The 57356-nt window shown below is 24.5% G+C and overlaps 4 protein-coding genes across 4 annotated transcripts in view; 3 read left to right on the top strand and 1 right to left on the bottom strand.

Moving 5' to 3' along the window:
- LOC145844258 (uncharacterized) overlaps positions 1 to 9418 on the top strand; it is a 10744-nt gene extending 1326 nt beyond the window's left edge. The window contains exons 2-4 of the mRNA XM_082951637.1: positions 2795 to 2954; positions 7494 to 7646; positions 8699 to 9418. Of these exons, the coding sequence (XP_082807763.1) occupies positions 2795 to 2954; positions 7494 to 7646; positions 8699 to 8996 (611 nt within the window). The 3' untranslated portion in view covers positions 8997 to 9418. The remainder of the gene's footprint in view (positions 1 to 2794; positions 2955 to 7493; positions 7647 to 8698) is intronic.
- Positions 9419 to 21295: 11877 nt separating this feature from the next.
- On the bottom strand, positions 21296 to 32883 carry LOC145843929 (uncharacterized). The gene is made up of 11 exons (XM_082951207.1): positions 32320 to 32883; positions 31891 to 32038; positions 31527 to 31785; positions 30674 to 30737; positions 26540 to 26662; positions 25192 to 25281; positions 24462 to 24580; positions 23382 to 23505; positions 23127 to 23308; positions 22420 to 22530; positions 21296 to 21948 (listed from the first exon to the last, which is right to left on the bottom strand). Exons 1-11 carry the CDS (start codon positions 32864 to 32866, stop codon positions 21838 to 21840), a joined length of 1878 nt encoding a protein of 625 aa, XP_082807333.1. The 5' UTR covers positions 32867 to 32883; the 3' UTR covers positions 21296 to 21837.
- A 9888-nt stretch (positions 32884 to 42771) lies between these two features.
- Positions 42772 to 44192, top strand: LOC145844855 (beta-alanine-activating enzyme-like). The gene is made up of 2 exons (XM_082952276.1): positions 42772 to 43746; positions 44187 to 44192. The coding sequence occupies exons 1-2, from the start codon at positions 42907 to 42909 to the stop codon at positions 44190 to 44192; spliced, it is 846 nt and encodes a 281-aa protein (XP_082808402.1). The 5' UTR covers positions 42772 to 42906.
- A 269-nt stretch (positions 44193 to 44461) lies between these two features.
- Positions 44462 to 57066, top strand: LOC145843840 (beta-alanine-activating enzyme-like). Its single transcript, XM_082951080.1, has 8 exons — positions 44462 to 44548; positions 48164 to 48333; positions 50208 to 50324; positions 50556 to 50633; positions 54163 to 54236; positions 54796 to 54913; positions 56253 to 56447; positions 56684 to 57066. The coding sequence occupies exons 2-8, from the start codon at positions 48199 to 48201 to the stop codon at positions 56903 to 56905; spliced, it is 939 nt and encodes a 312-aa protein (XP_082807206.1). The 5' UTR covers positions 44462 to 44548; positions 48164 to 48198; the 3' UTR covers positions 56906 to 57066.
- The last annotated feature ends 290 nt before the right edge of the window (positions 57067 to 57356 follow it).

Genomic DNA, 57356 nt, shown 5'->3' with positions numbered 1-57356 from the left:
CACTGACAAATGTTTCTGTATGTTAAACAAGTCAACACACTTCAACTGAGTTCTATAAAAGATAAAACACACACAGAAATATATGCCAGTGTAATGAAAGAAGGGTACTGTATAGTTTGTTATTATTATATATTCCAGTGAACTTGTTTTGCTAGGATATTTTATTAACAAACGCTTAAATTTATATTTTGAATAGTTACAATTAGTAGCAATAATTTTATAAAGTAAACAAAATTAAAGTTAAAAAATAAACTTTTTGGGCTTTATAAATTTTACAAACAATTGTTCCATAATAAATTAAAAATTACATAAATAAAAATAAATTTCAAAATCTAATACTCGAAATTGCATACAAGTAAACAAGCTAAAACATCATAAACAAAAATGCCCTTTTCATAATAATCGTAAAATACCAAGCTCTAAAATATTAAATCTTTATAAGTTGTTTTATTTAAATTAATTTTTGCATTTAATCTTTTTATCCATACACTTTCTTTGTAGTCTAAACTTTAAGGGAATAGGGGGGTGGATGGCTTAATCACTTTTTTCACAATTTGATCTTATTTTATAGAGTTTTAACTAAGCTACAAGATGCTTTTTACAGATTTTAAAAGTTCAAAATGTTGTTTGAGATATAGCAGGTCAAAGTCAGAGGCTATAATATGTTTCATATAGAGAGCACAAACTAAAATTGAAAATAACTAGAGGTCACTAAAAATCTACCTCCTACATTTCTTGAGATAAATACCTCAAACCTTTAGGAAGTGATTCTTGCAAATTTTTGTAAATTCTGTAGAAACAAAATTTAAAAAAATTAAAAAATAAAGTTTTATAAAATAAAAAAAAAACAGTTTTTTTTAAATATTGCAAGGTCCTAATGCTATCATTCTGGTATTTAATTAAAGCTTTGATGTTAAAGCTTTAATTATTAAGCTAGTATTTTTTAATATTTCTTTTATATTAACCAACTTTTAAATTTTCTCAATAACTCATGCCAACTCAGGCTATTGTTAAGCCATTTAGTATAACTATGGGTTTTTTGAAATTCTAGATAGGCTCAGGATGACTCAGGGTAATTCAGGATAACTTAGAACAGTTTTGATTTTTTATAAAATTCTCAGGGTAATTTAAGTTAATACCCAGATTCAATATTTTGTTATTTTACATAACTAACTTCCTTCACAACATGATTTTTATTGATTCTGAAATGGTTATTTAATTTTTTTTAGCTTTGCAGCTAGTTCTTCCCTATTCTTAGGAATAACACTGTAGTTTTTGTTTTAAATCTGAAATTAATATTTATCATGATTTGAGTTATTCATGCAAGTGAGTACTTAATGTGGTAAGATTAAAGTTAGTTTAATAAAATTTCAAAAAAGTTTAAACTAAGTTCTATTATATATAAAGTTAATCAACAATGTTGCATAATTTTATACACAAATTTTGTTTTTAACCTAAATTGATTAAGGTTTTTAATGTTGAGTCTTCGAAGATAGTATTTCTCTTAAGTTTATTGAAAACCTAATAGAAAAACCTAGAAAAATAAATAAAAAGTATTTTTTAACAAAACTTTTGGCAACCCTACTTAACTTTAAAATAAAAATAAATATTTTATAAAAAATATTCTTTTATTCAAAATGCTTGTAAATTTTTGAATTAATACACTAAGTTCTATAGAAATTAAACATTAAAGCTGTTTTAACTGACAATGGATACTTTTAATTTAATTGTAGTTAGTTTATATATTTTTTATATATATCATCTAGTTAATAACCCTGATCGTGCAAGTAATTATAATTTGAAAAGATTTAAAATGCATCGTGCATTTTTGATTTATTTAAACTTCAAGCTATATGTATTTTAATAAGAAAACCTAAGCTGTGTAAACATAAAGACTTTGATTATACTGTTTCTTTTTTTTCATAAATAGTTTTATAAGTTGTTACATATGTTTTATTTATTTTTAGTTTCATTGTAATTAAAAGTACTTATGTATTGTTGATGACCATTACTTTTACATTGATTACCTTTTGGCTATATAAGCTAGGTTTGAAACTTTACTTTTGTTGCTTAGTAAACAACTGAAGAGTTAAGCACAAAATATATATTGTTATACAACTTGACCTATGTGTATTTTTTGAAATAAAATATCCAAGTTTAAAAAAATGTTTAATTTAATTATAATGAATATAACCAAAAAATCTCCAGTTTGTTATACACTGTAAGCTAAATTAGTGATAGAAATTATCATATAGTTATCTATTGTAAGATATACTTATAAAGTTTATAATTTATTATTACAATAATAACTTTTTGAATATTTTTGTTACACAATTTATTTATATTTCAAAATAAAATGGTTATTACCTAAGTTATATTTATAGCAATGCTGTTTTAAAAAGTTGTGAAAGGTGTTTAAAAATATACAAAATAATCTTTTCAAATTTTGAAATAATTTTTCTTCTTTTATTGTAATAGCTTCAAATTTTCACCAGGAAGCATAATAACAAAGAATCAAACTTTCAAAACTATCTAGTTATTTAATAACTTTATATTGATGTATATTTTTTATATATTGTAAAACTTGAAATAAATTATTTTAAGAACACAGTGTCAACTAATAACTTATTTTTATAAATTTATGTTTTGAATAAAAAAAAGTTATTCAATAATTAGATAGTTTTGAAAGTTTGATTTAAGTTAGTTGTTGGAAAACTTGGTCCTCATTTATTTATAGTTTAAGAATAGTTTATCAACTAAAAATAAGATAAATATTTGTTTTTTTTAATTAAAGATTATCAAGAAAGTCCTGGAAAAAAACCAGCAAAAATTTCAAGAACGTCAAAACCAAGGCTACAAGAAAAAGACCCTGTGGTTCTTGCAAGACGTGAAAAGCAAATTTCATATGGTAAAAATACAGTTGCCTACACCAATTACTTGGAAGCTGTTCCTAAGTAAGAATTTAATAACTTCACAATTTAAGTTTATTTATAAAAAGGTAACCAATAAAGTTTAACTGTGGATATCAATGTTAACATTTTAAACTTAAGTTTAAGCTCTTATTTATTTTGTGTACATTTATGCATTTAGTTTTAGAACTAAATTTTAAATAAAGTTTAAGATGAATTGATATGAGTGTATCATGGTTGCCATTCACTCAGGCTACTTAGGATGACTGGGCGTTGAAACTCAGGCTTATATGAATTTTTTCTACAGATTTCGATCTAATTTGAGTTTTTTTTTTAATTTCTAACTGTTTTTTTTTAACAAAAAAGTTTTTATTCTGTAAAAATTTAGTTTTTACTTGGTCCTTTATTTATTTTTTTTTTTTTAATATTTAAGCTTGATTAGTAGTTTTTTGTTTTTGGCTAGTAACAATATTTTTCCAGTTTAATCGAAAACTTAGCCCAACTCAGGATAGTTTGATGTAACTCAGGCTGGCTTTTTTTCCTCAAAGAGTGGCACATTGATATAAAAATGTTTTTTTTTGGTTTTTGATGATATATTTATGTAGTTTTGTACTTTACTTCATTTTTATTAGCAATAGAAAATCTTAAATACAAATAAGTCTACTAACTGAACAAAAATAAAAGTTTGATTATTGAAGTTTCAGTCATTTTATGCTTATTAAGTAAAAATGAATAATTATTTCTAGTATCTCTATGCATTTTTAGTAAAAATTGAATAAAATGACATTTGTGATTCAAATAGTGGTAAGTTAAGTATTAGAAAAAACAAATAAAGTAAAGATTAGAGGCGAAATGTGATAGCATCATAGGGGCCAGGATCACTTAAATTAATTCAAATGTTATTGATCTCCTGTTAAAATATGAAGTTATGTTAAAACTACAAAAAAAAAATTAATAAAATATTTATTTATATGATTTTGCTGTATAAAATTTTGTTTGTGTTGTTCTGAACTCCGTATGATGTCGTCATGCGTTTCCAATGGTAGAGATAATCTTTTATATTCTAATAAGAGTTTATGTTTACTGATTAAGTAAAACTATTTTCGATCGTATTAAAACTTTATAATTGCGACTTTTGCAATCATTCATATATTTTTTTTGTATACCAAGTTACCAAAAAAAAAACTAAAATATTCAAAAGCAGCTAGAACCAATGCAGAAAATACCAAAATAAATTAAGTATTAGGTTTTGTATTTTTTTTTGCTAAATATGAATAGTTAAATGATTTTTTTTATCACTTAATTTTATCAGTACCTTCAGATAATTATATTGCTTGAAATATACAATTTGGACAATGTATTTTTGTTTGATTTATTGGAACTTTAATGTCTATTTTTAGAATTTATTTTAAAGCTCATGTCAAAAAACTAATTAAAACTCAGAACAATGTATAGTACAACAACAATACAAAAAAAAGGCACTATTTTCCATACCAATCTGTTTTAAATTGTTTACAATTTTTTATAGAGTAATGATTAAAATGTTAGTGAAGTATATATATGAACTCACATGCCTTTTTAAACTTGATTAGTTTTCTAATTTGTTAAGTTTTGTCGTGTGTTTGTTATTTATTTATGCTAAGTTTCATATATTTACAAAAATATGGCGGTTGCTTATAGGGCAATGACCTCCATTTTTTAGAAATTTGGTGTTTAAACTACTTAAAAAAAACAAAAATTGGTAAAGTGTTCAAAGCTGAAGACTCGAAATAATATGTGATAAAATAACTTCGCTCAAAGTAGCTTTGAATAATAGCCATACCACCTGGTTCATCAGACCCATTTCATCAGCTTTTAGTAGACTTTTTCTTCAATTATGACTGAATGAGTATCAATTAGAACAAAACGTAGGTGTCAGTTTACCGAGAGCTTTTGGTCTGATGATACAGATCACAAGGTCAACTTTATGAATGTTAAATTTGGATAATTGTATCTATTTTATTTTTAAAGTGAAATAATATTTGCCTTAAGTAGCATTTTTGTTGAGAATTTAGGTTTTGAATTGACTTAGCTACAAATTATTCTATAAACTATTACTTGTAACACTAATAAGTGTATTTAACACTAATCTCCCTTTTCTTTAAATAGTGAAAAATAAGATTTTATTGATAAAGGGTATGAAATCTATAAATTTAATGATTTACAAATTTAATTATAAAACCAAACAATGTTTAACTCAATTAATAAATAAACTTAATGAGATCCTAAGTAATAATAAATATCTGTAAAAAAAACATTTATAGAGACATTAAAGCTAAGCTTAAATTTACAAACTATTTTTGAACCCATAACAAAAAAACACTATCTTTAAAGACTAAAACCTAAAAAAAACCTAAAACCTAAAACCTAAAAAAAGACTAACACCTTTAAAGACCTAAATATAGAGAGTTTTTTGTAGCGTCTTACACTATATTTATTATTTTAGCAGATATTTTTTCTTAGTCTAGTTAAGTCCTTGATCTAAAGAAGTTATGCTTCAAAAAATTATTAGTTAAAAAAATATTAATACTACTAGTTGAATCAATTTTAATCATTTGTTTATTGTTTGTTTAGTTATTTTTTTATAGAGAGTTTTTTGTAACGTCTTACACTATATTTATTATTTTAGCAGATATTTTTTCTTAGTCTAACTAAGTCCTTGATCTAAAGAAGTTATGCTTCAAAAAATTATTAGTTAAAAAAAATATTAATAGTACTAGTTGAATTAATTTTAACCATTTGTTTATTGTTTGTTTAGTTATTTTTTTTATCAGTAAAAAACTCTTTTTTTTTATTTAATAAACACTAAACTGCGCTACATAACTATCAAAAACAGACCGTATGAAATTCTGAGACCGGTTTCGTCCTTACTAGAACTTGTCAGGTAGACTAGTTCATTCACACCTAAGAGTTTCTTTAGGGCGCAGCTAAAAAGTTTTGTCTGATTGACAAAATGATTCATTGTTACTATGTTTATCTTGCGATTCCTAATAGAGACAAAACCAGGTCGCAAAATGTCACATGGACTGTTATTGATTTGGATTTTGATTATATTATCTTTGGTTTTTAACATTCACTATTTAAACTAAATTAATATTTAATTGATTAATATGATTTAACAAAAATTTTTAGATAAATATTTGTAAAATATGTTATGTGATTTGTAGTTTTTATCAAATATTTGTTATTATTAAACGTCTTAATATTTTTTTCTATCTCTATAATCATATATCAATTATATAGTATCTCTAAATTTTATTACAATCCGCTTAAAAAAAACTTTATTGTTATTTCATTTTTGAGTTAAAATTTATGACTTACTACGCTCTTGTCACTATAGTTATACTTTTTAACTTGATAAGTCATGCTCTTTTACAACATTGTACTAATTTATTCCTCTTCTTATTTAGTCTAAGCTTACATAGTATTAAAATTATAAATTTATTTGTAACTTATAAATATGCAAGAAGTTGTCTTTTCATCTAATAAATAAAAATTAAATGGTAATAAAACCTTACATAGAACATTTAAATACTAGAAAATTAAAAAAAAATATTTTGTTTAATCTTTCATGTAAACTTTAAAGAATTAATATTAGTATGAAAAAGTGGACTTAAACATTTTAAAATTAATCTTAAGAAATGAAATTTCTTTAGATTTTTTTTGTAAAATTTGAATTTAACTAATATTTTGTTTAATATTTTCTATTCAGGTTAAGAAATTGGTAAACTTTTCAATTCGAAAACATATCAAACCCTGAAAACGAAACTATAAAATAAACTTTTAAATTGGATATGAAAACATATTATTAAAAAACAAACTTTTTAAAACAGTTTAAAAATCTAGTCACATAAACAAACTTTTAGATTTTTCATAAACTAGGCTCTTAGTTTTATATATTACGCTTACAAAATGTGTAGCCGGAAATAGTTTTTAGCTTGCATAAAAATTTAAAATTCCTTATTTTTAAAGTTTAAATGTTTGTGAATTTAGTCTTTGTCAGTCACTCAAAAAAAAAATTTATTAAATTCTTTTTTAACTATTTATTTTTCTTATTCATTAAAAAAATCTTATTTAATCTTATTTTTTGTTATTTTTGGCACATGATAATCAATCTGTAAAGAGATCACATGAGTAACAATCAATTTCTACAATTATCATGTTATTTTGTAAGCTTAAATTAAAAATATTTTGGTTAAATTATATTTTATTTTTACCATTATTTCTCAATTGTTTTACTAAAGACAGTTGGCTGAAAGAGCTTTAAGATAAATTTAACAGTCATGCAATCTGTCATATTAGATATTATATCTATCTTTTAACAACAATATATGTTTTGAAATTTGTTAAATTCTCCAAAAACATCACATAATTTATATTTCAATTAATTAAAAAAAAAAAATTAAACTTAACAAGTTTAATATAAAGTACTCACGTAATTCAAGTTAAATTAACAACTACACATGAATAAAGTGAAATAGCTTTAAAGCACATATAAAAAAATCTAAGTTAAAATAGCTAATTATTTGATTACATATCTAACAGAAGTAAGAGATCAAAATTTCATCCAACGACTCCTAACAAAAATTCAAAGGCAAGCAGAAGACATTGGGATTCAAAAATAAAAACTTGGAGAAAAGCGCTCCATGACGTTGAAGGTTATAAAAAGTCCGAAGAAAATAAATTTATAGATTCAATGTTAGTTTTTTATAGATTTTGTTTTCTTTTTTATATAACCTTTTAAGATTTATATAGTATTTATTGATTTTGAATTAAGGTAATATAAGGTTTAGTAACAAACAATAAAAATACCATAGATACTTGAGGCAATGATAATAATTAAAAATATGAATAAGATAAATTTAAACTATTAGATCCTTAACTCTCTAAACTTGAGATGTTTTATAGAGTTTTGTTTAAAATTAGAATATTAATATATAATAGTAGGAAATAAGACATATACTCATAGAAATAAAAGTAATTCATACATGTAAATCGTTTCACTTACAGTTAAAGTAAAATATTTTTACTGCTTAGCATTTAAAGACTAATAATAACATATATTTTCAATTAAGTACTTTTAAAACCAATTTATTTTTTATTTTTATTTGTTATTTTAGTACACAAATTAGACTTTTTAAACTGGTGTAAGTAATTATATATAAAAATACTTAGTTACAATGTAATAAACTTCTTTTTGTTGTATTTTCAGGGTTGCCACACACTCAGGGAAACTCAGGGAATTTCGATTCTTTTTTTTTAATTCAGGGAAACTCAGGGCAGTTTTGTTTTTTTCTAGAAATTTCAGGGAAATTTTAAGATTTTTAAAAAAATCTCAGGGAATTTTTTTTCTAGATCTAGAATGAGATTTTGTTAATCCAGTTTCAATATTTTGTTTATAAAAGTTTATTTTATTCATTTTTAAGTGCTTATTTAAAAATTTTAAGCCTTGCGGCAAGTTCTTCAATATTCTTAGAATTAAAATGGTAATTTTTTAATAAATAAAAATAATTTTAAGGGTTTGAAAAAAACTCAGGGAAACTCAAGGAAGTTTAAGGTTACTCAGGGAAGTTTCTGGTCACTCAGGGAAGATTTTTTGACTCAAAGAGTGGCAACCCTGATTTTGTTTATTAAAATGCAAAGTTTGTGTATGGGTATTTGAAGTATTTAAATAATTTTTTTAATTTTGCATGATCAAAATATAAATTAATCTAAACGCTTAAGAAAAAATTAAAACTCATTTCTGATAGGGATGCGAAAAAGAAGAAAAACATACCGTTGACAGATAGTGAAAAACACACTTTGAAGGTCATCTTTGGCCTTGATTCAAAAGCCTCAGCCGCCAAAAATTTCAACGACGAGCCGGAGATAAAGCTGGAGCACGATCCAGACATTGAAATAAAAGAAGAGGATTGTCCAATCAAAGAGGAGCCGGTGGTGAATGTCGAAGTAAAGCGGGAGGACGACTTGAGGCGCCGAAGGAACTGCAACAGCGAATCGGAGTCCGACGACGACCTGATATTTCTGGACGATGACGAAGGGTTTTAGTAGCGGTGGTGTTATGTGTTCTGTTGTTTTTCCTGGATAAAAAATTTTTTAACTTCTTTTGCTAGAGATTAAAAAAAAAATTACTATTGGTAGCATCTATTGTAGTTTTTAATAATTGCAAAATGATATATAAAATGTTATTAAGAATAAAACTTTTGAAAATAAACAATATTGCTGTTTAAATTGTGGATACCTAGTATGACATTGTATAGAATAATGCATAAAGTTTCTTTCAATTACTTTTCATTCACTTATTTAATATTTCTTTCAAATTAGATTTATACATCTTTTTTATTTAGTTAACACTTGAAGTTGTTTTGAAAATAATCTATTACACATTGAAATGTTGTTGCATGAGTATTGTAACTTTTGAGTTTTATTTATAGTATACTGTTTAATATTATGTTGATTAAAATATAAAATTTCAAAGAGCTAGTTACATAATTTTATAGTATAATCATTTTGTTATTTTTATTAGATAAGAATAGCTAATTAAATTTACTGTATTAAAAAAAATTTACTACAAAAACTCTGCTAACATAACACAAAAACAATATAATTCCACCAGGTATTTGAATCTTAGGAATTTTCTAACTATACACTTGTAAACATTTTTTGATTGTAGTTGAGAATGATCTGCAGAGTTCCAATTTTCAGTGACTTTTCTTAGTACTTTTGAAAAAACACTTAATTTGTCTTGATAAAATCTTAAAAAACACTTTTATCTTGAATTTATTGTTTTTGCTAGTGTTTGACCAATTCTTTATTACGTATACAACTGTTTTTGATAAAATTCATTAATTGAAAGAAAAGTTTTCCAATTTTTTAAGTTACGCGTCTATAGTCAAACTAAGTATAGTTCTAAACTTAATTAAGTTTTGAATAGAAGTTCTAAACTTCAAGACACAGAAAAACTTTTTTTCATATCAAGTGAAATTAACAGTTGTTAATGCTTTATCACGCAGGGCTTAGAAAACTGGTTAAGTAAAAATTTGTGGTCAGCGATATACTACAAGCTAAAAATACACTATTTTCAAACAATACTTTTTTTGATCAAAACTTACAAGTAGACTTATTTAATAAATACTGATAATTGCTAATTATATAAATTTTTTATCACTTTTTTAGTTTAAGATAATATCACATGACTACGACAATTATTTTAAATAACTGTGGCCAAAGCAGTCTTTCTTCTTTAAAGTGCGGCCCTCGAGCATTTTTAAAGAAAGTTGGCTCGTGGTTTATAATAGGCTGCCCACCTCTGATTCATGAGAACGTGCAATTTAAAAAAAAACGATATTTTTATTGGTGTTAAAAAAAAATCACAGAGAAGGGTTATAATTAAATCATTTATTATTATCAACAATTTAATAAATTAATATAATACTAGGTATTATTTAGTGTTTTTTAACATTTACTCATTAGAACAACTTGAATTTGAATTTTTTATAGAAACTAAGCTGTTTTATGGCAGATGGTACTCTATTAAATTAGTGGTAGCTAAGAGAGCTTAAAATAACAGCTTAGGATTTAAGCTATCATATACAAATCAAGTACAGTTGAGTTTCTCATTATGATTTTTTAATTATTTAGAATACTAATGTTCTACGTGTCTAAATATAATTGAATGGGTGTTGTGAACAGTACTCATACTTGCGAAATTTAATAAGTACATTTAGGATTGTCTTATATTAATCATTCTTCTAATCGTTATAATTTTCCTCAATTTTCAGTATGAAATAATTAAGAGTTCGAAATATAATAAGTTTATTGACATCAATAGTTTCACTTTCTAGTTTTACCAGTTTTTATTTTAAAAAAGTTGTATTTTTTCTATTTATGTGTAGGAAATAAGTTATTTGTGAATCAAGTATATCACTTGAAAACTAAAATTGTATTGAAAATTAAGGGACACGCTCAAAATCCACCCAGTCAAAATCTAGAACCGCTTACCGATCGAGGATAAGGGCTAGGGGTGGTAGTGAAAAACAAACAGAAAATAAATTTTAAAAACGCAATTTTTTTTTAATAAATTAATAAAAAAGGAAAATGTTAAAAAAAATCGGGTGGATTTTGATAGTATACCAAAACTAGGTATATCCTTAGTAAAATGTTTCTATCTATATTGTCAAATGCTTTACTTAAATCCTAAGAGACTGCACAAACTGAATTTCTTTTATCAAAGTTGAACAGTATTTCTCAACAAATTCTGACGGTGCCAAATAGGTGGAACGACCCTCACTACAGCCGAACTGAGAATTGTTTAGGACATTGTATTTAGTAATAACTTACAGGCGATTGTAGATTACCTTTTGAACTATTTTATTTGTACTAGACAAAAGTGAGATAGGTCTTTAGTTTCCTGGTATTTAATCTAAACCTGATTTAAAAATCGGAATTAATTTTGCATAGGCTACTTGGACATACACCTTAAATGCTTTAAATTTATATTTGTTTTATATTGTTTTTATTTATATTTCAAAACAATTTAATAAGTAATAACAACTAGAGTTTCATTATTAACTATTTTAGTTTACTGTAGTAACTTTATATAACTATGATTTTTTTTTTAACAACTGCAACCCGATGAAGACTTTCCTTTATACAGTGCGGCCCTCGAGCAAAATTTACCAAGAAAATTGGCTCGTGATGTTGCCGAGCTCCTAATCTATAAAAAGAGCAGTATTCAGAAATGCACAATAGTCACCTTATCAAAAATTGACATGTCGCGACAATTTTTCACTTTGCTTGATCATTTAAACACTAGATTTTTTCAAACAAACTAAACTTTTTACTTGTTTTAAAACAATGTTTTCAAGCAAAACGTTTTGATTGTATAAGTTCTTAATTGTAAAATTTAAGGGTCATTTAAAAGCGACCGTTCATGCAAAAATGAATCTTTGTGCAAAAGTCACTTTGTAAAGTTTTGACCCGTTCCCCTTAAAAGTAATCAAAAATATAATAATATTACTTTTTACAATTGTACTTTTGACAATTAATACTTTTAACTATAAAAAATATTCTTATTAAGCGTCTAGATTTAATTTTATCAACACTCACACATGTTTATATATATATAATCAAAAAAAAATTAAACACTTTCTTTATTTGACAAAGTGGTTTAATAAAATTTACTGAATATTTTCATACTTAACAAGTATAGTCTGTGTTACCCCACTTAATAAAATCTAAGTCCACTACTTTTGTATGTATACACTTATGTGGTGTAATTATATTAAAAGTTCTATTTCATAAATAAAAGACTTGAGATGAATTAAACTAATTATTATATATTCAGACTTAACTTATTTTATTGTTATCTTCCATTTGAGTGTGTGCTTTTTAGGCTGCTGTTGAGCAGGCATTTTTGGGCTGTTTTTAAAGTGTATTTTAAAGAAGAAGGTAAATGTAATCTCATTTAAAATTAAATGTGTTGTACAAGGTTTAAAAAAATTATGTGGTATGTGAAAGTTTAGAAACAGGATTTTAGTTTTCTTTAGTTATTTTCACTAAATTAATATGGTATTTAAATTTTCTTTTTTGCTTTTTATTTTTTTGCTATATGGTAAGTAACATAGTATAAATAAACCTATTTATAATTAATAAACTAGTTCGTTGAAACTAGATTTGATTTATACGTTAATAATGGTTGGTTAGATCACAACAGCGGTTTCTCGCGACTGATCCTCCCTGATGAATCCTAATTAGGACGAAACCGGTCGTAGGATTGTCTCGGATGCTGTTGTTTTTGATCGTGCGGTGAAGTTCATTGTTTATTATTTATAAGTAGGATATAAATTGTGATTTTAAATGAAAAAAAAAATATATTCATCGGTTTTACCTACAGTTTTAAAATACACATATTTACAATAAATTGTAAAATTACACAAGCATTTTTGGCGAAACTTGTTGTAAAGTAGCAAGTAATGTTAATTAAACAAAAAGAAGCAATTTAATTGATATAAAAATTGTTACTACTTTGAATAGTGAGCAGTACAAGTCACATTCAGTTTGTGTAAAAGGAGAAGTTTACTTGTTTGTTTGGTTTAAATTTGTAATTTTTTGAATATGTCAGTTGAAAAATAATCTCCTGGCAGTAAATCCTAGACTAAAGCTGCTGATATGATTGATGGTCGTAGAGTTTATTCTGCTTGTGCATTCATGGACAATGTCTTTGTTTTTTGAGGAGTGTGAAAAGATGCTAGTGGTTTACGGACAACTCGCAGTTATTGATTAAAGTTTAATACAACAAGTAAAAAATGGAACGGAATTGCAAGAATGAGGCAAGCAAGAGAAAATTCAGCTTGCGGTGGTTTGAGGAAGGAGTTGTTGTATCAGTTGGATGTGATAGCAATGTTGAAGCTTTTAATACATAAGAACCATGTGGTTGTTGACAGGTGGTAGTCGACGCCCAAAATTGTTCGAGATGGGAAGTACCACAAAAATTTAGTTGTTCTAAGAAATAAATTTTTTGTTGTGCATGAAGGAGATTGTGAAGTATTTGACAGAACTTGTAAAGATATTGTCATTTTTAAACCAGATATTTACTATTTGTATTTCAATGAAGCCATTTCGATCGAAAATAAAGTTCTAATTTTATACAAAAATACATCTTCAAAAGTTTCTTTTGGTGTTGAAAGAAATGAGTTAGCTAAAGAACCGTTTAATGTAACACTGTTAAAGTTGATTGTACAACAAAAAAAAAGCTCAAAATATTTGGTACTATGACCTGGTGCACGAAGAACCCTTCGGTTGTCTAGTCGCACACCACTTGTATACCTTTTGATATCATGTCCGAAACAGAACAAAAGATCAATTAATAAACGATGTTTGAGGATTTTTTTTGTGTATAAGTACATTGTTATTAGAATACTTCCTAAACTTAAGTATTTATGGTTATTTTTATTTCATTTAAAAATATTGTAATGTATCAAAATATGTCATAAACTTAATTTTCTTTTTAGTTCACACAAAAATTAAACTTTTTACAAAATATAAATGTTTTTGATTTTTGTAACCATTTGAAGAACTACTATTTTTGAATTAATTTAAATAGTTTTAAACTTTAGTCTAAATAAAATGTATTGTGCTGGTTTTTATTTTTTTATTTTATATATCAATTGGCTCTTTGTTATGTACTAAACTTTAGGCTTGAAAAAATGTTAATTTTTTTGTTTAGAATTTTGTGTTTAATAATTTATAAAAAGAATAGTTTATTTAATATTATATTATATATACTATTTCTTTTATAAGCATAAAAACTAAACAAAAGTAAAATACAACTATTAGTTTTGATAAACATAATATTAAGCACTTTTTACTTTGTTTGTTTTAAGCACTATTGCATGGTGATCTAAATGTGAGAAGTTACAGCATTTAAAACTATCAGATAATAGATAAAAATATGCAACCAAGAATAAGGAAAATGTTAGTATTTTATGATTGTGTTTTTTATCTTTAAAAAATCAAATTATCTTAAATTGCCAGCCCTTACTGTAAGCAAATATTTTACCTTTTTTAAGTAAGGTCAAAAATGAATTACAAATCGACATTCTAATACAAAACAGTATAAAGCTGAATTCAAATGATAAAATCACTATTTAGCTTTTTATGAAGCTAAGACTGTTTAATTGCTTTTTTGAAAACTTACGCACAAGCTCCCATTTTCAAAACATTTAAAAGTTTGTTAACACTCTCTTTTAGCTGTTCATCAGATAAGAATTAAAAGCTAAACACAAAACTAATCCTGAAAAGCTTATTTAACATATCAAAACTACTTACGAAAAACCAAAGTATATAATATTTTCTTAAAACTATCCTAAAAAGTTTATAAAAGCTTAAAAAATATATTTTACTCAAAGTAATGTTTCTCTCTATATAAATATTTCCTAAAGTTGACGATATCGCCCATTTTTTTTATAGTTTTGACAGCTCATTGGGCATAAGTAGCTAATGAACAAATGTGGGATAAGTTTAAAGTTACCGGGAACTTATTATTTTAAACTATGTTATCAGAGTCTAGTTCGCTAAATAATTTTAAATTTATGAGGTAAAATTTAAAAAAACAGTAAATTATGTTCAAGTAAGTATTACTAAAAATTTTAAATGCAATTAAGAAATTAATTTGTGAACACTACATTTTCAAAAAGAAATATAAGCAAAATATTTATTTATAACTGAAGATAGCTGAAGATAAACCAGGTTATTTAAAGTTTGAATTCCTTATCAAAGTATTTTATTGTGTTAATCTCTTTGGCATAAATTAAATCTAAAGCTATAATGTCGTTTTAATATTAGTTGCAATAAAATTTCCATTCTTGTTCATGACTAATAATAAAAAAATATGGTCTAAAAATTTTTTTTATATGTGTATAGAAAAATTTAATGACAAAATAAAGGTAACTCATTCTATTTTTAGATATTTTAAACTTTATTTAGTTTATGCTTTTTACTAAATTTGAAAATCTGTTTAAGTACTTAAAGCGTTACATTGCCTACATAACCGATAGTTTATTTAAGTATAAAACAACAAAGCTTATAGTTTATAAAGTATATTACATGTACTTTTAAATATTACATTTAAATGTTTAGCAAAAATGCGGTCGATCTGAAAGTATTTTTTATTTTATGAACTGAAAAGTGGAAGATTTCGTTGATATTTTAAGGAAACCCTGCTCTACATGAAATAATTTTTATGTTATATAAAAAGTATAGCAATGAACTAATCAGCTAGTTTATTATTTAAATTCTTTTGTAAATTATTTTGTAGCTTTAAATTTTTAGCATGAAATAAATTTAAAGCTATGCTAAGTTTTTTAAGCCTCTGTTTTAATATAATTTGCGGTCGAAATTTCCTATTTTTGTTCATCCCTAATAATATTTGATAATTTCGTTGATAAATTTAAAAAATCCTGCTCTACATGAAAAAAACTGGCATATCATATAAAAATTATAACGATGATTTGCTTTAAAACTTTGACATAGGAACTTGTGAAAATTAACGGCTACATAACAGTATGCATCAAATAACACATATAATAAATTCTTTAAAGTAAGAATTAAAAATGCTTGTTGTAAAATTTATTATAGAAGGACAAAGGTTTTGAGATAAACTTTTGACTAAATATTAAAAACTGTAAATTATAAATGTGAAAAAAGAAGTATGAAGTATAACTGAACAGTGGGATAAAAAGGACAAGGGCTGAAAAGCACAAGCGGCCATGACTATAAAAAAACAATTTTACTGAACAGAAAATCTAACTGAGTCATAAACATAATTAGATAAAACTTGTTTTTTTATAATTCAAAATAGGTTTTGTTACTTTTCTATTTTAAGTATTTCAAAAGTTTAAATCCAACCAGATTTTAACTGTAGTAGTAGGTTAACTTTTTTTTTACTTTTTTAACTAACATTAAACAAAAGAAAGTAAAAAACTTTAAAAATGAATTTGTTTAAAAGCTTTTAAGTTATTTTTAGCAAAAGTTAGTTCTTAGTTTTGATCTAAATTGTGTCAAAAAATTTTCAAAACTATTTTTATACTTCAAAACAGCAAAAAATTGCTACCTTTAAGCTTACGTAACTTTTATTATACTTAAAAACAGAATAGAACCAAAACTAGTTTTTAAAAGAAGAAACCCAGCGCTAATCAATTAATTAAAACTCTTGTTTTAATTTTTTGTCACTAAAATGGTTAATAGCCGCTTGCCAGCCCACTGTGAACTGTTGTTGACACAATCTAAATATAGGACTTGATAAAAAATAGTTTTATTGAATTTATTTACGCGTATGAGTACGTAGGTCATATAGTTATCAAAATTTTAACATGGAGGAGTTTAGTTAATTTATTGCTCTAAAAAATATAATGTCTAAAAAGTTTTAGATAGTAAAGATTAGTTGAAGCATTATCATTTTAAAGTTCAAAACATTCCTTTGTGTAAAACAAAAAAAAAGTTCTGTTTAAGTTAAAGAAGAAAAGCAATAAATATAAGGGCTCAAAATGCTTTTGGCTTTCTACTTGCATTATTAAATAAAACGGAAAATACTGCGTAATAAACATGTAAAATAACAAAACATTTTTGTTTAACATACTTTTATAAAATCTGAGCTATTTAAAAACTACTTTTGTACGTCTATAAAGTTTGAACAGCTCTAACATTAGTAGTTTCGACTTTCTTACTAACTTTGTCTAGATTTTTAGGATTTAGCGCCATATTACATTACCACTGACAGAAATAAAACAAAACTTTAAAAACAACTGTCCTTACACTAGTCTTGGACAAGACGTTAAAATGTATGCAAGAGATGTACGACTCGATAACCGATATTTTTCGTACACCAGGTCCTGGACCAAATATTTTGGCGTTTTTTTTTTGTTCTATAAACAATACTTATAAAGCAATTACAAAGTTCATCTGGTTAAACTTTGAATTGGTTCTAAATTCAAATAAATCAAGCTTTCAGTTTAAGTTTAGGAGATTCCTTTCGTAAAAAGTTACTTAGCAGAGTAGAGAAACTCTTGTCAGATCAATTAAAAACTAAAGCTTTAGTAAATGTATATTAAATAGTCAAATTCATAAAATAAAAGCTTAAAGCGCAAATAATAAACAGCTACTTATTATTATTTATTATGTTTGGAAATCTCAAAATAAAAAGTTTACAAAATAAAAATCGTACAAGCTTAAGAGTTTACATGGTTTAAAGAGTTTTTAAAGCAAGTTTAGAAAAAACATAAACGTTTAGTATAAGTATAACACGCCTTTTTAAGTTTCTAATCATCCATGATTTCTAAATGACTAACACTAATTAGTTTTGTTTACACAAAATGGTTGTTAAATTAAGTTGAGATATTTTTGTAGTTGAGAAAACTGTACATTACCCACATAGTAGTTTAAAAAACAAATTTTAAAAACAACGATTTAGTATCGAGTTAAAAATCCGTAAAATTACTTACACTTTTACGATCGCTTAAACAAAGTAAATTAACAAAATAAGTAATGCGATAGTTGATATCAGGTAATAAAAAATATTTTTTTTAATCAAAATAAAAAGTAAACAGAATTGTGTTAGCCAATAATATTGTACAAAAACTAAATGATGAACTTAAGCGTATTTATTGTTGAAAAATAAATTTCAGAATTAGCCTTATTTGATCTATGTTTGTTTTAGATCGATTTCGTTAAATAGTAATTTCAATAAATATTATTGTTTATAACTTTTTACAAATTTTCTTTAAACTAAAAACAAGTAATAAAGTTATTTTAACTTAGAACAACTTAACAAGATTTTAAGCGAATCAAGAAAAAACCTAATTTTTAAAGGAACCCAACATTACATTATTTATTACTTCTTATCAAAAAATGTAATATACTCTTTTGTTAAAAGTCAAGTGTTAGTACTTTTCCCATGTTTCGCGTTTAGCTAATAAAACTTCGAAATTATGTCATTACCTAAGCACCTACAAGAGTTAAAAGTACTTAACAATCGCTACATATTCTAGAGCATATAATAACGACCGATAATTGTAAAAACTTCTATTAAAAAAGGATATCTTCAATATGTTAGATAATGTTAAAAAAAGAAACAACATTATTTTTACATGGCAACTAAAATTTATTTTATTTTTAAGTCATATAAAGCTAAAATGTTTCTTTGCTTTATTACAGGTTTTTCAAATCATATTTCAAGCAGTAAACTACTATTGTATAACAAATTTTCATGATATTTTTATGATAAAGTGCAATGCAATATAGAAAATATTTTCAGTTAAAATATTTAGATATGCTCTATGTTAAACTTATGCCGTTTTAAAACTAATATTTTTAAAAAATCAAAAAAAAAAAACTTATAAACTTATATTTTGCTGCTTTTGATTCAAGCATAAAAATGCATTTTATAAAATTTAAATAAAAACTATAAGTTCCGAAATTGAGGTACGTACATTTTTTAGTTTATTTATGAATATAAAAGTATGTACTGAATCGTGTATTACAACATTAGTAGTTTAAAAACCTTTGTTAAAAGTTTTGTTTTTAAATATAAGTTTATGCTAAAACATAACTTTTAGGATATTTTTTTCTGAATTTTCTAAATGCTTTTTAATTGATTGGATATAACTTCGTGGTAATCCAAGACTTATACCAACTCTAATTATAGTTTTTAACCTTAAGTGATGTACAAATACAATTTTGTATTATAAACAAGACTTAAAATATTTTTTTAATGAAGACATCGAAATTTAGTCAAGTTATAAAAAAGTAACTAAACTGTTATTCAAAATTAAGACAACTAAACCATATTAAGAACAGTATTATATTTTTTCACAATACTACTACTACCTTATTAAAAGTATTGTAGTTTTAGTTACACAACTTACACCTTACCTAGTAATTTATTTTTTACAAACATAAGCTGGTTAATTATTGAAATAATTATATACGGACTGCAACTACAAAAAAGACTAATAAATTACTGTTTAAATTTATTTGTCAAATAAAGTATATTAGAAAAAAAAAATTTACTCACAAAATAAATACGAAAAACTTAAATTTTTTATATTTCTATTACGTTTTTTTTATATAATCCTGATATTATCAAGTTTTCTAGGTTTGATTAAAAATGTAATATGCAGTTTAAATTTTGCTATAAACTTTTAACTAGAACTTAAAGTAAAAATTGTAAAACAACTTAGTTTAACTATAAAATATTATCAACTTAAATAATTTGAACCTTTATCTTTTTAAATGTTTATTTAAGTTATAACATACAAACTAATAATGGTTTAAAAATAACTTTTAAGCTTATAAAAAAAAAATTGTAAGTTTTAAGTCGCTGTGCTTGTAACAAGGAATTACAAACTTCTTTTTTGTTTCAAATCTACGTAGCAATTTATTTCCACTCATATTATAAAAAAACGAAGGTTAAATCGTTATATGTCATGTCATTCTATTGTACTAAAAACATTATTAAGTTCATCCTAGAGTCAATTTTAAATGAAAAAAATCTCAAGTCTTCTGTTTAACACAAATCAAGACTTTGAACTAGAGGTAAATAATATTAAAAAACAAATATTAAGTATTAAGTTATATAGTTATTTGTCTTAACTAAAAAAGATTGTTCAATTTACTGAAATGTAAAGAGCTTAATTAAATAATAAAAAAATAAACAACTATTTAAATATTAGGCTAGAATTCTTCAATTTTATTTATTTATTTAACTTAAGTAACTGTAAAGCTTTTAAATACTTATAATGTCTTGAAGCTAAACTAATAGCGAAAAAATATGTACAAGTTTTAGAGTTAAATAACTTAGGTAAAATAAATACTCTCAAAAAATTTCATATAAGGCTTTAAGATCTTAAGTGTTCTAATTTCAGTTGTGACCAAAAATTTTATTTTGTCAAAAGTACAATGAAGGTAAAAATATTGATTATCGGAAGCTTATACACGTGTATAACTTGAACTTAAAGCCTGCAAGTACTTTTGGGTGTTAAAACATGTAAAACAGTAGTAAGGAAAAAACGAAAGAATAAACGAAAAAACCATAACGAAAAAATAACGAAAAAAGAAAAACAGGGAAGTCTAAATTGTTGCTCACTGACCACATTACCACCCATTTTCGATTAATTAAACTTATGAAGAGTACCTTTTTACACATAAGTTAATAAGACTGTACTATTTCTTATATAAGCTTGTTATTCTGTGATTATTGGTTATAATATTTTCTTAAATTATAGCGTGATTTCAAAGGTCATTTTTATTCGAGGTATACTAAATTGATTCCAAGAGTAAATTTTACTTAGTGTTGATTGTGCTGCCCAGTTAAATATTTATGCTCAATTTGGTAGATATAAGTTGTTATTTAGTTTTTGTTTATAGCTAGTATTACAATAGAATAAAAAGCAAGGTTGTTTCCTATATCAAATAATTTTATTTATCAAAAATTTTTCGTATCAAAAAACGAGTCAAAAATTTTTTTTAGGTAGATAGTTCACCTTTAAGATTCTTCGTAAGATCAAATTATTTAAAAGCCAAAAAAAGCTGCATAATTTAACTGATAATCTTTAAACCAGTTTTTGTACAACATAAAACAAATTACTTGTAAGAGTACAAATTTGTGTATCTTAAAAAAAAAAATTACTTTTTATGTTATGATTAAATAAAATATAAAAGTTTGTTTTATTAAAGCTTACAGCAGCTTTTAAACTTTTGTTATCTTTGAAGTAGATGAAATACAATTTTGCTATAACTTTCGTAAAATTTTCTAAAGGCATATACAAACAGTTTGTCATAAACAAAGGTATCAAAAACTTTAATTTAGTTGTTACAAAATGAATGTTAGTTGAAAAAAGGTAAAAAAAGAGTACTTTAAAATAAAGCTCTAATCTTTTTAAAAAAACATTCTCAAACAAAAATTGATAAAAAAGTTTTACAAGCCTAGAACAAAAAAAAATTAATAAAAAATAAACTAGAAAATAGTAACTGTCACACATCAAAAGGTAGAAAAACTAGGTAGCCGTTAAGTAAAAAAAATGCAGCTATACAATAAGTTCAAAGAAACAAAACAAAAGCTCACCAAGTTCTCAAAGCAAAAAAGACCATAAAATCGAAAAAAGTTCGGAAAACAACTTTACGATTGTTAACTACAGTACATATAATGTCAATCTGAAACATGTACAAATAAAATAATTGTTTTGGCAACAATACTATAAAATGAAAGTAGTAATAAGTATCAAAAATGAAGGCTATTAAAATCTTAAAAGAAGCTGTTAACAGAATAAGATTTTTTCTATGCGAACAAGACGACCTACCAGTTCTGAACTTTGTGTATGGCAAAACTAATAAATTAGTAGCACTTTGATCTAGATTTGGACAAAGTACCTTCTTTTGTTATAGGCCTGTGAGTGTCACGGCCATGGACAGCATGCCTTACCTTCCAGCAATAATCGCAATAGTACTGCAATGATAAAAAAAAATTATTGTCTGTTATAAAAGAAACTTAATTTTTATAACATATTGATAACTTAATTTGACCCCTAAAACTAATATAATCAAAATAGATAATAAGTACATTACTTTTTTTTCTGCTGACGTTTGTTAAGTTTTAAGTTGTTTAATGAAATTCATTTTCTATCAAAATTAATTGTAATTTTTTAAATTAAAAATGTACCATAGTTGTCTAACGTAAATTAGTATCCTAATGTTTATACTTTTAAATAACTACTTTTTTTTTTAACTTTAAACTTGTGAGTTTTCAAAATACACAATTAAACATTCCCTTAGACCAGAAAATAAAAGAAAAATTTGAAAAATTCAGTACGAAATTTTCGTGTTAAAAAAGTTATCTAAACTATAAAGATGGTAGTATTTAAATTATTTTTAAGGGTTTTGTTTCTATTTTAAAACATTTAATTTTTTAAAAAGCAACCTTGAGACAAATTACATTTGCACAAAAGGCCTGAGCATGTCTGTTGTTGCAATTGGCTCCGTGACAGATATCACACATTTGATCGTCTAAATAGTATGCCTTGATTTCAATCTATAAGTAAAATAAAAAATAAGTTTTATACTAGAACTATATTAAAAATTCTTTCAGCATTTATCATTTAACTAAGTTTATAAGTTTTTATTGAGTTATAACTTTTTTTCACTCATATAAATAAAACGTTTCTGAAATAGTAACTGATACTTTGTTTTTTCTTAATTAACGAGCATAAACAAAAACTTTTGAAAACGCCTAAGCTTAATAAGTAGTATGCAATTGTTTTAATAAATCCGGAAATAATTTATAAAGGTTTGCTGAGTTATCGCGCGCACCGACAATAATAAATGTTTTGAATATAAACAAGCTTAATACACACTTAAGTTTGATTCTGTTGAAATACATAAACCTACCACAGCCTCAGGGCTAAGCATTATTTCGCTTGGCTAAAACTAAAATGTTTTTGAATTCAAAAAAGTATTTTGGACGATATAAATTTTTAGTAGTTAAAATTATGTAGTACATAATTTTTCGATTAACATTTTTATTAATTTAACTACTCTAAAACTACTATGTTGCAAAGTATCATATTGTTGTTTTATGTATTTTTTCATTTATAACACATGAATAAAATATTCTTTATTTTAAATTACCTTTTTGCTGATTTCACCAATTCTCAGATGTACGAATTTAGCAGAAATAGCTGCAACATAAGAAGTTTGATCGCTAAAGGTAACTCTACCAGCCCCTTTTGGATATTTTAAATCTTGGTCTACGTCTATTCCCGCGTAACAAACATTACCGAATTGCCGTTCCATCATTATTGCTAGCTCAGCTGTATGACGTTGAAATAAAGTATTAAAATAAATATGTTTAATAATTATTCGATTCTAGCGTTTGTAGCTAACCTGCTCGCAAAGGTCTCGGAACCCCACCAATAAAAACAGTTTTTCTGCTGTCTAAATAGTTTACTGTATTGTCTTCCATAAACTTATAGTCAGCATCAGAAATTCTCCACGGTCTAATTTGGACCTTTAGTTTATTAATGTAATGAAAAATATGAAGTAAGTTTAGTTTTTTTTAATAATTTTATACAAATTAAAAACCTTTTTTTTAATCAAAAAAAATCCTGACTATTTTAAACGTGTATTATTAAAATTTATAATTGATGCATTAAAAACACAAGAAAATAAATTAAAAAATGATTAAAATAAGTTCAAAATGTTTTTCTTAAAAAACTTAAGTATGACTATTTTCTAGTTTTATACTAACATACAATAAAATACAAAAATGTTTGAAAATGTACGTAAAAAAAAGTTATTTTAAACATTCTATTTGACAATTAAATAGTTTTTTACAGAGATCGACAAACTGCGGCCCGCGATGTACTTTTCAGCTAAAAAAAAATACAGTTTTTGTTGTATTGACTTATAAAAATGCTCTTTACTTATTTTTATTTGTTATTGCTTACTTTATAACTTTTTTTTTCAAACAGTATTTTTTATTGATTACTACTACAAGAATTTTAATAAATTGCGACTCGCGGAAAACTTTTTCTGTACAGTGCGGCCCGTAACCAAATTTTTCTATAAAAATTAGCTCGTTAACTATAAAAGGCTGCCAATCTCTGGTTTACCACGTAGTTTCTACATGATTATATTTTCCAATTAATTAAAAAACAAATAACACGAAGAAAAAAAGTGTAGTTAATACTTGAAACTTTTTTTAAAGAGTATAAACTAGGTATTTAACTTTTCATATAGCTTATAGGTTGATAAGTGAGGTTATTAATATTTGATAGTAAAGTTTTTTTTTAAATAAAGGTTCTATTCTTTTTTAATATTTAACAAAACCAAAATACTGTTTGTTTATATAAAAAAATAAGTTGTCTAAGATCATTAAAAAAACTTAATTGCGAAGCTTTTTGTTTTAATAATAGCAATTACGTATACTAGTTTCATACTAAAATTATAACTTTTATTACTTACCGATTTGTTTTGTACAGAGTTGCTGGATATTTTGTAAAACAGTTTACCCTCCTCAAAACTACAGCTAGCAATTAGTCTCCAAAGTGAGGTATTGTTGCTAAATATCAAAAACGCGTAACCTAAATTTATAATTCTTGCTTTGTATGTAACTATTATTGCAAATATTTTAATACTGTACAATGTATTTTACTAGTTCAGCCTCTTAATGGAAGCTTAATATTTGTTTAATTAGTATAATCACTTTTAGATACTATTATTACTTTTAAACAATGTAGTAAAACTTACTAAAATTTAGTAATAATTAACTTTATGTTAAATTTAAGTTTATTTCTTAATTTTGTACTACTTTCACCTCTTAAAAAAAATTAAATACAAAAGGTAATTAATTGTTTTTTTTTAATGTTTTAATAGTTGATTTATTTTACGATATAGATTTAGCTTTGATTTAAAAAAAAATAGTGATAATAAGTCATGTGAAAAATTGAAATATCTGTTCTTAATTGCTATATTTTATCAAAATGTTTATAACCAAAACAAATCTACTTTTCCCAATGATTGCTCAATTTCTAATAAAAAAAGTATCAAGCAAACATATTAAGTAGTACTTAATCAACTATAAATTTTATACTTTTGATAATATTTCTGTGATTGACTTAAAACTTATTTTGTTAGTTTTTACACTCTTTTTGATAACTTTGTAAAGCTGAAAATAGTTTTAAGTTTTGCAAACCTTTAGGAGGGAATAAAGATTTACTCTCAGCTTTGTGAGGCCAGTCGACTTGCAAAATACCAAACCTTTGAAATGTGTTTCTTATTTGCTCTGTCAAAGCAAAAAAAATAAAATTATATGTTTTATAACTAAAACTTAAGTGTTAACTAATGCCTCTTATACTACTATATAATTTTGTTTTAGATTTTTTACTTAGAGCTTTAGTATATAATTATCTAAAAAACAAAGTCGCTTTCTAGTGAGTTTGGTTTTTAATATAATAAGAGTAAGTATACAACATAGTAAATTTGAATAAATTCAGATAAGTTAATAAAGGGAGTTTTAATAAAAAAAGTTAGTAAAAATATTTAGAACCAGCAATTCTTATATTTATAAAAAAGTGTGACCTTAAAAATCTAACAAAAAATTCAAGGAACTTTAAATTCATATATTTGTTTCTTGTAAAACTACGACGTTAATAATTTTTTTAATTATTAGCTAATATAATAGTGTTGTTAATTTAGAAGATTCGCTTTTTACAAGAAAAAAATGTATGAACACTACATCAGTTTGTAAGTACGTAACTACTAAAGAGTCAAACGTGTATTTATGTAGTTGAACTTTCTAAGCATTAACTATTTACAATCTTGTGTTTTAAACAATTTTAAGTAAAAATAATGCAAAATACTAACTAAAACGGCTTTAGTTTTTTATTTAACTTAAAACTAGTTTAATTTAGTTCTAAAATAAAGTTATGATATTTAAGATTTTTTAGTAATATTTTGAATGTTAAATTTTTTTAAAGAAATTACAAAAAAGCTTCAAATATAACTTTTAAAATGCTAGTACCAATACTAACTTAAAGTTTTTTAGTGCTTTTTTTGAATTATTCAAAGCCTATTTTTAAAAATTTCATAAAAAACTTAGTTTAAGAACTCATTTGTATGTCTTATGATTTAGCTTACGAAAAATATGAGCTATTAATCTTAAAATGCAATTTCGATTAAAAATAGCTGAGTGATGCTGGGAAAGCACACATTTGCCAAATTGATGACAAACTAAACAAACATGAGATAAAAGAACCGTGCGAGCAAACATTTACGCAAAGTGCTAGAGTATTAAATGTTTGCTTAAAAATTAATTCATGTTTAGTGTTGTATGAAAGAATTGATAAGACGTGGAAGTGTGTCAACACTATGTTTTAAAGTAAAAAACTATTAAATGATGTATAATGTATATATATAACAAGAATTTTTCGTTAAAGTACATTTTATTTTTAAGCTTGGGAAATAAAATACCTTGTTGTTTATTTTTATTTAAACTATACGCAAATTTAGATTTAAAATGTCATGAAGGTTGCAGTAATTACCTTCATCTATATCTGGAGGAAGTCCACCAAGAAACAGTTTTCTGGAAAAAATGTGTGCCCGAGAGAAGTTTAACATTTGAGACTCAACCATGTAGCTTAGCTGACCATCGAAAAACCCTTGAACTAAAAAAGAATAAACTATTAATTATTTTTAAATCGAAGCACTAACCATACATTTGTAGTTAGAACTTTATATATATTTTTTTTAATATTCTATTTATTGTACAAATATAATATATAAGCTGTTTTAAGTTTTATCTTTAAAGATTACTTAAAATGTTAAGGTATTATATATAATATTAAAAATATTAGCATTTAGAATTAAGATTTAGAAAAAATAGTTTAAGCTAGCTGTACCATTTTAAGTTATAAAAATTATCATTTTTTTGAAAGTACAAAAAGGCTTAACGCTAAAAGAGCGCGAAAAAAAAATCAATGAGAAAAGGAAAATAAAAAGGAAGTTTCAAGTTTCTAATTTTAAACGGTTTTAACAACCTACACACTAAACTAAATAAATGAATATTTTAACAAAAACTTTTTTATAGAAGAAAATCTCAACAAAGCTTTAATGATTGAAAGATAGGAAGTCGAATACGTTACATTCAAAAGTAGCTTAGTTTTAGTCAAAATTGTTTATCAAAAAAGTTTTGGTAGTTTTTAGCTGAAGTTAAACTATTTTCTATACTCAAAATAAAAATTTTTATATTGTTTTACACACAAATTTCTTATTATCAAGGACAAGTAAAGTTTATCATATTATGATTATTTTAAACACAATATCGAAACTGCTAATTTTAACAGGAATTTATTTATTTTTTGTTTTAGTGATAAAAAGAGTTTTAGTTTATATAATAATTATATAAATACAATTTGTTAAGTGCTTATAGGTTTGAACTTAAAAACTCAAGGTTTAGTTTCTTAATCAAATTTTAAGCCTGGTAATACAGTGGTTAAGGTTATAAAAGCGGCAAAAAAATGCGTAATATTTTAAGTGTTTTTACGGTACACGAGAATAATGATTGATCAAGTTTACAGAAGTAGTGCTGTGTGAATGTATATACGACTTTACAGCAAGTTTTGTTTTCTTGCCAAGTAAAACCCACTTCTTTTGGTTTTTAATAAAGAGATTATGAAGTTGATCGCTTATTACAAGCCGAACGTCTTAAGTAAGTTCAATGATAAATTGTTGCTTGTACTTACGGTAACACGCACACCTTTTAAAAGTCAAAAATAAGAAATAAACAAGTCAAATTTTTCGTTTTACTATGTCTATCTGAAACAAATAAGTTTTAGATTTTATTGAAAATATTTTCTTGTTCGTTTTATTTTACGTTGTATATGTTTATTTATTATTACTTAGGATTTATTGCTTAAAAAAAACAGTATTTTAAAGTTTAAAAGCTTTTGAACAAATTAGAACCTAAGTATAAACCTTAATATTTCGGTTGATACAAAATTAAATTGAGTGTTCAAATTAAAAGTTTGAAAATGGTGAAACAACTATCAACCAAGTTATTATAAGGTAGAAAATCTACTTCAGAACGTTTTTTATTTATTCATTTATTATCGAAATTTTCTACAAAATATTTGCGTACATACCTTGACTTAATAAGTGCATAATAACCAATTTATCTAATACATTAAATACCAATAGATAGAATAGTAAAGTATACCATTAAATGAACTTTACAATATTAATCTATAACAATTTGAACAAAAGACAAAACTTTAAAACAAAATATATCTTAAGTTTTAGTTTTGTTTAAAGATAACTGAGAAACACTCGATGTTTGAAAATTAAAAAACAAAAATAAAACCTTTGGTAGAGTAAATATAGACAGCTTAACTAGATCATTGAGTTTGTAGCTAAATTAAACAACTAGTTATAGTCTTAAATTTGACATGATGCCAATTCAAACGATGTTTAAACGCAAACATATACTTCACACAGTAGTATGTTCATTGTGTTATGTAAAACAAAAACTACAGTTTAAAACTACAATTGCTTAGATGTTTTGCTTATACAAAGTACTTATACACCTGCTATAACAGTCGTAGTAATTACAACACTATATATACAATGCGTCTGAGCAAACTGTGTTACATTAATTGCATTTGTTTTATCATAACTTTATGGAAAATTAAACAAAAAAATTTACTAGTCAAACTTATATTAATTTATACATTTAGACTTTTTAGTATAGAATATATGGTTAAAATAAACCGAAAAAAGGTAAAATTGAATAGATGTATATCGTTACACTAACAGATATAAACAATAAAAAACACCAAGATTTTATGGCATAATTTTTAGCTTTCATTGCTATAATGCATTATTTATATTTTAAAACTATATTTTATAAGATATAGTTTTTCGTAAGTTAACATAAGATTTATTTAAAAAATCAAAATAAGCTTAGTTAAAAAACAACTAACATTAAATAATTACATAAAAGCTTTTTGGCGCACTTAGCTGGTTTTGCTACGCAAAATGTATTAAGTATGCCTTATATATTAGTTAAGCTAAAAGGGTTTCTTTTTAAATACATAACTTTTGTTAACTTGTATTTATTAACTTTTTACACATATTAGTAATAGTATGCACACTTATTAAAATTACTTTTATGACTTTTTTATAAGTGAATTTTCGTTCAATATATTTAAATTTTAAATTATTTCAGTAAACATTTATTACATGTGTTTTAAACAAATGTCGTTTTTGAGTTAATTTTTTATAAAATTAAGAAAGTATTTTGTTACTTATTTTAGCATAACTTACTTTATAAAGTTTAAACTTGTTAAAAATTTTGGAAAACAGGTTAAGGAGACTGAAAATTAATAAATTTATTTATTTAATTTTTATTAAAAAAATTTAGTATTGTATGGAATAAAAAGAATTGCAGTAATCTCAACATATCAGCTATTTTAGAGCTTTAAACGTCACTTAATGTGTTTTAGGCCGCATGCTAAAATACGTTTTGTTTTAAAACTTATGCTTAGTTTTATTCAAAACTTTTAAAAAAAGTAGAGTTAATTTTCAGCTTGTTTAGTGTTATCAAGATCAGTTATATTACAAATACTTTAACTATATATTTTAACAGTAAAAACTGTATAATGGTACAAAAATCAACTGATTAAATGTCCTAATTAAGCCAAATAAATTTTGTATTACGTTTTGACAATATATCATGACGAATCACAACGTTGTCATCGTAGTACTCAATAAGCGGATTTTAGCTCTACCTTCTTCTACTTGCCGATAAAATTTTTAGTTTTATCCGGGTTATTTTATAAATTGATACTCCACAGTTCTAACTTGTTTTTTTAAACTACTTACTATTGAATAATCCAAGAAATATTTGTTATTAAGAAATTTTAAAATTAACTTTTGTTCTAAAAAATACACAGTTTTTTTATGCCGGCTGTTGCCTTTTTTAGCTTTATAGAGATTCATAAAATTTCATAAACAAAATAACGACTAATTGCTTTTATTGCTCACAGTTCTCAACTGATCTAATACAACTTTAAATGACATAACAAAAAAAACATTTTTGATAAAATCGTGAATGTTTAAATTATCGACTTTTATATAACTTTATATACTTAAATTTTAAAAGTTTTCTTTGAAAATAATGATTTTTTAGTAGTAAAAATTTATTTTAACAAAAATATATAACTTCTTAAACCTCTCTTTAGCTACTTCAAAAACTTGATGCATAAGTAGTTTTAATCTCATTTGCGCAATCATCATTGCGAGTATGTTTATAAAAAGTAACAGCTATTTAAAGTTATTTAAAAAATCAACTTTTATAACATCTAAATGAGACTATTTGAATTCAGAGTTTAGCATTTAACACTGTGTTCCATGCGTTTATGCAATGATCGCAAATTAATAAACTCTATACTATTTAAGCCTATTTTTCAAAGTAAAACCTTAGAGGTAGCTCAGATATAAAAGAGTTCTCTAATTTATTTCACTATTACTAAACAGTGTAAAAAAAATTAGATTAAAACTTTATTTTCTAGTTGTAATTATATGTTTACACTACAACGAAACTTAAACATTATATATTTAAAACAATAAATATGTTTTGGATACCTTATTCCGTAAAATAAGCATTAACTAAGACTAACTTTCATAGTTCCGAACGGTAAAATAGATCTTTTTAAACTCCTCATCAACGTTTTTCAGGTAGATCTAAAAGTTTAAGTTTATTTGATATATACTAACACTATTTATAATTAAAAATTCATAAATATAACATTTTCATACTTTTATTTTTTAAGTTTGTAATATTTGTTTTGATAAAACATTTTTATTATTTATAATTTCAATACAAATTTTATACAACTTAATTTTAAGCAGTTTTTTTTTCGAATAAAAAATTTCATGTTACTTTTAATTTTTAATACTTCAAACGTTTTTTCAGAAAACTATAGCTTTTATAAATAAAATATTGATAATTGTAATATAAATTAAATATTTTATTGAAAAATAAATATTGTTTAAAGTTGTTCGTAAAAGATCTTACAAACCTAACAAATAAAGATGAAAAAATGTTCAAAACTTATTAAACTTAGGTTTTTCATTTATTATTGTGAATTTATTTCATAATAACTTTGTTTTAAACTAAACGTTTTATAGACTTTGCTAAACCACTCAGTGTACAAACGTTAGATAAAAAAGCACTCCAATCACGTTAATTTTTTTTTAACTTTGAATTTTTGAGATTTAAAAAATTTACAATAATTAAAAAAGTTTACAGTTTTAAGGAAAAAAGCTAAATGTTTGTTTTTACATTCTATTTTTATGACTTAGATTTTTAACTAAGTTTAAAACTTTTTGATTTTAGAGTGTACTTAACTTACGTTTTTAAACAAATTGCATGTGCGTTAAATTTAAGTTTAATTATTATTCTTTGAAGCGTATGAGTTTTCCTTACAGTTTATCTGATACAGTACTACAGTAATTCCTTAAAACACCTACTTCTGCCTTGTAGCTATGGTTAACATCCCGTGTTTTGTAGTTGTTCTCACTTGGCATGTAAGAGGCAGAGTTGTTATTTCGAGTCTGACTAAAGTTTGGTAGCATTGAGTTTTGTTGCTGGTTTGAATAAGGGTCGGAAAAGCTTCTAGAAAATCTCAGAGAATTGTTGTTGGTTGGGAAGCTATTTTCTTGGTTGTTTCGAAATACGTCTAAGTTGTTGAGATGTTTGCTAATGTACTGACGGTAGTTTTCCTGAGTTCTAAAAATGAATTTTTTTATTAGAGAAGGAAAAAATTGATTTGTTTAGTTAAGTTTTAAAACAATAAAAACTATTTTTGTTGTAAAATATTTTGAAAATTTTTACTTTTTATTTTGAAAACTAATTGCATCTTCAAGCTGGCTGCTACTAAATGAGTTGTTGAATTGATTCGGCAAACTATTTTTCATACTTGACATGTCTAACAAGCTTTTGTTTGAAAAGTTGTCTCCATATATTGAAGCAGGTTCATTTCCTTAAACAAGTATGAAAAAGTTAATGAAATTGATCATAACATAATAGTGTAAAGCATTCAGCTAAACCTTTAAATATTAATTTTGTATGTAAAGTGTGTGTTGATGTCGTATTATCATTTTTGAGAAAGATTAAAGAAACAAAAACAAAGTTTTTATCTTTTTTACTTATAAATTGAATTAGCTTAGCAAACACTGAACTTTTTTTTTTTGAAAAAATGCATAAGTTTTATGTAAATTAAAGTTTAGAAAAATGTTGTTTTATTATGTTTACTTTAATAACCTGATTGCAAGGAAAAAGATCGATTAAAAGCATTGTTTTGTCTCAAAGAACTATCTTTGTTTAAATTGTTTAAGTATAATTCATTGCTTCTCATTTGATCATAACTCGGCTTGGGATCAGGCGTGTTCCAAAGCGAAGATAAAGCATCATTTTTATTAGCAAAGTTCTTTGGTTGGTACTTGCTTGTGTTGCTCCAGATGTTATCTCCGATAAATGGGGAAAGACTTCCATAAGTACCAGGCAGAGCATTGCCATACTTTTTAGCTTCGTTCAAATGAAACGGTACGTTGCTTGAGTCAAGCGGGCCTAAATTGTTTCTGTACGTTGCTGTTTCAAACAAACTGCTGATGTTGCTGCTGGTTTCTGATTGGTCAGACACTACTCCGCTATCGGCCGGGCTCGGCGGAGTTTTGCTTTTGAAGTTTTTGAACATGCGCTGGCTGTTTTGGTACTTCCACTCATTTTCTTCAACCAATTGCACGGAAGCGAAGTCGTTTTGCAAAGAAGACATTACAAAGTCGTTTTTGCTTTCAAACGGAAAACTCATTGTTTTATATTTTAACAATTAAATAAATCTAAGTATTTCATATTTTTATGGTTTAATCTAAAAACTAAGTTTTTTTATTTAACCTGAGCGTTTAATTTTTGTAAATAAAATTGTTTTGAATCATCCAGTTTGACGAAAAAATTTGCCTTAATTGGTAAAATTGATAAATGTTAAAAAATATCGAGACAAGCTACTGTAGTTCTAGTCAGTTTGGTTTTGTAAAGTTTATTAATTGCAAGTTTATGATTTGATTAATTTGTTATTAAGCTTTATTTCTACAAAATTACACTTTAAAATTTTTTAATAAGTTATAAATACTTTTTTTTTTGTTGAGCTTCATATAACTTAAAAATAAAATATTAATACAAGCTTTTGAAAAAAAAAAGATTGGATACACAAAAATAGTGTTACTTAACTAAACCATTATAGTTAAAATAATATGCTTTTAAATAAGTTTAAAAACGATTGTGTTTAAACTAATTACATACAAAAAACTTAAACTTTTCTTCAACTGTAAGCAAACGTTTAAGATAGTATTAACTAAAATATAAAAAAAAATAACCATTCTAAAACATCTAGTTATACTTTTTATCTTTAACTCAAAATTTTTGTTTTGTATTTAAAAAAGAATGAAAAAAATTTAACAAAAAAACTAGCTTTTGAATTTTTATAGTCTAGTAGCAGTCTATATGTTCGTTAAAAGAAAATTCTATGCTTAAATAATTCGAGAGAAATTTTTTTTAAGTAAAAGAAACTTCTATCGAAATCAGAACTTTAAGGGATTAAAAATTGCTGAATAGTTAAAACTTATTTTTCTTATACAGTGTTTTCTAAAACTGAAAAATTTTAAAGTTATAGCTTGATTGCAACTTTTGAAAATGCTTTGAATTTTAAAAATAAAACACTAATTCTTGATTACTTTTAAGTAGTTATAAAAAATTCAAACGTAAACTTTAGTAAAACTTTATACTATTACTTTTATGTAAAAACATATGATGAAATAGTCTAAAAACGAAGAATCATATTAAGAAATTCACCAAGTCTTTGAACCAAACTTTTGAGCGCTTTTTTTGTCGTTCAATAAATAGTATGTTTTAGTTTAAAAGTTGTTCGTAAGTTAAGCTTAAAGCAAAATAATAGCCATGTAAATATGATACTTTTTACTTTACGTACAAATGTTCTGAAAATTTATTATTTATTCAAAAAAATGTGATAAAAGTGGTGTGTTGCTACGATGGCCAAGTAGTCTTTATATGAAATAAGTTCTTTTTATCATAGTTTTAAGCACAACTTTTGTTGTATTCAATAAACTTATTTATTATTAGAGCTGTTTAAAGTAGTTTTGAATTTTTTTATTAACATATTTTTTGCTTAAAATTTGGTTTGCAAAGTAACAATGTAAAAAACGCCTTACTTAAAATCAAGTAAACATTTGGATTTTTTAACCTCTTAATAAACAAGGTTGTACGCGTAAAATATATTTATATAATAATCATTTTTTTAAATCAAGTTATACGCTTTTATTCTATATATAATATTTCAATTTATAAAATTTTAATTTAACTTACAGCGCTAATTAAGTACAACGCAGTATTTTTTAATACACTTTCCAAAACAAAGCTCGAAAAAATATAACTCTACATCCACTGAACTCTATAAAACATTTCTTCAACTACTTCTTGTTTTAGTTTAGTCTTAAGTTACCGATTACTTAAAAAAATTGTAAGTTTCTGTTTTTAAAGTAATTAATGATTTGTCAGTACTGGTTCAAATTAATCTTCACACTTATCATTGACCTTTAATGAATCATTGCATGTTCTTTGTCATCAAGGTTTTTAGGTGTGTCATGTGAGTTCAACAAAGAATTAAACTATAACTCATCACGTGTTTATTTAAAGATTTCTGTTTTAGTGTGGTGCCATAAAACATGATAACACAAAATTTATTTTGTGACCACTTTTAAAAGTTAGAACCTCTTGTATTTTACCACTTTTTTTTAGCTGGTGTAGTTTCCTTAAAATTATAAGTCTGAAGCAAACCATGCTTATAAATGTAATTTAAGATAATTAAAAGTACTTGGAAACTAAATATCATAATAACTATTACATAAAAATAATAAACAAAATTCATAGACTCTATTCTTAAAATTTGAATTCATTTTAAACTAGATAAAGATACTTCATTGTATTTACATAATTTAAATTTACAATTCATTTTAAACTAGATAAAGATACTTCATTGTATTTACATAACTTAACTTTACAATTCATACACTTATGAAATTTTACTTAAAAAACTCTACTTAAACTGAAGTAATGAATTTTTTTGCTTTCATACTAACACAGCGTTTAAAAAAAAACTTAATAAAGTAAAACTAAAAGAATTTTTATTTAACTATTTACTTTATTTATTTTAATGACTATTTGCAGTAAATTACACTGAAATACTTTAGTAAATGAACGATTATAGTATTCTTTTTTCTATAGTAAAACTGTTTTATTATGAACTAAAAAGTATTTGTCATTTTAAGAATTTATTGAAAGTCAAGTAGTTTACCTTAATTTAGAATTAATTGTATGGTTTTTATTATAAACCTTTACGACTCAACGCTTTAAGTTTTTACAACTAAAGAACTTTTTTCGTGACAATATCTTTTTTAATCATATAAGTTTGCGTTAAAAATACTTATCAAATTTAACAAAATGCAACATGGTATTTTTTTGTGGACTGCTGCATTTCTTAAGGGACAAGTAACAGTTAAAATATTTAGTTTTTCAATTCTTGCAAATAAAAATCAAAGACGGTTTATAGTGAAAAATCAAAATTTTGTTGGGCTTTATAATGTATTTTTTACAAAACAAAAGTCATTTTAAGAATTTCTTAATCTCGGACAAGTGTACTCGCATCTGTCTGATCTGAGTAAACAGTAGCAAAGATTTTAATCGAAAGTAGCATAAAAAAGTCAGTTAAATGTTTAACCAGATGTATTTTGCTAACCCCTGCGGCGTAGTGATGTTAATAGACTTTAACGACTTATATACCAAATAGATGAGGTTTCTCTTAGTATTCTCTTTCATTTGCACAAAAACAATTTAACTTATTTCCGGTTTTTGTTCTTTTAGGTATGTAGTTTTTGTGCTAAATGTTTTAAGGTTTTGTTTAAAAATTACTCATAATGTTCTATTTATTATCTGTAAGAAAATTCTAGTTCTATCTAAAACACATCAAATGTATTTAATAAGTTTTTTTTCTATTTCATTTTAAGTATTAGAATTATTATTAGACTTATTTATGGAATTTTTTGTGCAGCTTTCTTAATTTTAGTATCAATAGCGTTATAATTTTGTATGTCTTTTGGAAATTGATTATTAAATAATCAGAAATATCTTAAATATAGTAATAAATTTCTACAGTAGTTAAGCTACTTGTATGCATTAATTATAGTTAAGTATTGTGTAAAGTGTTTTTACACATTTTTTAATAAGTTTATTCTAATGTTAATATTAAAGTAAAAGTGCGTATATAAATGTGTAGTGCGACCTTAAAAAACTGTTTCTGGTTTAAAAAGTTTTTAGCTTTTGGTACTCTTGAGAGCGTTTTCTATCAGCTTGTAAAAAACTGAGTCCGTTTTTGTTTTATATTAATTTTCCTCGTAGTTTGTTTTTAATTTACGCTAAGTCTTTTAAAATTAGCTGAGTTACCTTTTTTCTTTCATTAACTTTAAATCTTAACATTTTCTGACTAGCAGTGTTTATTTCCTTTTTTTAAAATACTTTATAATCTCCTTTTTAAATTTTGTTATGCATATTGTTTTTTAAAGATTTGGTGCATTATATCTAGTTTACTTTTTCGGATAATTAACAATATTAAGAATTAAGTCCATTTTTTTCATAAATTCTTTGTACTACTAAATGTTTTATCTAAGTACTAATAAGATCAGGGGTCGTATTTTCTGTCAATTTTATCAATTAACTCATTTTCTGACCTTAGAATAGATTTTTTAAATTTACCAATTTGCGGGTCGAAATTAATTTTTCACAGACCGCAGTTTTACCTTTCGCGATACCACTTATGTTCAACATATGCTCGCGGGCCACACTTTTACCCTTCATTGGCCGCAGTTTGCCGATCAGTTTTGACACATAGTTTAATTATAGTTAAAAGTTACGCTAAATGACATTCTAATTTTTGAATTTTATGTAAAAAAGGGCGTTACTTACTTATTACAAAAGACCAACTAGTTAGTTTTTTTCCTTTATACAGGTTTAAACTTTTGATTTATTTTACTTTTTCTGGCTAAATTTTTTGAATGGATGAGTTTCTTTTCTAATTTTGGAAAGTCGTTATAAAAACTTTTGCAGTTTTGATGTGTATACTTTTATAGCTAATTCCTCTACTGTATATAAACTGATAACTAATATTGACTGGATTATTTTAGGAACTTTAAAAAATTGCGAGTAAAAAACGAAACTAAACATATTGTTTGACTAAAAGCTATATGCAATTAATTAAGATTTTCAAGCCTAGCTATTTAAAGCCCCAGTACTTTGGGCATATTAGAACGTTATAAAAAAATTATAAATTTTTTTATTTGTGCTTGAAAAGTTAAGTTATCTGAACAAAAAAAAATTACTAATTTGTTTTTATAACATAGTTATAATTTTTAAACAAAAGTTTAGTTACACTAAAAAAACAAACAAAAAAAAACTAGATACAGAAATCTAATTTATTTTTTAATGCTTTGTTATATTTAAGTAAAGCCTAACAAAGGTTAATGAAATAATTTTATATTTCACGTAACTTAGTCATTATTTCTTTTAATAATTCCATCAAGCAGAAAATAGTGTTTTTTTTGTGATTTTTCAAAAAATAAAGTGTCATACTTAAACTAGTGACAAAACAAAACATAATTTTGTTAAAAATATTCTAATATTAATTTTATACAGTTTTATAAAGATTGCATGCACCCTAATAATATCTTAGGTATGGTTTTACCAATAAACGTTTACTTTGTAGTTATGAGTCATTAAATTATTTGTTAATTTTTGTATCTATAAAATAGTAGTACTGTTAAGAAGATTACACAGCAAAAAGTAGAAAAAACCAAAGTTTAATAGGAAAGATTATAATAAGAAGTCATTAGAGTTGTACTAATACTAACTCTCCAGTAATAAAAACAAAATAATATTATAAATAAAACTTAGGTTTGTACTCAATAATAATATTGTTAACACATAAAGCATTGCAACTTAATTTAAAAGATTTTAATAAACAATTAAAATGTTATCTCTTTTAAATTTTGTTTAATTAAAAAAACATTATTTTTACCGAATATATTTTTCTAACCGATATAAATCATAAGTTATGATGTCCTATATTTGTATGTTTTTATATAAACCATGTTATCAACAGACAATAACTAATTTTTTTAAAGGTTTCCAAAAAATAAAAATATATAAAGATATTATTTCAATATAGTTACAATATATTTATAAACACTGTACGATAAGTTTAACTTGTAATATAAATGTAAACTTTTTATCTTAAATTTTGTTTCAGAACAAAATAACCACTCAAACAATAGAAAAAGTATAACTATTGAACATTTATTAAGTTTTTATAGTTTTGTATGCACACTGTTTTTCAAAATTAGTTATTATTTTAAATCAATTAGCACACTTAAAAGAAAAAATTTGTATAAACTTATATATCAGCTATAAATTTTATATTTAAATAACTTAGGCACTATCAAGTTTAAACTTTACTAAATGTATTAAACTACATGTTTAACTTTTCTGAATACAATGTATCAAGGAGTTTGTTAGGTAGTCGAAGAATTAATAAAGAACAGTGTATTAGTCTTGGATAATACGTTGAATTGTACCAGTGGTGTATTACTCAATAACCAAAAGTTTTTTCGTACACTAGTCACTAGGTCCTTTGACCAAACTTTTGAGCGCTTATTTTTTGTCCTTTAATAAACAAATAACTTATTTTTTTTTTTTCGTTATTTGACGTTACAAAGTCTTTAATATTGTAAAGCAGGTGTTTTTTCAATCCAAAAAAACACAAATGTTACTCAGACATGCCATAAGCACTCACGGTCATTTAGCATAGCAAGTCATTTCAATAGCATTATGGTAAACCTGCTGTATAGTAATAGAATAATAGAAAAATCCTAATGACTTAAAACTTTAGATACATTTCATTAAATTTAATATGCTGAAGCTTCAATGTAATACATGACCTGATCTGAGTTAAAAAAAAACACTTAGTATCATGTTTATAAACAAATTAATTTGTCACATAATTGATAAATAGCATATATATACTTAAATAAATTTCTGTAAACTTAACTTATTTCAGTGTGAAAATCAAAAAAATTAATGAGTTCATTTTTTCTATGTGTAGAAGTTACATTTGATTAAATGTTGAAATCATATTTCTTTTAGAATCTACTTACTAGTTGTACAAAAATAAACATTAATTTATTTTAAACTAAAAAAACACATAATATTTTTAAATATTTAAAAATTATGTTCCAATAATAATTGAAACTAATTATTCTAAAGTACTTTTCATTAAGTTTAGACATAACTTTTAATTTTCATTTTAGACAATTTTAGTTACAGGAATCTTGGTATTATAGTTTTTTTGGACAAGAAAACAGTTTTTTATAAGGGGTTTTTTATAGTATTGATAGATTTTTGAATGAGTTTTTTACAAACATAATAGCTTAGTAGTTTACTGAACAAAAAACTAATAGATGCTCAAAAAACACATAGGTTTAAGGACTTGGGTGAACAGAAATTTTGATTTTAAAATTTTTATAATAACTGTGACGTAGTAATGGTACAGTTTATTGTACGATTAGCTGAATTTGAAATAATACGCTGTGATTATTAATTTTAGGAAACTTTAGAAAGAGTTACCATTACTATGCCACAATTATTATAAAAATTTTAAAATCTAAATTTCTGTTTACAATTATAATAAACTGTAACTTACTGAGGATCACATGAAATTTTACATTTCATGTGTGAAACAACTGTATAAATTATGTGTTTTATATAATTAGATAAATATTTAGCTCCAATTTAATTTGTCGAGCACTATCGACCAAAACTTTTTTAAAACCTTTAATATATATGTATATTTATTTATATAAATTTCATATCCTTACATTAAAGACACATAAAGTATAAATTGAACTCCATGTTAAAATATGCAAGTTTATGTAAATCTTTTCAAAGTGTTAAGCATAAACATAATTTAAAATATACTTGTTGCGTTTATTTATTTGTTTTAGTGATAAGTTAAATTTAGTTACAGTTGAATTATAAATTGAACATGTTTTTATTTTCAAAACGTACTACTTTATATTTGTAAACAAACAATAAATTTAACTTTTGAAATACACTTAAATATTAACTTCTTTGTTTTGGATTTGTTTCAAGTATAAGATTTTGATAATTTTTCCAACTTGGTTATAGATTAAGTTTAAAGTTAGCTTTAAAATATATATATATATATAAAGCAGTTAATTCCTTCTCTAAGTAAAAAGTTATTACTATAAAATCATTTAAAGTTTAAATATGGTTGTACTAATAACTACTTTAAAAACTGCAACAGTTATAAGATCAACAACTACTAGTTGACACACATACAAAAAAATTTTGAGATTGCAATGAATAATTAAATAAGAAAAATAACTACTATATATATCTTAAAGACTTAGAAATCTATACTATTATTTCTAACCTTAGTACTAACTTAAATCATAAAATTAAATTCAAATTTTTACAGACATAGTTTTAAAGTTTTTGTAGTACATTTTATCTCTATGATTTTTCTAGGATTTTTTTTTTGGAAAATCTAGTCATGGACTAAAAAAGTTGTCCATACCTTTTCTAAAGAAAATCAATCCATTATAAAATAATTAAAATTTATTTTTTTATTAAAACTACACGGCCACTTTGCATTGGAAATTAATAATCTAGATTTAAATTAAAAAACTACCTTGAAGTTTTAACAATTTATAAAATTTAAATAATGAAATTTAAATTTTATTACAAATAAATATTATATGTTATGATAAATTAACATATTTTACAGAGTTGTATATTACAAAATACAAATAAAAAAACATTATTTAATTTTTTAGGAATCTTATACTATTATTGTTTTTTAACTAAAAGTTGAATTTTAAACTAATAAGAAGGGCCAAATAACTAGTATTTTAAATAGGTATGGAAGAAATCAGAAAATAAGAAACAATTTTTTTAACCTTTAGCTACCTGGAAATTATTTTCAAAGACACTAACTAAATAGTTTTTTCCATAAATATCTGATTTAAAATAAAAACTCAGCAAAAATAATTTTAATAAAAAACATTTAAAAGAGAAAAAATTTGAAGTTGAGCAAATTTCTTTAGGTGGTGAACTTTTTAACTTTACTAATTTTTAAATTTAAGCACATTAATGTTATTTGTATTATTGTTAGAAGGTTTTTTGTTATAATTAAATACCATTTGCAACTAAAAACTCTTTACTTTTTAGTTGCAAACGGTATTTAATGTTATTTTTATTTTATTTTTTATCTTATTGTTTAAAATTTTATACTTATGGCCTTTTTTATTGACTATTTAAAACATCAATACAAGTGTTTAGTATAGAAAAGAACTTTAAAAAAAATAAAAATAAGGTAGCTATTTTACTTAAAAAAACCTGAAGTTTGAAATTTTAAGCAAATCTTCTATTGGACAATCTTGCTTTTATTTGCTTCTATTTTTTGTTGCATATTTAACAGTTTACATTTTTGTTACATTATTAAATGCTCTTTGCTTGTTAAAAAGGGATAGGACAGTTTTAGTGTCTTCCTGTTGAAAGTTTTACTGTATGGATGGTCTTTTGTAAAGTTTTATACATAATCTTTAAGAAGCATTTCCCAACCAACATAGCTACACAAATTTTACCATTATCAAAGCTACATTATAAATTACTTTAGTACTGTTCAAGAGAACTGAATACAATCAACAATTTAGAAAATAATTTTATTGCAAAATGAGTTCTTGTACAGGAAGGACTTGTTTAACTTATTCAAAATAACGTAGTATGTAAGCTTGGTTTGTGTATAATAAATCTTAGAGACCTAATTATTAAAAGTTTAATTAACTAGAAATAATTTTAAGAAATTTAGTTAAAAAATATTAAAGTATGTTTAATAAAGAAAACGTAAAAAGTATGTTTTATAAAGAAATTTACTCTGACATAAATGTTATCAAATAATAAAAAAATTCAGTATTTTTTAGAATTTAGTTGAACTATTTTAAAAATATCATTGATTTTCAGAAAAGTTGTAGAATAAAATAAAAAATGGAAAACTCAAAAAATTTGTATGATTTATTTTCATCTGGTTGCAAAATTTGTTTAGATAATAATGCTGTTGAGTATTATACATCTAAAAATGAAAAAAAGACACTTACTTATGATCAACTGTTGAATACATCAAATACTGTGAAGAATAAACTAGAAAAATTTATAAATAAAACAAATGGGCATAATGTATGCCTTTATTTTTACCAAAACTTGTATCATTGTAGTTTTATTATAGGTATATTGTCTATCTCAAATTTTTATTCTTACATTCATCCAAACACTCATGAAGATGAAATATTCAATATCTTAAATGAAAATTGCCCTAGTTTTATAATAACAAAAAAATATTTATTGAGTAAACTTAAAACTATAATTTATAAAATGAAGAGAAGTGTTGAAATAGATGAATTCAGTTTTACAGAAGATAAGGAAGATGTTTTCTATATAATTAAAATACTAAAATGTTATAAAATTTACAAAAATTATCAGTCAGTTGCATACTGCTTAAGAACATCAGGTAGTCTTGGAAAACCTAAAAATGTTTACTCCACTCACAGTTCTATTGTTAGTAATTTATTAGACATTAAAAGAATCTTTAAAATCACTTCTAAAGATAAAATTGCAGGAGTGTCTTCTTTAAGTTTTGATTTATCTGTAATTGAAATGTTTTTGAGTTTTGCATGTGGAAGTACATATGTTGCTTTATCTAACACATGTTTATTGTCAACAAGTCTTTCAAGTGAACTATTGATGAAAATTTCCAAAGTAACTGTAATTCAGTGTACGCCATCATTTTTGAAAAGGTACAGTACTGAAGTTTTACAGGATATTTTTTTCTCTAAAAGTTCTTCTTTAAGATTGCTTGCAATGGGAGGAGAAGTTTTTCCACAGCTCAAAACTCTTACTGCTTGGTTTAAAAATATTATTACAGATAAAAGTGTTGAACTTAACATTGTTAATTTGTATGGTTTAACTGAAGTTTCTTGTTGGGCTGCATACCACTGTTTCAATTTAAAAAGTTTAAACCTTTTAACAGAAGAAGTTATACCTATTGGCATACCATTTTCAGATACTTACTTAGAACTATCTAATGAAAAAGGATGTTTAGCACTGGTCTACACACAAAATGATAATATTAAGTTAATTTTGTATCAAAGTTTATTAACAAGTGTAATAAAGTTACAAGGACTATTAAGAGTTGGTAGTATTTTTAGGACTAACTATATTGAGCCTGCTTTAGATAAATCAAACCCACTTGATAAATTATTTAATTTTCCTGAAGTAACACTTGTTGAAACTGGAGATTTAGTGTCTATGGAAGTAATTATTGATGATAACTCTGAATTTTGCACTAGTGATAGATTAACAAAAGTGAAAATTAAAAAGGAAAATTTACATATAGTTTTCCTAGGTCGTTCAGATAATCAAATAAAAAGAAATGGTAAACGTGTAAACAAATGCTACATTGAGTCAAAAATATTGCAAACTAGTTGTGTAGATTCAGTTTTTGTAACTTTAATTATTAAGAGTTCATCAGAAAAAATTTTAGTTGCTTTTTGTGTTGCATCTAAGTCTTTTAAGGATCTGAGTACAAATGTTTTATCTGAAAGGGTTAGTAAATTTCTTTACTCAAAACTGTCTAAAGTGTTTATTCCTAGTGAAATTTTATTTACTGACAGCCTACCTTTAACTGTCAATGGTAAAGTCTGTAAAAATACATTAATAAAAAATTATGAAAATATAAAACTAAAAAATATACACATTACCAATAGTTTTGTACCATATACCGACTTTAAAGCTTTGTTGAGTACATTTTGGATCGAAGTTTTGAATAAAAGTTCTGATTATAAATTTGATGAAGATAAATTTTCATACCATGGTGGTGATTCTATTTCTGCATTAAGAGTACTAAACTCATTAAATGATTGCATTCCAAATTTCAGCAATAAAGCTCCCCATTTTCTTGATTTATTGTTCACAAAATCTTTTTCATCAATCGTAGAAGAACTTAAAAATATTTTTTTAGAAGAAAAACATAACTTAAATAAAAGTTTAAAAAGAAAAGCTCATGACAATACTACAGCTTTACATCCAAAAGCAGGAAAAACTTGTTTTGTTTTAGATACCTTAAACCATAACCATGGAAAAGTATGTAGTAAAGGTATTGAAGCATTCTGTGGAAGTCTTAGTTTGAAAACTGAACTAAAATTCTCATTTAATGCTAGTATTCTGTTCGATACAAACAAATGTGTTGATGCATCTCCATTAGTTGTTTGTAACAAAGAAAATACAAATGTTTTAATTGGTTAGTTTAGTGATTTTTACTTATGTTATTAAACATTTTAACTCTTAGTTTGGTTATTTTAAATATTTTTTATTTATATGTAATATACTAAAAGTTTTTCTAGCATAATTTTAGAATCAAAGTTTGTTTTCTTTATGTAAATAATTGAGTTCTTTATAACTAAGAAGTTAGTTTAGTATTTTATGTAACAAGTTAATGTGTATACTTTACCTCTTTATAATTTTTTCAAAGTTGTTTACATTTATAAAATAAGTTATAAGAGAGGTATATGCCAAGATTAAGTTTATTTTTATTTTTTGTAGAGTAACTTAAGTTTTTTAAGTAAATAAGAGTATAAATTTTGTTACAAATTTTATACTAAATGATAAGAGGAAATATTTTATAAATGTAAGTATATTATTTTTTAAGGTCGCAATCTCTTGCCACCAAAACCGGTCGCGAATAAAATATACAATTTGCATAAATCTATTTAAATAAGCTCTTTACATCCCAGTAAATTGAGCATTCTTTTTTAGTTTAGGCAAATAACTATATAAATGAAAGTAAAAATGAATGAGTGCCAAAAGAAAAGAAATTAAGCCCACAAGTTGTAGCTTGATTTAGAGAAAAAATTCTCTTCAATAAGTGTAGGGGCAGCAGATGAGAGCGATTTAAATAAAATGAGGCAAATGATTTTAACTGCCAAGAAAATGAAGCGGAATGCAGTTCAGATGAAGGAAACCATATCTTCATTAGATGAAGAGGTTGAAGTGCTAATAAAAACGAAAAAAATAAATTTTAGTACATTAATTTAAAAAAACAGTATTTGATTAAGTTCTTTATTGTTTTAATGTTTTAACTGTAAAAGTTCGTTATTGTTTAAAGGTTTGAGTTGTGAAAGTTCCTTATTGATTTAAGGTTTTAATTGTTAAAGTTCCTAGTATTTCGTTTTGTTTATTTAGATACATTTATGCTAGGAATTTCTAAAAAATTGTGTTCTTTATTGTTTTAAGGTTTCAACTGTAAAAGTTTGTTATTGTTTTAAGATTTTAGTTGTGAAAGTTCGTTAATAATTCAAGGTTTTAATTGTAAAAGTTCCTTATATGTCGTTTGTTTATCTAGATACATTTATGCTAGAAAATGCTAAAAAATTGTGCCTTTTTTCAAACAAGCTGTGTTTTAAGGTAATAACACAAGTATTTTGCTGATAGAGCTGTTTATTACAAACATCAATCATACACAGATGATTTAAGTGATGTACTGGAAGTGTGATGATAGAATTCAGCAAAAAATTGTTGTTTTAAACCTGTATTAAAATTAGATTGAAAGCTTTATACAGGTTCAAGTGTTAGATTATGTATATTAGAATAAGTTTAAATTAAGAGTTTGATTTAGAAAAGTCAGGAAAATTTTGGTAAAAAGTCAGGAAAAAGTCAGGAAAAGTCAGGAAATTTTTCTCAGCTTGATCAGTGGCAACCATGTATGTTAATAGTTTGTTATTTTTATAAAATTATGTATTTTGGTGCTCTTATATTCAAAGTAGGACAAAGTAGTGCATAAGGTAATAATATTTAAACAGATGTAAAGTAGTTTTGTTTAAAATATGTTTACATGTCTTATTAGTTAACAATGGTCTTTACATTGAATGGCAATTAGTCACTGAAAATATCAGAAAACATAGTATTGTGGTAAAATAAGATAAAATCAATCACTTTTTATAATTTTCAAAATATTTCCATGATTTTCAAGCATAAGACAATTAAAAACATTTTAACTACTATTTTTACTACTACAGGCTACTGAGGATAACTTAAGCTATTTTGAACTTTTCTGAAAAACTCAGACCAACTCAGGCTAGCTTTTTTGCCTTAAAGAGTGACAAACCTATTAAAAATATATTTAAAAGGACCTTAATTGATTTTAAACAATTTTTTTATTTTTAATATACTTGCTGTGAACAAGTTATCTCTTATTATTTATACACTGGTATAACATACACAACTAAAAAAGTGACCATTATGATAACCAAAAAAGTATCTTTAAGAGGTAAGATCACTTAAAAGTTAACTACTAAGAAAATATAACCTTAAATACAAAAAAAAAAGTTGAGTTTAAATTCTGCTAATAATATATCAAAGAAAAAACTATTAATCACTTAAAATTTCAATCAACTTATATATCTTATGTAATAATAAACCAACTTTTATGTATTAGAAAGTTTAGTTATAAAGAGATCTTTAGAACTAGTATGCTTACAGGTTTAATTTATAAAACTTTAATGTTCTTTTTATTTTAGTAAATTTATTTTTTAGATTAAAACAGGGTTGCCACTTTACCTGGAAACCTGAAAAAACCTTGAAAAACCTGGAATTTGACAATTCAGGCAAAAATAACCTGGAAAAACCTGGAATTTGAGAAATTTTAAAAGAAACCTGGAAAAACCTGGAATTTTGATCAAAAAACCTGGAAAAACCTGGAATTTTTAATAATTTTAACATTTTCAGTAGTAAAACTTCGATTTGACACAAAAAATCTATCATATAGATAAGATTTTTATGTCATCATCAAAAAGTTTTTTATTTAAAAACACATTCAAAGTAACTTTACAGTATCTTTTCAATGTTTTTATACTATTTAACACAATTTCTCATTAAGAAATTAAATTAAAACTAAAAATAGACCCAAAAATGTGTACTTTTAAAAACCTGGAAAATTTTTTGAAAAAACAAGTGGCAACCCTGTTATAACATAACCTTGAAAATAAAAGTGTTAGACTAAGATTTTTAATGTGTAAAATAAAAATGCCTTTTAACTTAAACTTGCCTGCTCTTTTACCTATTAACAATTTCTTACTAACTGATCTGTTAAAAACGCCCAAAAGTGATCAATATTTCCTTTTTGGTAAAAAACTTTGCTACATAACTTTGAAAATATGATGAGTATTGTTAAGCTTTAAAAAATATCTGTCACCTAGAATACAACTTACAAGATAAATCAAAATTGAACCATTTTATAAGCTTAAACTTATGATTTAAATTTTTTATCAATTATAAGTTTGTTTAACTTTAAGAACGAAAATCCATATACATCTAGGTTTATACATTTTTTTTTTCTATATTTATATGATGTTTATCAAGTGTTGTACTTAAACTGCTACTAAATGCTCAATTAAGAATATAATGTTAAAAATCTGCTTTAGTTTTCAATTTCTTTATTAGTTTTATAATAAATAATGATCTTTTCTAGTTTGTTAAAATAACAGCAAGCCCTACATATAGAATATAAAACTCAAATCTGTTCAGGACACAGTCAACGTTTTTTTTTAATTTTTTTCACCGGCATCAAGTAGATATGTGGTCAAATGATTCTAATTTGGAAAAGTCTACACATTTTATTGCACAATAAAAATTTCAAAGCATTTTCAAGAGTTTTACTCTTATTGCCAATAAAATTATCAAACAAAACAATCAAAACTAAAACATAGTTAGGCAAATAACTTTAAAATAAGGAAAACATGTTTTATGATGTTATAATTTAAAATTGTGTATCTTTAGTTTATTTCTTGATAAGCCTAAACTAAACTGTTGTAAATAGAAGATATATAACCAATTATTATAAATTATTTACTCTTTAAAGGTTCCCACTCTTTTATTTTCATAAGGTTTTGCTTGATGACTCAAAAGGTAGTTTGGAAAGTAAAGCTCGGTGGTAGGATAGAATCTTCAGCTTGTATAATTGAAAATAAATATGTTGTTGTTGGTTGCTATGATGGCTATGTGTATTTTCTAGATCATAAGAATGGAATGGTTTGTTTATTTGTTCTTTTGATTGAAAATGAGTAACTATCATAAATTATGTTTTTTAGTTTGTAAAAAATATTTAAAAATACCATAAAAACTAAAAAAAATTAATCAATTTACATGAGTACAGACAATTTTTAGGTTCTCTAGCTAATTAACTATTTATATACTATAATTCAATGAATTTAACTATTTTTTTTTAAATTGCACTAAATTATAATAACTTTAGTTATATAAAGTAAAAATTTAATATAAAAAAGTAAAATTTGAAGTTCAAGATTACTTCCTAAAAAGTTACAATGTAAGAGTTAAATTTAACATTTTTCTAATTTTAAGTTAGTTACTTTTATTTGCATATTAGTTTTTATTCTCAAAACAAAAGGACTTCTATGTAAAGTAAAGTCATTAAACTTTTTTGATAATTTAAAATAGATATTTTTACTCACTCGCCTTGTTGTTATTTTTTTTAAACTTCTTTTTATTGAACTATTCAAGCTTGTTGCAGTTTGAAAATATTTAAAGTTTAACTTTTAACTCAATTATACTTTTAAAATACCAATTAAATATATAAGTTCTTAAATTAGATAAACTAGCTGTGAAAAACAGTTTTAAGGTTACTTATAACACTTTTCTTTTTTATTTATGATAACTATCATAACTTAAATTTGAAAAAATATATTTAAAAATTAAAATTTGTTAGCATATATTTTTTACTTAAAAAAGGCTTTAGTTGAGTATGGCATTTGTAGATAAAATATTTTAAATAACCACAACATATAAAAATTTTAGTTTATTTTTTAAAAACTTGTTAAACATAAACAGGGTTGCCACTCAGTCAGGAAAAGTCAGGGAATCAGGAAAAGTCAGGAAAAATTTAAAAAAATGACAAAAGTTAGGAAAAGTCAGGGAAAAATGGGGGGTTTTGAAAAAAAGGCAGGAAATTTGATAAAATTAAAAAAAAAGTCATAATTTGTCAGTTTAAATTTACAAAATTCCTTCTTTTTCAAAGCCTTCAAATGGTAAAACTTAATAAAAAGTCCTTTAAAGTCAGAAAAATTTCCAAAATTTTCATAGAAACTGGAGAAATAAATTTACAAAAATATTTATTTTTTTTCCAATGCCTTCATCTGGTATATATTAGTAAAATATCCTTTATAAAACTGCAAAAATTTTCTATTAACATATTGAACAAGTACCCTACTTGAACAAGCAGATTTTGTAAGCTTTTTAGTACTGATGATCTGTAGCAAGGACACTTCCATAGTGAAACTGTGATGTATACACAAAAGTTTATCTAGCATAATTTTAGAATCAAAGTGTTTTTTGTTTAAGAAAATAATTGAGTTCTTTATAACTAAGCAGTTACTTATATGTCGTTTGTTTATCTAGATACGTTTATGCTAGGAAATGCTAAAAAAATTGTGTCTTTTTTCTGACAAGCTGTCTTTATAAGGTAATAATACAAGTATTTTGCTGATAGAGCTGTTTATTACAAACATCAGTCATACACAGATGGTTCAAGTGATGTACTGGAAGTTTAATGATAGAATTCAGCAAAAGCTGTTGTTTTTAACCTGTATTAAAATTAGATTGGAAGCTTTATATAGTTTCAAGTGTTACATTATGTTCTTTAGAATAAGTTTAATTTAAGAGTTTGATTTAGAAAAGTCAGGAAAATTTTGGTAAAAAGTCAGGAAATTTTTCTCAGCTTGATCAGTGGCAACCATGCATAAAGTGACTATTTTAAATATACAGAAGTTGAATTGTTTAGCTTGTGCGTATAGGTAATGGTTTTTAAAAGTTTTAATTTAAGTAATTTTTGAAGAAATAAAGTAACAGCAACTATATTTATAAACTATTTTAATTTATTTTAAACTCAGGTACTATGGAAATTTAAAACTGCAGGAGAAGTTAAAAGCTCTCCTTGTGTCCAACCTAATACTTATCTCACGTATGTTGGCTCACATGATGGTCATTTCTACTGTTTAAATATAAAAGTAGTTATTGTTTTTTTGAAAAAAGTGTTTAATTCCTAAATAATTCATCTTTTTTAAGCTTAAATTAAATTTGTTGTTAAAAAAATTTTAGTTTATTAGTTTTTCTTAATTAATTTAAGTTTTGTTACTTGTTTGAAGTTTAAAATTACAATTTTTTTTAAATTGTTTAATGATTAAATAACAACATTAAATACTAAGTTGTAAATTATATTTTAATACACAATAAAACAGAAAAAAGAATGTCGTGCTAAAATAGTTTTGGACAAGGAAAGCTCAATTTTTTCATCTGCACGCTTCTACAAAGACAAGGTCTAAAATTTTTAACCCTTACCTTAATAGTTATAAGATTTTTTTGTCATGTTGAAATTTGATGTTTAAAAATTAAATGCGAAATTTATTGTATTTTATTTAGTTATTTCTTTTAATACTTAAATAGTGAACTACTAGATTAATTATAACAAGATCCGCTTTTAACTAGATTGGGATTTATTCTTAAATTTAAGACCCTTATCCAGCCTGATCTCATTTTAAAATCAAGTTCTGGCCTAATCTCAATCAAGTTAACTAAATATTTTCAAAACTTTTGTTTTGTTAAACTACACTTTGAACTAATTTATTTGGTTTATTTATCAGATTTACCATATCATAAAGCCTTTTGCAAGACCTTTTTTGTTTGCTCTTAATTCCAAACCCAAAGATATCTAATGTAAGTTTTAGAATGGATTTTGTACACCCTACCTGAGTTTTATTCACTCTAAAGATTTCGTACAAACTATGAAGACCATTGTACAGCTTTAAATAAAGGAGTTTTCTTCAAAATAAGACCTCTGCTTATTTTAAATAATTCAAATGGGATCTACTTTTGATGACATATGTCAATATAGTGATCTTTTAGGTCCACAACAGATTTAGAACTTCGTCAAATTCATTTTTAAATTTGTATTCAGATACTTGATCTGGTAGATTACTAATATTAACCCTTAAAATGATTCAAAACTTTCTGTTTGGTAAATAGTTTAAAATACAATATATTAAATAAACCTTACAAATTTCCTTATTACAACTTGACACATAAAATATATATTACACATTAAAACAGTTTAATGTTAAGTAATACTATGTAATCAGACTAGAAAATATTTTATTAATCAGATAGAAACAATAAATATGTTATAGTTTTGAATAGTTTAACTTAACTACTTAGTTGCGAAAATTGTTAATTTCAAATAGACTTAGTATGAATCTGTATTGGTTTATAGAACATACTATTTCTACTTTTTTAAGTAGTTTCTGACGTTATTTGTAAAAATATTTTGTGACATAAAGTATTAAAATGAAACTGAATCACATATTTTAGTATAAAAGCTTATACCAGGCTGCCAAAAACTTAGAGTTTGAAAATTTAGGCCGAAAAACCTAGAAGAAATTCAGAATACCTGGAAGGAATTTTTAAAAAACCTTTGGCAACCCTGTTATACATGCTTGCTGTCAATTGAAGCTTTAACCTTATTTACTGCTTAGGTTTAATTTTAGTTATAATTGAAATAAACTTTATCATATTACTTAGTGTAGGGACAGGCAACTACTGTAGTCAGCAGGGCTAATTTACCTGAAAAAGTCTTTTGTAAAACGGCTTACTTCAAAAAGTTTTAGCAAGCCACATAATTTTGAAAACATATGGTATATAAATTTTTTAAAAGTAAAATATTTATGAAATTATTATTTAATAAGCATTAGTATCTACTAAATACAAAATTAATAAATCTTTTTTTTAGTAGCAAAATCATCAGTGCCATGCTTTACTTTGCAACAATAAACGCTTTTTGGGAAAAATGAGTGTCTTACACCATCTATAAATTTACCTGCTGTATTAACATTTATGTTTTACTAAAAAAAAAGTACCTTTAAACTAGGGGTGGGCAACAATTTTAATCGGCGGGCGGGATCTAAAAAATTTTAGTCTTTTACCGGCCGGAAAATTTCGAACTAGTGATTTACTGGATCCAGTATACGGATCCGGCCGGGTAATGCCTTTTCAGATCTTGATCCGGCAGCATCCTAATTTGAAAATATTATCCGGATCCGACTGGATGCTAATTTAAAAGTCACAATCCGGTCGGATTATTATTTTAATCGGCTTTGATCGGCTGGAATCTAACTTTATGGACACGGTTGATCACTTTTCTTAATCCTTCTAAATTTTTCAAGTGTGACAATATGAGATGTAGATTAAGACATGTCAGATATTTATTAAATGTCTATAAATAAAATTTACATGGTAATTGACAAAGGTAGGTAGGTACATAAAATATTAGATTTAAATAAACACTTTCCTTGGGGTAATTTGACAAAAGGATATTCCAACTAAGTTAGAACAACACAAAAAATTAGGACAAAATGGTGTTTTTATCAGTAGACATTTAGTTGAAAAGCCATTTTTAAACATGTTTCTAAAGTCAAACTTTTACAGTTTTGTTTTGTAAAAATATAAAACATGCGTTACCAACCTTTAACTTATTATTGAAGATTAATTAAAACTAAAAAACATCATTAAATGTTAGAAACTTTAAATTTAAGACAAGGTTGCAAAAGGTTTAAAATGTTCAGTCGTTTAGCTAGTATTTACTTAACTACCATGAGTAAACGTTAAAAGTAATGATCATTAAAACCACAAAATTAGTATCCGCCCAGATCCGTGTCCATCTTTAAAATTAGGATCCGGCTGGATCCGTATATTTTTCCCAGGTTGAGATCCGGCCGGATCTGGATCCAGCTAATTAACTGTGAGTGATTCTAAAGCATAAAACTTCCAACAAATATGCCAAAGACATTTTTATGCTATTCATTGTTATCTCCAAAATATCTAGTGTGAGTTTCATGATGAATTTGGTGCACTTTTGCCAAAATATGTATAACATATGCCAGTATTAGTGATTTATTCCGTTCTATTTCTAAAATTTCGATCAGACCGGATCCAGACTGAAAAATATTGCATTCAGTAGATCACTAGTTAAAAGAGATTTGTTTTCTTGTAAATATTTTAATAAATTAAATTAATTATTGGGTAGTTCAAAAATCCTTGGACTAGTTTAAAAACAAATTGTTTGCAAAAAAATAAAATTAAGATATTAAACATTATTGAGAATTGTAGTTCAAGTAATTATGAGTATATTTAAACTAAGTAAATTTTTATGTATTGTCCATCCTTTTTGATCCAAAATATTTTTTTAATAAAATTATCGACAAAAGCTCCCAGCGTTATCCACAGTGTTTTAGCTCAATATATCAGAATGTCTTAGATAAACAACATATAAGATCGTTGCTCTAACATAGCCCACAAAAATAATAGTGTAGATTAAAAACAGGTACTAGAGAAAGTTTAATCTCTTTACTCAAAAATATACAAAACTGACAGTTGCTCAATTTTGATGCTAAAAATGAGTTGTTTAAATTTATTCCAAGTTATCCTTAAATACAGTTTTCTGTGATGTTTAGTTTTTGTATTGGTATTTTTTGAATTAGCTCGTTTTTGAACTAGTCCGAGGAATTTTTGTCCACTATGCAAGTAAAGTAACAAACAAACTACTTGAGTTACTTTAAACTCTATTTACTGTCCTTTTTTTAAATTTTATAATTAGTTTATATAGTTAAGATTTTGGTATGTTTATAAAAACATTCAATCCTTAATATTTTAACTTTGTTACTATACTGCACTTGTTACTTTTTTTAAAGTAGTTAGCTAGTCTTCATCTAAGTTGTATATTTTATAACTTTGAATATATTTTGAACTAAAAAGATTAGTATAAAATCAGTTGAAACTTTATTTTTGTTTTTTTAGCAAGTGGACAGTGTATATGCTGCAACATTATCAGGAAAGCTTGTTGCTTTACAAACAAGTAGTTTAAAGATAAGGTTAGCTTTTATTTTGAAATTTTAATCAGTTACTAAAAGAAATAAAGCTTAAAAAATTTTAAATAACAAAGAAAGATATACCAATCTTGAAATTGGTGTTTCTAGAAAACTTTATATAGCATCTCATTTTTCTTTTAATTCCTTAAAAAGTATAAGCATAGCTAATTAAAATGTTATTTTATAAGTATTTTTTATAAATATTGTAACTTTTTTTCGGAATTTGTTGGTATTTAATTCTAATTACAACAATTTTGTTTTAAATTCATAGACAAGTTAATTAATTGCATTATATATAAGTTCAACTATTTTGTGATGAAAATATTTTAAATTTCACTAATCTTTAAATTAAATTTTTAGATAAATACTTTATATATTTTTTTATTAATTTTTTTTATACAATTTGTGCTTTTTTCTATAAACTTATGCCATTGAAATTATTTTAATAATAAGTGTATCTTATCTTTGAATATTTCTAATAAATTTATTTTTAAAACTAAATTAATTTAAATCCTATTAAAAAGCTAAGTTATTTTCTTTAAAAGAAAATTTATCAATTTAGATGGAAATTTGACACAATAAAGCCTATTTTTAGTTCTCCTGCTGTTTGTCCTCTTGGTGTCGTTATCGGTTGTGTTGATAGCAAAATTTATATGGTAGATCATCTACAGGGAACTTTAGTACGTGATTGTTTATTTGCTGTGAAACTTGTTTAAGTTAAAAATTCGAAAAATAACTAATGGAGTTTTAAAAGAATTTTTATTTATTATATCTTGCATTATTTGAGGTTAAATAATGAATACATTTGTTATGGTTAAAGCTTAAACGAGATAAGTATATTAGGCTTAAAATTTTATTTTTAATTAAAGTTTCTAATTGGTTGTAGATTAAGTAATGAAATATTTTACTACTAAATCTTAAATTTTACTTTTAGAAAAAATATTCTGGTTAAATTTCGTTAAAATAAGGTAATCTTATGTAAAATTTTAGATTCTGAGAAATGTGATTTCCGATGGTTTTTGTTTTATGTAGTGAAATACTGGTATGATTTATAAAAAACGGTTATTTCGTTTAATCTAACTAATAATCTAATATTTAGTTTATTTTTAATGATAATTAATATCTATTGTAAACAAAAAAGTATAAATTCTAAAAAATAAAATTGCATTATAGTTGGGTAACATTAAACATAATTAGTTCGAAAAAAGATGAGCTTCTCAAATTCATTAAAATTACAATAATAAAGTTTTATTTGTATGTTGGAACCTTAGTGTATAAACGAAATCAGACATAAAATTTATCGTTTTACAAAATTTTACTTAAGAAAAAAAGGTACTGACAAAATCTTATACAAAATATAGTGCTTTTCTGAGTAAAGATAATTGTAAAATGTTTAGAATTTAGTTAAGTACGACCTTTCCAGTAAATTCTGCCAAGAAAAATCCTTTAGTTAATAAAGATGAAATTAAAATCGTATTAGTCAGTAAATTTTGTGATTTTATTGTCAAAAAATTTAGATTCACATTTATCTAACGTCATTAAACATAATTTTATATGTTTCAATTTTAAATACAAATACAAAGATCACAACTTTTAGAGGAGAATTAATAAAGCTTATTTTTTCAAGACTTTAATTAGTAAACTAAGTTTCGGTCAAAGACCACGTCAGTACTTATTTAAGATTTATTCAAATAATATAATTATTAATTTTAGTACAGTATATAAAAAAAAAATAAACAAAGTTATTAAAAAATTAAATAAAAAACAGACTTTGTTGAAGCTATCCAAGTATTTAAATTGACTATTTTTTAATGTGGTATAGTTTTCTAGTTTCTGAAATTTAGATATTGAATAAGTATCTTCTTTAGTTATTTTTACACTATTGTCATATAAGTGCTGATAAGACTTTTAAAATGCAAATAATTTTTATTGTCTCATCTTACATTTGAAAAACTTACATAAGTAAAGTATTTGTTCTACTGATTTGTTAAGTTGCAGATATAACTCTAAATTTATTAGATATGGAGTTACGAAACCAATAATGCAGTATTTTCTTCACCTTGCTATTCAAGTTTCAACGAATGTCTACTAGTTGGGTCTCACGACGGTTTTTTGCACTGTATAGATAGTTTAGACGGTAAAATTATATGGAAACAACAAGTGTCTGACAAAGGAAACATACCTGTCTACTCTACACCCGCATGTTTTAAAGCTGTAAGTTGTAATATCTTTTTCTTATAATTAAAATCCGATTTTTTGTTCATGCATTGTATGATTTTTACTTAAAGTAAAGTTGTTTTGGTAATAAAAATAAAAATATTTTTATAAAAGTATAGTTTATCAAGACATTTCATTTTGAATGACAATAGTAAAAGTGTCTTTAAATATTTTTTATTATTCAAAAATGCTTTTGTTAGATATTAAAATCAAAGTGACAATAACCATTTTAGAGCAATGGTAGTCTAACGACTGTTTGCTCCACCGACGGAAGTACTGCTTTGTTTGATGTCGCTACTGGTAACCTGCTAGCAAGGCACAAGCTACCTGGGCAAGTGTTTTCATCTCCCGTCATGCTGTCACACGAAAACGACATACAAGTAATTGTTGGGTGCAGAGATGATTTCGTGTATCGGCTGAAAGTAGACCAGGAATCTTGTTCAAATACTCAGTGAAAGCATTTATTTTATTTAGGTTAATTGAAATAAATAAGTTGGTTGTAGTAGGAAATTATCAAAATTTGATTACGTAAGGTTTTTATTGTAAAAGTTACAATCTTTTTGTACAAACTAAAAAGGGATTCATATTTATATAACTTCAAAAATGTCATTGTTTATACCGTACAAAACTATTTTTTAGTTTAATTGACATAAGTTTTGTGAAACTTTATCAATGTTGTGTTACTTTATAGTCAAACTCTAATTTTTAAATTTAAAGCTGCACGTTTATTATTATTTTTTTAAACCTTACTTTTTTTAGCATCTTTGGCGTTTGCTAAAATACACTGTGAGTGTTGGTTTTTTTTTTTGCTGCCATGAAAATTAAAATATATTTTAAGACATAGTATTACTTTTAAACAAAAATTTTAAAACAAAAAATATTTTAATAAAGGAAGAGTAAATGTAC

The sequence above is a fragment of the Thalia democratica genome, chromosome 9 (genome assembly GCF_965202585.1).
Source record: "Thalia democratica chromosome 9, ktThaDemo2.hap1.1, whole genome shotgun sequence".
Lineage (NCBI taxonomy): Eukaryota > Metazoa > Chordata > Thaliacea > Salpida > Salpidae > Thalia > Thalia democratica.
This window is presented reverse-complemented; position numbering and strand designations above follow the sequence as displayed.

Excerpts from the sequence above, each read along its gene's own strand:
- LOC145843929 (XM_082951207.1), bottom strand. The coding sequence starts at position 32,866 with ATGAGTTTTCCGTTTGAAAGCAAAAACGACTTTGTAATGTCTTCTTTG. Across the intron at positions 31,786-31,890 it reads ATTAGTTTTCAAAATAAAAA|AACTCAGGAAAACTACCGTC; the intron begins GTAAAAATTTTC and ends ATTCATTTTTAG. Across the intron at positions 22,531-23,126 it reads TTGGTGAAATCAGCAAAAAG|ATTGAAATCAAGGCATACTA; the intron begins GTAATTTAAAAT and ends TTTTACTTATAG.
- LOC145844855 (XM_082952276.1), top strand. The coding sequence starts at position 42,907 with ATGTTTTTGAGTTTTGCATGTGGAAGTACATATGTTGCTTTATCTAAC.
- LOC145843840 (XM_082951080.1), top strand. The coding sequence starts at position 48,199 with ATGACTCAAAAGGTAGTTTGGAAAGTAAAGCTCGGTGGTAGGATAGAA. Across the intron at positions 50,634-54,162 it reads CACGCTTCTACAAAGACAAG|CAAGTGGACAGTGTATATGC; the intron begins GTCTAAAATTTT and ends TTGTTTTTTTAG. Across the intron at positions 54,237-54,795 it reads ACAAGTAGTTTAAAGATAAG|ATGGAAATTTGACACAATAA; the intron begins GTTAGCTTTTAT and ends TTATCAATTTAG.